Here is a 72,089-nt window from a genome sequence, read left to right on the forward strand (position 1 = left end):
TCTCTTAAACAATCACTTATAGAAACACATACTTATTAAAACAAGAACTCTTTCAATCTCTCACTCTCACATATACTCACTTATATACATCAATAGTCACATATACTAGATTAAAACATATGTAGTTATTGATAAAGACACTAGTAAGACAGTCATTCAATTACTAACACATACATATACACACTCATTCACACATACAGTCCGGCACATATGCTGGCTGTCTTCAAAACACATACAAACAGTGAGTCATTCATTGATGCATCTATGTGCTAAGTAACACCCCCAACAAATCATACAGACACTTATACTGATACTAAAAAAAAACACCTAATAACCCATATACACACACATGTAGCTACTCACCAACCCATGCAGCCACTTATACACAAAGTGAAACACTGATACAAACATTTAAATATTTAAACGATACTCTCTAATATATGTATTCACTATGATACACTTAATAAGCCAGTTAACCAATCAATTTTTTTTAAAAAAAACATCCATTAAGACACTTATTGAAACATTTATTCTTCCATCGAGCTTTACATATAAATATATAAAACATATTTATTTTTCAGAAAGACACACATTCACTGGATGGTGTCATCAGTGATGTCATGAGTGATGTCACTGACCATGTCATGAGTGATGTAATATGTGATGTCATCAGCAGTGCATTACACGCGCAAGTTATAGTGAGTCCAACTAACTATAACGTGGGAATTTCATTGGTCTTATGTCAGTAAAATTTCCACCTAACTATAACTGGTGTGAAACCTATGGTTTTTTCAGTAAATTTCATAGGTTTTTTAAATGCTAATTCCTACCTATAACTGGTATGAAACCTATGGTTTTTTCAGAGAATTTCATAGGTTTTTTAAATGCTAATTCCTAACTATAACTGGTGTGAAACCTATGGTTTTTTCAGTGAATATTTATATATATATATATATATATATTACCTACTGGCGGTCGCCAGTAGGTATATATAGTTAGGATTTTTTCTCTATGGGATTTTTGAAAATTCTATGTCTAATAACTTTGGCGTTTGTGGATGGAATTGGTTGAAATTTTCAGGAAAATGGCACATTTTGTTTCTGAGCAGCCCCTGAAAATTTGGGGGGGGTTCGTCAAGGGGGGGCCGAGAAAAAAGGGGGTCCCAAAACACGTTTTTCCCATGTTAATTTCCATAGGGCGGTTGGCCTCACTTTTAGCTCGAACGGCTGAATGGATTTGCATGAAACTTGGCAGAATTGTAGGGACTGTTAGCCCGATGTGCCTTTGCTAGGTCTCAATATATGTGCTCCAGTGGATTTTGATAAATTAACGTTCAAAAAAATATATATATCTGTGACAGCGCTCCGGTTCGCGTACTTGACGCGTAACGGAACTTCGCGAAGCGAAGCTGATTGGCTCTCCAATTCAACATTTTAAACAGTCCGGAGCGGCCGCCATCTTGTCTCTCGGTAGGATTGAGAGACAAGAGGAGGCCAAAACGAAGGGGGAAATGACCATAAGGGGGCATAGTAGATCCTCCCTGACCCCCTGGGTTTGATGTGGAGGCTTAAAAAGGGCCCCGCTGGGCAAAAAACCTAAAACAAAAAAAAAACATTTTTTTCTGCATGGGGAGCGCCCGGTACGCTTTTTTGCAATGGGCGGTGGTAATCTAAATGATGAGGAGGGGGGGGCATCATTCAAAGCACATCAGCATGCATAAACATGAAAATGTTTTTATCTACCACGTACTTGACTTATCTCTCTGAGATGCATTCCCTTGTGTTTCGGCAATGGTAGTCTGTTCATTACATAGATCGCCCGAGGGCGGTAGTGCAGACCGCGCGTAGGAAAGGGTCAAAAGCCAGGGGTATAGGAGTATGTAACAAGCGAGCCATTTAATTGAAAAAACTAAACGTGACAAACGGTTGCAGGATCAGTGAAGGTTGATTTTTTAATTGAAAGTATAACAGGATCAGTTACAATAAAATTGTCCATACGCACACCATGGGCGAGTATCATGGGTAACATTACTTCGAAGCTTTATTAATACAATAATCAATAATGAAAAATCAACATCAATAGGGTTGTCCGTATTCCCAGTCAGTACCCTTCCCCGCCCGCCATGTGCACAAAGACAGCATACATCCCCCATAACGTCAAGGCTAAATAACTAGAACGTCATAAGGAGTTGCAAGTCGCTCCCATACTGGCGCCATTTTGGTCGAGGCCAGGCAGGTCCAGAGTATAGTTCAATGTCTCCAATAAGTAGCGGCAGGACCAGAATCCCTTTCGGCAGTTCTGGCTTCGTCATTACGAGCACTAGAAAACAAGACATTCTGGGCAATACCACCCTTGACTCAGCCCTTTATTCTACAAGATGGTGTCTTTCAAAAGCCAGGGGTATAGGAGTATGTAACAAGCGAGCCATTTAATTGAAAAAACTAAACGTGACAAACTGTTGCAGGATCAGTGAAGGTTGATCTTTTAATTGAAAGTATAACAGGATCAGTTACAATAAAATCGTCCATACGCACACCATGGGCGAGTATCATGGGTAACATTACTTCGAAGCTTTATTAATACAATAATCAATAATGAAAAATCGACATCAATAGGGTTGTCCGTATTCCCAGTCAGTACCCTTCCCCGCCCGCCATGTGCACAAAGACCGCATACATCCCCCATAACGTCAAGGCTAAGTAACTAGAACGTCATAAGGAGTTGCAAGTCGCTCCCATACTGGCGCCATTTTGGTCGAGGCCAGGCAAGTTCAGAGTATAGTTCAATGTCTCCAATAAGTAGCGGCAGGACCAGAATCCCTTTCGGCAGTTCTGGCTTCGTCATTACGAGCAGTAGAAAACAAGACATTCTGGGCAATACCACCCATGACGCAGCCCTTTATTCTACAAGATGGTGTCTTTCAAAAGCCAGGGGTATAGGAGTATGTAACAAGCGAGCCATTTAATTGAAAAAAACTAAACGTGACAAATGGTTGCAGGATCAGTGAAGGTTGATTTTTTAATTGAAAGTATAACAGGATCAGTTACAATAAAATCGTCCATACGCACACCATGGGCGAGTATCATGGGTAACATTACTTCGAAGCTTTATTAATACAATAATCAATAATGTAAAATTGACATCAATAGGGTTGTCCGTATTCCCAGTCAGTACCCTTCCCCGCCCGCCATGTGCACAAAGACCGCATACATCCCCCATAACGTCAAGGCTAAGTAACTAGAACGTCATAAGGAGTTGCAAGTCGCTCCCATACTGGCGCCATTTTGGTCGAGGCCAGGCAGGTCCAGAGTATAGTTCAATGTCTCCAATAAGTAGCGGCAGGACCAGAATCCCTTTCGGCAGTTCTGGCTTCGTCATTACGAGCACTAGAAAACAAGACATTCTGGGCAATACCACCCTTGACTCAGCCCTTTATTCTACAAGATGGTGTCTTTCAAAAGCCAGGGGTATAGGAGTATGTAACAAGCGAGCCATTTAATTGAAAAAACTAAACGTGACAAACTGTTGCAGGATCAGTGAAGGTTGATCTTTTAATTGAAAGTATAACAGGATCAGTTACAATAAAATCGTCCATACGCACACCATGGGCGAGTATCATGGGTAACATTACTTCGAAGCTTTATTAATACAATAATCAATAATGAAAAATCGACATCAATAGGGTTGTCCGTATTCCCAGTCAGTACCCTTCCCCGCCCGCCATGTGCACAAAGACCGCATACATCCCCCATAACGTCAAGGCTAAGTAACTAGAACGTCATAAGGAGTTGCAAGTCGCTCCCATACTGGCGCCATTTTGGTCGAGGCCAGGCAAGTTCAGAGTATAGTTCAATGTCTCCAATAAGTAGCGGCAGGACCAGAATCCCTTTCGGCAGTTCTGGCTTCGTCATTACGAGCAGTAGAAAACAAGACATTCTGGGCAATACCACCCATGACGCAGCCCTTTATTCTACAAGATGGTGTCTTTCAAAACCCAGGGGTATAGGAGTATGTAACAAGCGAGCCATTTAATTGAAAAAAACTAAACGTGACAAATGGTTGCAGGATCAGTGAAGGTTGATTTTTTAATTGAAAGTATAACAGGATCAGTTACAATAAAATCGTCCATACGCACACCATGGGCGAGTATCATGGGTAACATTACTTCGAAGCTTTATTAATACAATAATCAATAATGTAAAATTGACATCAATAGGGTTGTCCGTATTCCCAGTCAGTACCCTTCCCCGCCCGCCATGTGCACAAAGACCGCATACATCCATCATAACGTCAAGGCTAAGTAACTAGAACGTCATAAGGAGTTGCAAGTCGCTCCCATACTGGCGCCATTTTGGTCGAGGCCAGGCAAGTTCAGAGTATAGTTCAATGTCTCCAATAAGTAGCGGCAGGACCAGAATCCCTTTCGGCAGTTCTGGCTTCGTCATTACGAGCACTAGAAAACAAGACATTCTGGGCAATACCACCCATGACGCAGCCCTTTATTCTACAAGATGGTGTCTTTCAAAAGCCAGGGGTATAGGAGTATGTAACAAGCGAGCCATTTAATTGAAAAAACTAAACGTGACAAACGGTTGCAGGATCAGTCAAGGTTGATTTTTTAATTGAAAGTATAACAGGATCAGTTACAATAAAATTGTCCATACGCACACCATGGGCGAGTATCATGGGTAACATTACTTCGAAGCTTTATTAATACAATAATCAATAATGAAAAATCGACATCAACAGGGTTGTCCGTATTCCCAGTCAGTACCCTTCCCCGCCCACCATGTGCACAAAGACCGCATACATCCCCCATAACGTCAAGGCTAAGTAACTAGAACGTCATAAGGAGTTGCAAGTCGCTCCCATACTGGCGCCATTTTGGTCGAGGCCAGGCAGGTTCAGAGTATAGTTCAATGTCTCCAATAAGTAGCGGCAGGAACAGAATCCCTTTCGGCAGTTCTGGCTTCGTCATTACGAGCACTAGAAAACAAGACATTCTGGGCAATATCACCCTTGACGCAGCCCCTAATGCTACAAGATGGTGTCTTCCATTCAGAAAATATTGTTGGCAGCATTTTGAAAGGAAAGATAAACGGCCGTTCTCCTAGTGAGTCTCACATTGTTACATTTATGAAGAATGTTGAAAAGTAGTATGTTGAAAATCTGAAGCCATCGTTCTACAAACTCTCAACCAGCCTTGGATGGAAAAATCCTGAAGAATGTACAAACTGAAAACCAGTTTTTGTCTGCATAGCATCAGCAGCAACACTTGAGTCAGCTTTGTGTGAAGCCGCCATCTTGATCCAATCAATACCGTCCCCCTGCACACATTCAGGGACCAGGCCGCATTGCAAGGGCACCGCAGGACGTGTCTTCAGGTCAAACGGATTGTGGGACAAGGTGCAGAATGGAAGAGTCACCAAAAGGCAAAAAGTTGCGCCGGACCCCGGGAGCCGGCCGCCTATGTCGGGGGCGATCTCAGGCCACACCAGGGCAACAAGACTTGGGGAGGGGGCAGGAGCCAAGCGCCCCCTCCCAGTCCGCGCCACCACACCGCCCCTTGGGGGCCACCCTCAAGCGGTTCAGGGAGGCACCGCAGGCAGTGGTTCTTCAGATCAGTGGCTCTCACTGGCAAGGCTCCCCTCCGTTAGCAGCGATCGTTGGTGCTGTGGTTGCGGCCGGGGGCCCCGCCTAGTCAACGCCCCGGCCTCTCCATGTCGTAGGTCGCAAGAGTGGGCGCAACTCTGCTGGCCGAGCGAGGAATACCGTCCCCCTGCACACATTCAGGGACCAGGCCACATTGCGAGGGCACCGCAGGACGTGTCTTCAGGTCAAACGTATTGTGGGACAAGGTGCAGAATGGAAGAGTCACCAAAAGGCAAAAAGTTCCGCTGGACCCCGGGAGCCGGCCGCCTATGTCGGGGGCGATCCTAGGCCACACCAGGGCAACAAGACTTGAGGAGGGGGCAGGAGCCAAGCGCCCCCTCCCAGTCCGCGCCACCACACCGCCACTCGGGGGCCTCCGTCAAGCGGTTCAGGGAGGCACCGCAGGCAGCGGTTCTTCAGATCAGTGTCTCTCACCGGCAAGGCTCCCCTCCGTCAGCAGCGATCGTTGGCGCTGTGGTTGCGGCCAGAGGCCCCGCCTAGTCAACACCCCGGCCTCTCCATGTCGTAGGCCGCAAGAGTGGGTGCAACTCTGCTGGCCGAGCGAGACTTGGGGAGGGGGCAGGAGCCAAGCGCCCCCTCCCAGTCCGCGCCACCACACCGCCCCTCGGGGGCCTCCGTCAAGCTGTTCAGGGAGGCACCGCAGGCAGCGGTTCTTCAGATCAGTGGCTCTCACCGGCAAGCTCCCCTCCGTCAGCAGCGATCGTTGGCACTGTGGTTGCGGGCGGAGGCCCCGCCTAGTCAACGCCCCGGCCTCTCCATGTCGTAGGCCGCAAGAGTGGGCGCAACTCAGCTGGCTGAACGAGACTTGGGGAGGGGGCAGGAGCCTAGTGCCCCTTCCCAGTCCGCGCCACCACACCGCCCCTCGGGGGCCTCCGTCAAGTGGCTCAGGGAGGCACCGCAGGCAGCTGTTCTTCAGATCACAACAGAGTCTCATGCTCGATCGATTGAGTTGGCCGAATCAGGCAACAAGAAGGTGTGGGAGAGGGGCACCTCTTGCTCAACCACCACCTGAGGAGGTGGTACTCTCTTCCTAGGAGGTGGTGGTGGTGGTGGGGATGCACCAGCTGAAGCTACAACACTAGCTATTGCTAAGTGATGAAAAAAGGTCTTCCTCTCACAAAGATGAAAGTCAGAGTGAGGAAACAAGGAGGGGTTTTCATCATTTGGGACAAAAAAATTGTTCTAAACCTATGAAAAGTGTTATTTTTAGGTCACATGACCTAGCCTTACATCATTAGGAACCCAAAAGTGAAATGAACCAATGAAAAGTTTTATTAACAAGTCACATGACCTGTTATGCTTACGTTACGCGCTCCGCGCCGCGCCCCGGATCGCTTCCGGGAAGCTGCGCTTCGCGTCTCGTGCACCGGAGCACTTCCGTGTGCGCTAACGCGGCGCGTCATATGACGCATTACGCAACAACGCAATACGTCGCGGTTACGCGACGCATCACAATGTTGTTTTCTAAAGCTGCAGTTGCACAAACAGAACGTTTATCGGCCGGGCATATGGAATACATACACATTCATACCATACAATCAGGGCATGTACGCACAGTCACACCATACAATGTTTCACGTTCCCAGTGATGGTCTGCACTCCATGCAATATCTCACAGCGCTTGTCTATGTCTTTCCTTACATGGAACACGGTGCGGTCTATGTCCACTCCATTCTTCAGTCGGAACTCCGATGTAACCTACAGAGGAGAAAAGAAAGGGGGGGATACAGCATTCAGAGGATGTCAGCGCGCGCAAACACGAAAAAGCTTCTACTTACCATGTATCAGACTAGCTGCAAGAACGTGTGATACAACAGATCTTGGCTATCCCTTTCGCATTATTTTTCTGTGTAACATATCCTCTCCTTCTTATGATGCCAAAAATTTTTTCATTTTGTTTGTCTCTAAATTTGAGTTCCCTCTTTGTGTATTTGTTTCTCAATTAGTCTTATTTTATGGGACAAAATACCACACCTTGCATTCGGCAGATACCTTAAGCTACGGTCGACCATTTTCTAACAATTCTGGAAAAAGGGCAGGTGTGACGGATACAAATTTCAATCAATCCTAAATTCAGGCAAAGGGTCTGCATTATCTGTCCTCTATTGTTTGGGAATAACAGCCATTATTCTAAAACCTTACCAACCTAGACGATTGTTATGACGCTGATTCCATACTTCCTTCAAAAACTCTTTTTTGCAAAAATGTCAGTATACAAATGAAGGCCTACAACCACGTGGGCCGGCCACAGAGCAAACTGGAATCGTATATGATGAGGGGACCTTTACACTGTAGAAAAACGTAACGGGCGGGCCATTAGGTTTCAGGAATTAAGGTGTCTAACAGTTACAATGAAATTATCTAGATATACATTTGCGGGCAAGTACCATGAGTAACGTTAATTCGAACTTTCAATAGTACAGTAATGAATAATACATCAGAACTTAATATCAATAGGGATGTCCAAATGTTCAATCAGTACCCGTCCCCGCCCGCCATGTGCTCCAAAACTGCATACATATCTCATGATATCAAGGCTGAGCAATCAGTACACATCAAGGAGTTGCGAGTCTCATTTATACCGACGCCATTTTGGGCGAGGCCGGGCAGGTCCAGAATATAGTCAAAATGTCTCCACCAACCAGCGGTCGGAACAGAACCCCTTTCAGCAGTCCAAAAAGTTGCGTTAAATGACAACAGAAGGGACAGGCAACAAGAACCATCAGTCAAAGAGGGGAGGGCAAGTTATTCTCTACCGGGTCACGTTGGAGCTCCACCGGAACTGATCGAATTGGTAGTCTACAGTGTTTCTGGATGTTTCAGACTGAAGCTGGTGTCAGCATGAGAGCACCCCGTGGCTACGTCGTGGCCATTCCGCGAGCAATCATGGCAGTCGCTCCCCACCGGAAGCCTGAAGCAGTCAGGGGCCCCGGTGACTCTTGTGACTCTTGTAGAATCTTCAAGGCTGAGGGGACGATTTTGGGAATGGGGCCCATGCCCTAGCAGTCAAGCGTCCGAGTTCCAGGGTTGCCCAGAGCCATCCTTGCAGGCCAGGCCCAAGTCTGTGGAGCCGACTGCCATTTCCTGAGCTCCGTGGCAGCCGCCTGTCGCTGTACCGCAAGAGTGGGTGCAATTCAGCCGGATGGCGGGTGAGATGCTGTAATAACAAGAGCAGGCGTAATTCAGCTGGCCGAGCAAGGCACTGTGCCACAGGAGCGGGCGCAACTCAGCTTGTCGAGTGAAGCGCTGGGATGTAGCTGAGAGACCTCCACCTGGGGAGGTGGGGGAGGCTTGTTCACGCCCCCTCTCCCTTCCAGTGCACCCCACGCCGTCTCCTGGCGCAGGTCTATGTGATGGTTGGACCAGGGCACCGCAGGACGTATCTTCAGGTCAAACGGATTGTGGGACAAGGTCCAGAATGGAAGAGGCATCAAAAGGCAACAAGTTCCGCCTAACCCCGGGAACCGGCCGCCTATGTCGGGGGCGATCTCAGTCCATACCAGGGCAACAAGACTTGGGGAGGGGGCAGGAGCCAAGCGCCCCCTCCGAGTCTGCGCCACCACACCGCCCTTCGTCAAGCGGCTCAGGGAGGCACCGCAGGCAGCTGTTCTTCAGATCAGTGGCTCTCACCGGCAAGGCTCCCCTCCGTCAGCAGTGATTGTTGGCGCAGTGGTTGTGGCCGGAGGTTGTGGCCGGAGGCCCCGCCTAGTCAACGCCCCGGCCTCTCCATCTCGTAGGCCGCAGAGTAGTCGGGGAAAAATCCCGGGAACAGCGGCATGCATTTGGATCGATGTTGCAGCAGGCTGCCATGTAAATAGTTATTTAATAAAATGTTTTACCCTGTTACTTTGCTGGTGTGTTGTATATATTTATAATATTTGCATAGGGTTTGTCGTTATTTTGGGCGGGGTGGGCGGCGGAGCCGAGCTGTCCTGCAGCCATCATGGCGTCGAGCTCAGTTCCTCTCACTAGTTTCATATTTCTCATGAGGGGTTGTTCCTAATGTTTCTATTTTATCGAGGTCAAAAAGAGATCCCATTAGTGGCCTACTGATTTTGCTTGATTCCTTTTTTTTTTTCGAACGATTTTTCACTATCTGCAAAGACTAAACAGAGTATTGCGACTCTGTGCTTGTTTGTAAATAGAGAATGAACCAAAGAGAACCAATTCCAAAACAGTAAATGCTTGGATAACAATCAATCAAATGGAGAGGGAAGCAGGCACGACGGATTACAACGGGGGCAAAGGCCTGCGTTACCTACCCTTCACTATCTGCAAAGAGAGAATACTCCTAAAAGAAAAGAGGGGGGGGCAGCGTTCAAAGCACATCAGCGTGCATAAACACGAAAATGTTTTTACCTACCACGTACTTGACATTTTAAAGCTTTTGATATTTGCTATTAAAAAACCATTGAAATTCACTGAAAAAACCATAGGTTATAGACCATATATAGTTAGGAATTAGCATTTACAAAACCTTGAAAATTCACTGAAAAAACCATGGGTTATAGACCATATATAGTTAGGAATTAGCATTTACAAAACCTTATTTTACTCACACAAAACCATTGAAATTCCATATATAGTTAGTTGCACTAACTATAAATCTCGCACCCGCAATCCACTGCTGATGATGTCACATATTACATCATTCATGACATGGTCAGTGACATCACTGATGACATCACTGATGACATCTCAAATGACATCACTGATGACATCTCAAATGACATCACTGATGACATCTCAAATGACATCACCGATGACATCACTGACGACATCTCAAATGACATCACTGATAACATCTCAAATCACATCACTGATGACATCACTGATGACATCTCAAATGACATCACTGATGACATCACTGATGACATCATTCATGTGACAATACAATGCATCTCCTCACACTTTAATATAACCTCTGTTACATCCAGTGTAAAATACAGAAAATCATTTTTTAAACCATTGACACACCAATACTAGTTACTACATACACACTCACTGATTCCTATGTCTACACACAGATTCACTCATTTACCCATACTCATCTTTGCAACACTATCATTTGCACTCATACACCAATACAGACACTCATACTCTGCCACTCAACCATGGAGTTACTCACACACCTAGTCAGTCCTGTAAAGAATCAATCACTCTTCCATTTTCTAATCAATACAGTTAAACATAGAGTACCTTACATTTTCAAACATATACTAACACATACTTACTCTCTTATACAATCATTGATACAAGAACACATTGATCTGCACAGAGTCACACATCTCCCAGCCAGCCACACACACACTCAATCTCCCATATAGCTACTGATCAACACATGCAGCAGTTTACAGAACAACAGATATAGTGATGCACAAATTACGACAGTTTAGTCACTAACCATGCACTCAGTAAGACACATTTAATCACTCACTCATACAGTCAGTCATGCACCTACTAAATCCTTCATCCAGACACGAATACATCCACTCATTCTTCAATATGTAAGACATATTTTAACTTTACAGAAACATACAGTCACTGGATGTTGTCATCAGTGATGTCATCAGTGATGTCATTTGAGAAGTCATCAGTGATGTCATCAGTGATGTCACTGACCATGTCATGAATGATGTAACATGTGACAGCATCAGCAGTGGATTGCGGGTGCGCGATATATAGTTAGTGCAACTAACTATATATGGAATTTCAATGGTTTGTGTGAGTAAAATAAGGTTTTGTAAATGCTAATTCCAAACTATATATGGTCTATAACCCATGATTTTTTCAGTGAATATATATATAGTTAGGATTTTTTCTCTATGGGATTTCTGAAAATTCTATGTCTAATAACTTTGGCGTTTGCGGACGGAATTGGCTGAAACTTTTCAGTAAAATGGCACATTTTGTTTTTGAGCAGCCCCTGAAAATTTGGGGGGGTTTCGTCAAGGGGGGGCTGAGAAAAAAGGGGAGTCCCAAAACGCATTTTTCCCATTCATTTTTCCATTGGGCGGTTGGAATCACTTTTAGCTCGAACGGCTGAATGGATTTACATGAAACTTGGCAAAATTGTAGATATAGTTTGCCCGACGTGCCTTTGCTATGTCTCAATATATGTGGTCCAGTGGATTTTGAGAAATTAACGTTTTAATTAACAGATATATCTGTAACAGCGCTCCGGTTACCTGACGCGTAACGGAACTTCGCGAAGTGAAGCTGATTGGCTCTTCGGTGTCTGTCAACAAGTCCGGATCGGCCGCCATCTTGTCTCTTGGTAGGATCGAGAGACAAGAGGTGGAGTAAAACAAAGGGGGAAATTAATGAAATGAATGAAGGGGGGCAAGGTAGACCCCTCCTGACCCCCTAGGATTGATGAGGGGGATATTAAAGTGCCCCGCGGGGCAAAAAAACCCAATTTTTTTGCGATTTTTCGCCGTAGAGGCGCGTCCCAGTACGCGAACCGGGCAGCTCACCGGGCAGCTAACCGGGCAGCTAACCGGCAGGGTAACGGGAGTCTGAAGAGAAGCTGATTGGCTGTCAACATTGTAAACAGTCCGGAGCGGCCGCCATCTTGTCCACAGTAGGTTCGAGAGACAAGATGTGGTGAAAAACAAAGGGGGAAATGAAGGAAAGGGGGCAAGGTAAAACCCTCCTGACCCCCTAGGATTGATGAGGGGGATATTAAAGTCCCCCGCGGTGCAAAAAATTTGCGATTTTTCGCGGTAGAGGCGCTTCCCGGTACGCGAACCGGGCAGCTAACCGGCAGCGTAACGGGAGTCCACCATCCTGTGTTTTTGGAGCGTCCGGTTTGCGTACCAGGTAGCGTCCCGGTAAGCGTAACAAGGGGAAAACCAAGAGAAACAGTAAAAAAATAGTTAAGGGAATAGATTTCCAGCAAACTTGGCAAAATTGTAGGGACTGTTTGTTTGATGTGCCTTTGCAAGGCCTCAAGATATGTGCACGTGTGGATTTTGTCTAATTAAGGTTAAAAAAAATATATATATCTGTAAGCGTGCTCCGGTGCGCTTACGTTACGGGTTTTGTTTGTGCTGCAGAGCTGTTACGTCACGGTTATGCGACACGTCATGAGGCGTCTCACGTGGCTACGTGATACGTCACGTAATAAAGAATATATTTTACAGCTATAGATATTAGCTTTTAAAAACCAATGAAATTCACTGAAAAAACCATAGGTTATAGACCATTTATAGTTAGGAATTTGCATTTACAAAACCTTGAAAATTCACAGAAAAAACCATAGGTTAGAGACCATATATAGTTAGCTGGACATTTTATTGACATAAAACCAATGAAATTCCATATATAGTTAGTTGCACTAACTATATATCGCGCACCCGCAATCCACTGCTGATGATGTCACATATTACATCATTCATGACATGGTCAGTGACATCACTGATGACATCACTGATGACATCTCAAAGTCTTCTTCTTTTGTGGCAGACTTTCTTGGGAACATATGGCGTGTTCAGCTACGCGATCCTCAGTGTGGCTGCGCGCTGGGCTGGCACCCCCCGCAAGTGTTAAGGGGGTCGCTACATGGAAGACCCTCTGACTGCCCCGCACGAAATCTGAACTGGATGCAGCTGCGGATGCGCAGTCCACACTTCAATGGGACCACACCCTTACATTAAGGGTGTTCTCTGCCCCACGACGGATGGAAATGTAAGGCAGGGGGAGAGGACCGTGATTGACTTCAGGAAATGCCCAGAACAATTGCTACATTCCCTGCCTGCTCACACAGCCTATCGGTCACTCACCTGACAAAATGCACCGATAGATGGGGTCGCCGCCAGCATGAGACGGACGCTGCATGCTGGGAAATGTTGTTCACTTGTGAGAACAGAGGCGATTCCAGACCGTGTCTTTGAGGCAGCCCACACTACTTCAGGCGGTGGGAAGGACACACTCTTTTAAAAACGGGACTACTAGCAACAGTGGCGATTTACCAACCAGGGGGGCATTTTGAAAAAGGAAAGTAAACCCCCGAAACGCGTCAATGCCCATGGTTGAAAATAAAGGATTGAACGAACCTCGAGTGCCGCCTCAAGTCTTCTTCTTTTGTGGCAGACTTTCTTGGGAATATATATATATATATATATATATATATATATCCTTCTCACTTCGCTCGATACCGCTCTCACAGCATCAACAGTCTCATCCAGACCGTCAGAAAAACGAAAAAGGCAGACCCAAGGGGTTCCAGTGCAGTGATTTAATCCATCTTAAAATTCAACCCAGCAAGCCCGCATGACGCGTTTCGCCTCCAGCCGGAGGCTTGATCACATGATATATATATTTATTCACTGAAAAAACCATAGGTTTCACACCAGTTATAGTTAGCTGGAAATTTTACTGACATAAAACCATTGAAATTCCCACGTTATAGTAAGTTGGACCCACTATAACTTGTGCGCCTGCAATGCACTGCTGATGGCGTCACATATTACATCACTCATGACATGGTCAGTGACGTCACTCATGACATCACTGATGACACCATCCAGTTAATGTGTGTCTTTCTGAAAAATAAATATGTTTTATATACGTATTTGTAAAGGTCGATGGAAGAATAAATGTTTAAATAAGTGTGTAAATGGATGTTTTTTTAATAAAATATTGATTGGTTAACTGACTTATTAAGTGTATCTTAGTGAATACATATATTAGCCAGTAATTTTTAAATATTTAAATATATGTATCAGTGTTTCACTTTGTGTATAAGTGGCTGCATGGGTTGGTCACTGACTCACTGTTTGTATGTGTTTTGAAGACAGCATATGTTCAGGACTGTATGGGTGGATGAGTGTGTGTATATATGTGTGTTAGTGATTGAATGCCTGCCTCACTATGTCTTTATGAGTAACTACATATGTTTTAATGTAGTATATATGAGTATTGATGTATATAAGTAAGTATATGTGAGAGTGAGAGATTGAAAGATTTCCTGTTTAAATAAGTATGTGTTTCTATAAGTGATTGTTCAAGAGAGTAAGTATGTGTAAGTTTCCTTAGAAGTAATGGGCTAGTGTGTGTATAGCTGTATATGCAAATAAATGGATGTTCAATAGTTTATTTGCATGTGTGAGTATGTGTGTGAGTTACTTTTGGAAGACTGTCAGTGTGTAACAGGATGTATATGTGTATCACTACATATGATGAGTGAGTATATGTATGAGTGACTATATAGAACTGTTGCTGAATGAGTGGATGTGTGTATAGATGGTGGAATTACTGAATTGGTTGTTGTAACTGGTATGGGTATCTCCATTTTTTTGAAAATGTTAGTTTCTATTTTTGAATATGTGTTTCAAGGGTTACATTACACTGAAAGGAGGTCTGTTAGTCTGTCACAAGGATGTTGTTAACAGTGATGTCATGAGTGATGTCACTGACCATGTCATGAGTGATGTAATGTGTGACGTCATCAGCAGTGCAATGCAGGCGTGCAAGTTATAGTGAGTCCAACTAACTATAACGTGGGAATTTCAATGGTTTTATGTCAGTAAAATTTCCAGCTAACTATAACTGGTGTGAAATCTATGGTTTTTTCAGTGAATTTAATAGGTTTTTTAAATGCTTATTCCTAACTATAACTGGTGTGAAACCTATGGTTTTTTCAGTGAATTTCAAAGGTTTTTTAAATGCTAATTCCTAACTATAACTGGTGTGAAACCTATGGTTTTTTCAGTGAATTTCATAGGTTTTTTAAATGCTAATTCCTAACTATAACTGGTGTGAAACCTTTGGTTTTTTCAGTGAATTTCAAAGGTTTTTAATAGCAAATTTCTATAGCACTTGTGGGACACCCCCGCGCCGCACGGCCACCAGCTGCTGCGTGTGCCCCCAGTGCCTGCCTCTGCCTCAGCGCCGGCCTCGCTGCCGCCTTGAGCGCTCCCCTTTGGTTTTCGCCCGTTTTTGACCGAAATTTGTGCTTGTTTTCTTTGTGTGCCGTAAGATCGTTTGCTTAACTGTTTTTCCCCCGTTTTGACCTGCATTGTTGCCTGTATTTTTTTGTGCCGTTTCCTCTTCGTGTTTTGACCTCCATTGTGCATTGTGCCTGTCTCCTTCCTGTTTGCCCGCCTACCTCGCCGCCCTCCGCTCTCCCTCCCCGCTCCCGCTTCCCGCCACCGCCATTAGCCCCGCCCCTTTTCTCTTCTGTTCCCTCCCCGCTCCCGCCTCCCAGCTGCTCCGCCCACCCGCGCACTTGGCCTTAAATGGCGACCGTGCGACGCAGGTGAGTGTGACCCACTTGTAGGACACCCCCGCGCCGCACGGCCACCAGCTGCTGCGTGTGCCCCCAGTGCCTGCCTCTGCCTCAGCGCCGGCCTCGCTGCCGCCTTGAGCGCTCCCCTTTGGTTTTCGCCTGTTTTTGACCGAAATTTGTGCTTGTTTTCTTTGTGTGCCGTAAGATCGTTTGCTTAACTGTTTTTCCCCCGTTTTGACCTGCATTGTTGCCTGTATTTTTTTGTGCCGTTTCCTCTTCGTGTTTTGACCTCCATTGTGCATTGTGCCTGTCTCCTTCCTGTTTGCCCGCCTACCTCGCCGCCCTCCGCTCTCCCTCCCCGCTCCCGCTTCCCGCCACCGCCATTAGCCCCGCCCCTTTTCTCTTCTGTTCCCTCCCCGCTCCCGCCTCCCAGCTGCTCCGCCCACCCGCGCACATCGCCTTAAATGGCGACCGTGCGAACGCACAGCGGTCACACGCAGCGGGCGCGCCGTTTGTGCGCCGAAGGCGCGCCAAAGGTAAGCCCGTCTGCGCCCGTCCGCGCCTGGACCGCGCCCAGTGCCAGGACCCCTGGCCCACGAAGAGCCCGACCGACCCGCCAGACGTACTCCGCCGCCACCCTCACCGCACTCAACACCGGCCGACTCCCAGAATGCCATCAAGCCACCCCGCGACGTACCCACGGACCTTTCAGCTGCCACGCCTGCAAGTTCTCCTGCATCCGGACCAGCCTCGTACCAGCACCCGCCAAGTCGAACACCAGCAGCACCCACCTCAAGTGCATCCTGCTCAACACCCGCTCCGTCCACAGACACGCCATCGAACTCTGGAACCTTCTAGACGCCACAGCCCCTGACGTTGCCTTCCTCACGGAGACCTGGATGAACGCCTCTTCAGCTCCCGACATCGCCATCGCTATCCCAGAGGGCTACAAGATCGTCCGGAGGGACCGAAACGCCAACCAGATGGGAGGAGGCATCGCCATCATCCACAGGAACACCATCCGTCTCACGGCCAGCACCGACAACACCCTGACCAGCGCCGAACACCTGCATTTCCAGATCCACACCAACCCGAACACCACCCTCAGAGGCACCCTGATCTACCGACCCCCTGGACCACGCACACAATTCACTGAGGACATCGCCGACTTCGTCAGCCCGCATGCCCTCCCCTACGCTGACTACATCCTCCTGGGAGATCTCAACTTCCATCTGGAGAACAACAACGACCACAACACCAGCACCCTGCTCGACAACCTCGCCAACCTGGGACTCAAGCAACTGGTGTCCACCCCCACCCACCTCGCCGGACACACACTCTACGCAGTCTTCTCTTCCAGCACAGACATCGACTTCAGCCACGCCACAGAGCTTCAATGGACGGACCACAGCTGCGTCCACTTCACCTTCAAGAGAACGACGACCCACCACCAACAACAACAGGCCGCCCGCAGAAGCTGGAACAAGATCACAGCAGACCAGCTCGCCACCTCCCTGAGACAGCACCCTCCTGCCAGCTCAGCGGACCCCAGCCAGGCCGCCGACAACCTCACGAAGTGGATCAGCAACTGCGCGGACGAACTCGCCCCACTGAGGACCCCGCCTAGCAGACCCGGCAGCAAGAAGGCTCCATGGTTCACCGACGAACTCAAGAGCTCCAAGAAGAACTGCCGAGCCCTCGAGAAAGTCTGGAGAAGGGAACCGACACCGGACAACAGGACCTCCTTCAAACTTGCCACCCGGAAACACCACCAGCTGATCCGCGCCGCCAAGAAAACAGCATTCAAGGACAGGTTGGACAACAACGCACACAACTGCAAGGAACTCTTCAACATCGTGAAAGAGCTTTCCAACCCCAGCGCAGGAAACAACGACATCACCCCATCGCAAGACCTCTGCAACTCCCTCGCTTCATACTTCCACAACAAGATCGCGGACATACACAACAGCTTCAACAACCAACCAACGCACACCATGACCGAACAACCACCCCCCACCACCACCCTCCACGCCTGGACCCCGATCAGCACCGAAGACACCATCCGCACGATGAACTCCATCCACTCCGGATCACCGACCGACCCCTGCCCTCACCACGTCTTCAACAAGGCCGACGCTGTCATCGCACCCCACCTGCGAGACATCATCAACGCATCCTTCTACACCACCATCTTCCCTGAGAGCTGGAAACACGCCGAACTCAGCGCTCTACTCAAGAAACCAACAGCGGACCCCACCGACCTCAAGAACTACCGCCCCATCTCGCTCCTCCCGTTTCCAGCCAAAGTCATCGAGAAGACCGTCAACAAGCAGATGGCCGCCTTCCTCGAGACGAACCGATCCCTCGACCCCTCACAGTCCGGCTTCTGAGCCAATCACAGCACCGAGACCGCCCTCATCGCCGCCACCGATGACATCCGAGCCCTGATGGACAATGGAGAAACAGCGGCCCTCATCCTCCTGGACCTCTCCGCGGCATTCGACACGGTCTGCCACCGCACCCTAGTACGGCGCCTCAGCAACATCGGAATCCAGGACAAGGCGCTGGAATGGATCATCTCCTTCCTCGACGGAAGAACACAGAGAGTCCGCCTACCACCGTACAAGTCAGAGGCCTCCGAAGTCATCTGCGGCGTCCCTCAAGGATCATCTCTGAGCCCCACCCTCTTCAACGTCTACATGAGCCCCCTCGCGGCCATCGTACGCAAACACAACCTCAGCATAATCTCCTATGCCAACGACACCCAGCTGATCCTCTCCCTGACCAACGACCCCACCGCCGCCAGAGCCAACCTGCACGAAGGGATGAAAGAGGTAGCCGAGTGGATGACGACCAGCCGCCTGAAACTGAACTCGGACAAGACGGAGGTCCTCATCCTGGGCCCCTCACCCTCCGCCTGGGACGACTCCTGGTGGCCTCCCGCCCTGGGCACCGCACCCAAACCGACAGACCATGCACGCAACCTGGGCTTCATCCTGGACTCCTCCCTCTCCATGACCAGGCAAGTCAACAACGTCTCCTCGGCGTGCTTCAACATCCTACGCATGCTACGGAAGATCTTCTGGTGGATCCCCACCGAGACCAGGAAGACCGTCACCCAGGCCCTCGTCACCAGCCGACTGGACTACGGCAACGCCCTCTACGCCGGTACCACCGCCAAGCTCCAGAAGAGACTCCAGCAGATCCAGACCGCCTCAGCCAGACTCATCCTCGACATCCCACGAACCAGTCACATCTCCGGACATCTGAGAGACCTTCACTGGCTCCCCGTCAACAAAAGAATCACCTTCCGCCTCCTCACCCACGCACACAAAGCCCTACACGACCAAGGCCCGAGCTACCTCAACAGCCGAGTCAACTTCTACGCTCCCAAACGCCACCTCCGATCAGCCAACCACGCCCTCGCCGCCGTCCCCCGCATCCGAAGAGCGACTACAGGAGGAAGGTCCTTCTCCTACCTGGCTGCCAAGACCTGGAACTCCCTCCCTCCCGACCTGCGCCTGACCCAAGACCACCTCTCCTTCCGGAAGAAGCTGAAGACCTGGCTGTTCGAGCAGTAGCGGCACCCCCCCCAGCGCCTTGAGACCCTACGGGTATGTAGCGCGCTTTACAAGTGTCATTGATTGATTGATTGATTGATAGCTATGAAATGTAATATTTTTTATAATGAATCCTCTAATGTATATTTATGTAATACTATTTCTTATGTATATTGTTCATGGTTTTTTTTTTTTTGCCCTGGAGCTCTCCCGGTGCGTGTCCCGGTGAGCGCACTGGAAAGCGCAGTCTTGCAGCGCGCCCCAGGGCACGTACCGGTGAGCGTCCTGTTAGCGCTTTTGCCGCGAACGAAAACATCATTGTAACGTATTGCGTAGCCGCGTCCGCGTGATGCGCACGGCGTAAACGCACCCGGAAGCACTCTTGCGCATACGATCGCGCAATGTAAGCATCCGACGCGCTTACGCGATGCGCCCCTGGGCGCGTAGCGTAAGCGCGTCGGGTCATGTGACCTAAAAATAACACTTTTTATTGGTGCAGGACAGTTTTGGTTTCCAAATGGTGAAAGCCCTGGTCATGTGACCTGAAACTAACACTTTTCATTGGTTCAGGACAGTTTTTTTTTCCTAATGATGAAAGCCCCCACCTTTTTTCCTCATTCTCACTTTGTACTTTGAGTGAAGAAGACCTGTTGAAAGATCTCTCTGTACTTTTTTGGACTGAAAAATGGCTTCAGTAGCAGCAGCAGCAGGAGCATCTCAGCCACCACCACCACCACCACCAAGAGGACCACCACAACATCACACTGGTTGAGATGAAGAAGAGGAAGAGGAGGAGGAGGAGGAGGAGGGGAGGAGGGCATACCTGCCAGAAGACAATACCCCATATAGGCCAAAGCCACACATTGTATGGGAGTTTTTTTCCATCCCAAGTGGCCTCAAAAAGGTGAATGCGCCAAAGGTGACTTGCCTAATCTGTAACTTGGAACTTTCAAGGGGGAACCCTAACAAAAAATACTCATTTGGGAATAACACCATGATTCGCCACATACAGCGCAGGCATCCCAACATCTATGCTGCAGCAGAGGTCCGTGAACTGGCCACAAACCCTCCTGAATCTTCACCGAGCACCTCCAAAAGAAAGTAACCCACTCCATCGGGACCAGAGACAAGGGAGATAGTCCCAAACATACAACCCCTGTTTGGGCAATACAAGACCACTTGTATATTTTGTGGTAAGACCATCACCTATGGTGAGCAAAGCATAAAGCTCATCAACCGTGCTGGTGACAACCACAATTGCCCCAAAAAACAATAATTTTTTCCTGAATTTTTTTTGCTCCAGTTGAGCCGTTTACAATTCCCTGTTTTTTGTTTCTCCCCATAAAAATAACAAAATAAATATAAAACTGTTCATAAAAGCCAAAAAAAGTACAAAATGTTCAAAAAAACATTAAAAAAATATAAAACAACAAAAAGAAGAAAAAAACAGTTCTTTTTAGAACTACCTCCAATTTATGAAAAAGGGCTACATTTTTTAAAAACTCTGTCATTCTTTTTTTCCCCATGGTACGCTCCCCGGTAAGCTCCGCGGTGCGCGTACCGGGCGCTCCCCTCGCGCAAATCGAAAAAAAATATTTTTTTCTTTTTTGCCCCGGGGGGCCCTTTTATGGCCCCCACATCAAACCTAGGGGGTCAGGGGGGGTCTTCTCTGCCCCCTTTTGGTCATTTCCCCCTTTGTTTTTGCCACCTCTTGTGTCTCGATCCTACCGAGACACAAGATGGCGGTCGCTCCGGACTGTTTAGAATGTTGACAGACACCCGAGAGCCAATCAGGTTTCCGCGCGCGAACTCGCGTAGCCGCGGGTTCGCGCCCCGGTGCGCGTACCGGGGCACGCTTATAGATATATATATTTTTTTAACCTAAATTACTCAAAATCCACTGGAGCACATATCTTGAGACATAGCAAAGGCACATCGGGCTACCAGTCCCTACAATTTTGCCAAGTTTGGTGGAAATCCATTCAGTCGTTCGGGCAAAAAGTGAGGTTGACCGCCCTATGGAAATTAACATGGGGAAAACACTTTTTGGGACCCCCCTTTTTTCTCAGCCCTCGCTTGACGAGTCCCCCCCAAACTTTCAGGGAAGGAACAGAGCGCCGCCAGGCAAATTTGAGGACATTTTCAGGCAGATTCCTCAACCGGCGCCAAATTTATTCACAATAGAATGTTGCGATTTCCCTATTGAAAATATTCCTAACAATAACTACCTACTGGCGACCGCCAGTAGGTAATATATATATATATATATGTATATATATGTATATAAATAGACATGTATATTACCTACTAGGTAGTTATAGTTAGGACCTACTTTCCATAGGAAACGCGTCAGGCAGTTATGAACTTTGGCGATTGTTTACCGACTTTGTTGCAGCTTCATGAATAAAACAGCATTTGTACCTACCTACCAGCGTGGCTCTCCTGAAAGGGAAAACCTTTTTTGTGTGGATGTTAATACGGCTGGTCCCGGTCAGGGGACAAGCCCTACCGCATTGCATGCCGATGGTGCTGCTGTCACCTGACTGGCGACACTTTGGCAGAGAGGTCGTTTTTCCTAAAGAAATATCTTGCATCATAGTGCGAGCTGAACCTTCACCAAACCCACTGTGGTTTTAATGTCGTCACTTGTTACCGCGTGTCAGCAACTCACTTGAGGAATACTAAAGACTACAAGGACCATCGGGCTCAGCGCGAGCCGACGGCCTCTGGGGCGGGTGGAACCAATTCAAAAGAACGCTGATGCTACACGCAGGTAACAGACTTTGTGCCTCTGAAGAAATGCTTTTGCCAGCATGAAACGCGTCAGGCAGTTATGAACTTTGGCGATTGTTTACCGACTCTGTTTGCAGCTTCATGAATAAAACAGCATTTGTACCTACCTACCAGTGTGGCTCTCCTGAAAGGGGAAACCTTTTTTGTGTGGATATATATATATATTCACTGAAAAAACCATAGGTTATAGACCATATATAGTTAGGGATTAGCATTTAAAAAACCTTATTTTATTTGCACAAAACCATTGAAATTCCATATATAGTTAGTTGCACTAACTATATATCGCGGACCCGCAATCCACTGCTAATGATGTCACATATTACATCATTCATGACATGGTCAGTGACATCACTGATGACATCACTGATGACATCTCAAATGACATCACTGATGACATCACTGATGACATCACTGATGACAACACCCAGTGACTGTATGTTTCTGTAAAGTTAAAATATGTCTTACATATTGAAGAATGAGTGGATGTATAAGTGTCTGGATGAAGGATTTAGTAGGTGCATGACTGACTGTATGAGAGAATGATTAAATGTGTCTCACTGAGTGTATGGGTTAGTGATTAAAGTGTCTTAATTTGGCAATCATTATTTATGTTGTTCTGTAAACTGCTGCATGTTTAAATCAGTAGCTATATCAGTAACTATATGGGTTATTGAATGGTTGCCCAAGTATTTGTATGGGAGACTGAGTATGTGTGTGGGTGGCTGGGAGGTGTATAACTCTGTGCATAGATGTGTGAGCAGTTGATTCCCTAGGTGTATGGGTTCAAAAGTGCATGTAGAAACAGCTGTATGGACAGTTGACTGTGTGCATGAGTATATTGGTGAGTGAATGGATATCTCAGTGCTACATGTCAAAGTAAGTACATATGTAAAACACACTCCATGTGAGAGTTGACATATATAAATAACTGAACATAAGAGCCAGTGAATGTGTGAGTGGCTGTATGAATCATTGTGAACTTGTATCAAGGATTGTATAAGAGAGTAAATATGTGTTACTATATGTTTGAATAAGTAAGGTGTGTATAACTGTATAGTTGAGGAAATGGAGATGTGATTGATTCTTTCCATGACTGACTAGGTGTGTGAGTAACTCCATGGATGTGTGACAGTCTGTGAGTGCCTGTTTACACTGAGTGTATCTAAGGTTATATTAGAGTCTGAAGATGTATTATCACATAAATTATATCATCAGTGATATAATCAGTAATGTCAAATGAGATGTCAGTGATGTCATCAGTGATGTCATTTGAGATGTCATCAGTGATGTCATCAGTGATGTCATTTGAGATGTCATCAGTGATGTCATCAGTGATGTCACTGACCATGTCATGAATGATGTAATATGTGACATCATTAGCAGTGGATTGCGGGTCCGCGATATATAGTTAGTGCAACTAACTATATATGGAATTTCAATGGTTTTGTGCAAATAAAATAAGGTTTTTTAAATGCTAATCCCTAACTATATATGGTCTATAACCTATGGTTTTTTCAGTGAATTTTCAAGGTTTTGTAAATGCAAATTCCTAACTATATATGGTCTATAACCTATGGTTTTTTCTGTGAATTTCATTGGTTTTTTATAAGCTAATATCTATAGCTGTAAAATATATTCTTTATTAAGTGACGTATCACGTAGCCCGTGAGACGCCTCATGATGCATCGCATAACCGTGACGTATCGTCTCTGCAGCGCAAACCAAACCCAAAACGTAAGCGCGCCAGAACACGCTTAAAGATATATATATATTTTTTTAACCTTAATTAGACAAAATCCACACGTGCACATATCACAAACGTTCAAAAAACACAATATGTCGGACTCCCGTTACGCTGCCGGTTAGCTGCCCGGTTAACGTACCAGGAAGCACCTTTACCGCGAAAAATCGCAATTTTTTTTTCTTTTGCCCCGCAGGGAACTTTAATAGCCCCCTCATCAATCCTAGGGGTTCAGGAGGGGTCTGCCTTACCCCTTTCATTCATTTACACCTTTTTTTTTTCCACCTCTTGTCTCTCGATCCCACAGAGAGACAAGATGGCGGCCGCTCCAGACTGTTTACAATGATAACAGCCAATCAGCTTCTCCTCAGACTCCTGTTACACTGCCGGTTAGCTTCCCGGTTAGCTGCCCGGTTAGCTGCCCGGTTCGCGTACCAAGACGCGTCTCTACGGCGAAAAAATCGTTTTTTTGGTTTTTTTTGGGGCCCCGCGTGGCTCTATAATATCCCCCTCATCAATCCTAGGGGGTCAGAAGGGGTCTACCTTGCCCCCTTTCCTTCATTTCCCCCTTTGTTTTGGCCTCCTCTTGTCTGTCGATCCTACCGAGAGACAAGATGGCGGCCGCTCCGGACTGTTTAGAATGTTGACAGACACCGGAGAGCCAATCAGCTTCGCTTCGCAAAGTTCCGATACGCGAAAAGTTCCGATACGCGAAAAGTTCGCGAACCGGAGCGCTACCCGGAGCGCTGTTACAGATATATATCTTGTTTTAAACGTTAATTTCTCAAAATCCACTGAAGCACATATATTGAGACCTAGCAAAGGCACATCGGGCTAACAGTCCCTACAATTTTGCCAAGTTTCGTGGAAATCCATTCAGCCGTTCGGGCTAAAAGTGAGGCCAACCGCCCTATGGAAATTAACATGGGAAAAAATGCGTTTTGGGACCCCCTTTTTTCTCGGCCCCCCCTTGACGAACCCCCCCCAAATTTCCAGGAGCTGCTCAGAAACAAAATGTGCCATTTTCCTGAAAATTTCAGCAAATTCCGTCCACAAACGCCAAAGTTATTAGACATAGAATTTTCAAAAGTTCCATAGAGAAAAAATCCTAACTATATATACCTACTGGCTATCGCCAGTAGGTAATATATATATATATACATATATATATATATATATATATATATATATATATATATATATATATATATATATATATATATATATATATATATATATATATATATATATATATATATGTATATATATATATATATATATATATATGTATATATATATATATATATATATGTATATGTATATATATATATATATATTTATATATCGATTCCGTCTGGCCCAGATGCGGAGGCTCTCGGGCGCTCTGAGGCGGTGCACGCGAGGCGCAGCAGGACCCGCTGCGATCAAATTATTCAGTTTTTCCAAAGGAAGGTTTTTCCTCGTGCACTCCCGTGTGTCAAAATCAAGAAACCACACCGGGTTTAAAGTTGATTCACAATGTTCTTTCTTTATTTTTCAGCATCCAGCAAAACCTAACGCGTTTCGGTCTCTACGGAGACCTTGCTCACAGGTTAGTATGTTGTGGGAACAGTTTGTGTTAAATAAACAAAAGTGAAAAGGGGTAAACACTATGAAGTTACATCACTTCCTGTTTGTTGCATGGTGTTTCTGGGACATGTAGTTTAAGTGAATTAACAAAAAACAGCATATTAGCGATTTCATGTGTTTAAACACAAAATAGCACTGGAAAATAACAGCCCTGTCAGTATTGATCATGATTGCGTTTTAAACAAATTAATTCATAACCTTATTTAACCACAGTTCAATTACGACCCTCTAGTGGGTAGGTTCTATGTGTATTCATTTCCTATTTTATATATACACCCAAAGGGACGATTGTTACATTAGACAATTAATCATAAGTGTTCAGACATGTCTTTTCAATTATAATTTTGGCAAGAGACCATTTTGATAAAGCCCTCCAGTGGGCAAAAACTATTATGCATTTTGGTTCATACATTGACGCTTAATTGGGCATTTAAACTACACATTTTCATATATCCATGATAGAAAGCAAATTAATTGTGAATTCAGTAAGTTCAAAAAGAGAAAGAGTAAGCATCAGTTCCTGTCTGATAAATGTATCAAAACTGCTTTACAGGTGGCAATGCAGTTCTTCATCCTGATTATGCCCAAACGGACTCAAGGTCCGAAAGTTCATGATATGTTTGGACTCCTTTTGCCTCAACACCAATTCACGATCACCACCTCTTCGATTTGGTCCCACGCTTTCGATTCCATAGAAAGATAGGGATTTCCAGTCACCCTTATGTTCTTTTTCCATGTGTCTGGCCATGGCATTGCTGCGATCACAATTGATGGTTGCACGGACATGCTCCAAAATTCGGAGTTTCAGTTCTTTTTTGGTGCTTCCAATATATTTTTGGGAGCATGGGCACTCCAGGGCATATATAACAAACTGAGTTTTGCAATTGATTAATTGTTCAATTTTCCATGTTTTTTTATTGGCCATTTTTATTTCTTTGGTTGTCTTTGCGATGCAGCATACTTTGCATCCTGAGCATTTATAAAATCCTTTCGGTCTATGCCAGGCTTCTGGTTTTTTTTGCTCTTGAAAGTGGCTATGAATCAGTTTGTCCTTTAAGTTCTTTGCCCTTCGATAAGTTACATTGGGGTGATCACCAACAATTTGAGATACTGTAGGGTCCATGTGAAGAATATGCCAGTTTTTTTTGAGAGCTCTTGTAATTGCTTGGTTGGCCGTTGAATGAGTGGTGATGAAGCGTATTTTTTCTGGTTCAACCTCTGTTGTTTTTTGTTTGTCCTTCAATAAATCAGTTCTATTGATCATAGTGGAACGATTGGAGGCAATTTGTATCCAAGTTGGATTGTATTTTCTTTTTAGAAATCTGGTTTTTGCTGAGTCCTGATGTTTTTTCCAATCATTTTCATTTGAACAAATTCTTTTGATCCGGAGGAACTCTCCATACGGGATATTTTGTAACAAGCTGGGCTGATGAAAACTTTGCGCATGTAGCACCGCGTTTGTTGCTGTGCTTTTGCGGTGTAATGTGGTATGTAATACATTATCTTTGACAAAGATCTCCGTGTCTAGAAACACGACCCTGGAGTCACTGATCGTGTAAGTGAAGTGTAAACCAAAATTGGAGTTGTTTAAAATTTTGAAATACATTTCAAATTCCTCATTAGTTCCTTCCCATATTAGCAGCAAATCGTCAATATATCTCAACCAAGCTATGGTTTTTTGGACTGCTTGGTCATTTTCCGATCTCCATGCCCATGTCTTTTCCCATTGTCCCATTGTGAGACAGGCATACGATGGGCTAAAGGAAAAGCCCATCGCGGTGCCTTTTGCCTGTCGAAAGATTTCATTTCCGAATAAGAAGATGTTTTGCTCCAGGCACATGGAAATCATCTCTAACAACATGGACGCAATATCACTTTACTCTAACATTGAAAACAAAATTGGTATGGAAGCATGTAAAGCCTTCCTAAAGGACAGAAGTATACAACTCGCTGATCACAATAACATGTAATAATAATAGCAGTCCAAAAAACCATAGCTTGGTTGCAGTTTATTTTGCACTAATCGGCCCATTAGCTTTTGTGCTGTATCGATCAAACTAATGGGCCTGTAATTTTTAGCCAGGGATCGGTCACCTTTCTTATATATGGGAATTATTTCAGCTCCCTTCCATGAAGCAGGCACTTTCCCTCCCATAGCCACCGCATTAGCCAGCATTGTAAAGTAGCTACACCAGGACTTCCGGTCCGATAAGAAAATATCAGCCGGAATTCCATCCATGCCTGGGGCTTTCCCCCCTGCTACACAGTCCAGTACAATACTCACATCCCTCTCAACAAATATAGGTGCTTTGTAGTAAACTTGCGGAGGAGGACTAACATTATTAAACAAGGGGTTACGGGCATACTGTGGTTGAAAGTATTCTATCCAACTGTTTTTTGCGACATTATTAGTAGGCTGGGGTGCTATGCCACCCTTTGCCCATTTTACTGAAGCCCAGAAGCGCTTAGAGTCCTTGGAGGCACACACCTCCTTGAGTTCTCGCCAGCAATCCTCATCCCAACGCTTCTTAGCTAATTTTTGAACCTGTCTGTACTGGTTTCTTGCCAGCCTTACTGCTACTGGCCCCCCTGATCTTAGTTCCATGCTAAGATTATCTCGTGCTGCCCTACAACTCTTGTCATACCACCCTCTAGTTTCTTGGGCTTTCTTCATTTTATTTGGGGCTGTTTTTTTAAGGAAAAAACTTTGGATTTTGGAAAAAAGTATCTCATGGGGAGCCATCATATAGTCAGTAAAATCAGTCTGTCCATCATGAGACTTAATCTTAGCAACTTCGCCCACCACTACTTTCTTTAGAGTCTCTATTTTGGCAATATCTTCTAGGAGCATACTCCACTTCAAATGTCGGGAGTTGTTTGAACTTACAAGGTCCTGCGTAACCATGTGATCCTCTCTAGGATGCTCGGGTTTGTCGTGGTAGGTATGTAGTGTCAGGCACAGAGGATTGTGATCACTTTCAATTTTATCCATCACTTCCATATCTACCAGTTTATCCCAAGCCCTTACATCCAGGAGTATGTAATCTATCCTACTGGCCGATCGACCATTATCAAAGGTATTTTTCCCCATAGAATCTGACAATGCCCGACCATTGGCTGCTCTAAGTCCTCTAGAAAGACAAAAACTTTTCAGTTGGATTGCTACTGTGCTCCATTTCCTAATTGCTGGGATATCTAGTTGGGGAATTCCCCACTTGGTATCCTCATCTTCGGCCAGGATCTTATCCTCCTCACCCAAGGGTTCAAAGGTAGTGTTAAAATCCCCGCCTATTATTATATGGGTAGGGTCTGGTAGCAATTCAATATGGTTCTCAAGGCACGTTAGGGTCTCTGATGGTTTACCCCTGGCAACTCCCCTTGAATAAAGATTAAACAGGGCTAGATGTTGACCATTTTGCCAGGTAATATCAAGTGCCAAAATGTCGTTAGAGGGTATGGACCTTTGTTTAACCGAACAATTCAGAGTTTGGCGTACCCAAATTAACAGACCCCCAGAGGGACGTCCCACTCGATTTCTTGTGGCCGGGACGTAAAAGTTCAAATACCCTTGCCTGAAGATTGGTGTAAGCGACCAAGTTTCTTGGAACATAACAATATCGTAATTCTTGATGAAGTCGACCCAGTCTGGAATGTTTAGCTTGTTTGTAATTCCAGCTATGTTCCAAGAAATAATTGATAATTGTGGTTTAGCCTTTTGGAGGTATGTCTGGTCAATATCGGGGATATTTAATGATTCTACAGGATCTATTCCTAGTGTTACATTTCTACTCAATGTTGGTGACTTCTCAATTACCTCCAGTGTTCTTTCCTGTTCTATCTGAACTCTATTTACTTCCTCTAGGACGGAAGTACAGAATACATCAGGGGCTAATGAAGGTTCATCTAACATGGGAATGTTAGCATATCCTTGGTCCAACTGCATATCTAGAGGGACGGGGGAGGCACATGAGAGTCAATCACACTCGTTTAGGTCAGTTAACACAGAGTATTGGTTGTCCAAGCTTAGCCCCCACTCGCATACTGGATTGGACCTGGCCCTTCTATTTCCCACAACTGTCCATTTTGTTCTTAGTATGCTAGGTTTAGCCACTAGACCTCTTCTGCTATAGAAGAAATCCAGTGTCAGTGGAACTATTTCTGCTGTCCTACGTTGTGGAGGGAGGATGTTCCGTAGGACGTCAGGTAGGACTTCAGGGCCCTTGAAGTTCAAGACCACACAATCCCCTTGGAATTTCTTCGCCTTAGTACCTATCCACCTAACCCTTCTTGCTGTGAGCAGATCGTCAGATAGTTTTTCCTTCCCCCAGGGAGTTATGTGCATATTACTACTAAGCCACTGGAGAGCCTTGTTTCTTAAGGAATCTGGAGACTCGATCTGTCCAGTTTTCAGCAAAGGTGTGTTTACTACTACTAAGATCAGGGGCGAGGCTTCAACAATTAGTTCAACTGGGGCAGTTTCTGGGTTTAGGATCTCAGGGATAGTATTGCCCACTAGTTGGGCTGCATCTGGAATTAGGGCCGTGTCAGGGGTATTATCGTGCATAGAGCTGGCTTGTTGGATTTGCTCGGAAGGAGCTTGTAAGCCAGTATTCATGTTCACCCCAAGTGATTTTCCCACAGTCTCCATTTGTTCGAATTTGGTTACTACTAGATTTGAAATTTCCCCACCCCCTCATTAGTTTTCCTTAAGAGGGTCTCTAGCTTGTTGACCTTATTGGCTAGTTGGTCTACTTTTGATATGAGAGGTTTCATGAATCCTAAGAGTTTGGACTCTAATATACCCATGAGCTTATTTAGGAGGATGTCCTCCCCTTCTACATTTTCATACTCTTCCTCCCTTATCCCGTCTTCTGCCCTTTTCTTTGCTCGTCTGGGAGGGGTTGCGGGTTTGTTTTTACTAGAGCGTAGGCCGCCTCTTCTAGGTGGAGCCTTAGTGATCCCTTTTTTGGCTCTTGGAGCGGGGACCGGTGTGGGAGGGGTAATGGTCTCTATCGCTAACTCCTCAATTGTAACAGATTTGTCTTGATCTTCTAAGTTAATTAAATCTGCAAAGGGGTCAGGTTGTTGGTCAGTAGAGGCCATGGATACATTAATTGTAGAGCGCTCATTTGGGTCCTCGATAGGGTCGGTGACAGTGAAATCATCAGCGACAGACTGAAATACCCCTGATTGGTTAATTTGAGCACAAGGTGGCGAATCCCCAATACCCAAGGAGGACCTCCGATTGTTATTGATTTTTGTCACTACCTGGACCAGGTAGTTGTGCATTGTATTAGCCGGGGTGACAGGCGTTTTTTGCTTTGACATATCGGTCACACAATAATTAGCAGCGAGGCCCTGGAGATATCTATAACAGTAAAAGTCCGATTACACTGTAAATATAGGAGTGTTTTACCTTACCAAAGTTCGGTTTAAAGGATGGGAGTAAGAGGGGTGGCCCAGTCCAGTCTCTCACAGTCTAGAACAGGCTAAAACGGGCCCGCCCTTGGCCCGGGCTTCGCCCGGCGTCCCGCTCGCGTCCCGCGAGACGGGGGTGACGCGCTATTTCAGCGCCTCCTGGCGCGCAGATGACGCGGCGTGCGCCGCTCGGGATTCTGGGAAGTGTAGTTCTCCCCCTCGACCGCGCTCCTCTCGGCTACCGTGCTCCGAGATGGCAGGGGAGACAGGCAGCGGGAGGCGGGAGGCGGGAGGGCAGTCAGCGAGGCACAGATTTCTCCAGGTAATCGGGTAGGCGTCAGGGCTGCAGAGGCTTCTTTGGCACAGAGGTTCCCCCCCTCGACCGGGGTGACGCGCTATTTCAGCGCCTCCTGGTGCGCAGATGACGCGGCGTGCGCCGCTCTGGATTCTGAGAAGTGTAATTTTCCCCCTCGACCGCGCTCCTCTCGGCTACCGTGCTCCGAGATGGCAGGGGAGACAGGCAGCGGGAGGCGGGAGGCGGGAGGCGGGAGGGCAGTCAGCGAGGCACAGATTTCTCCAGGTAATCAGGTAGGCGTCAGGGCTGCAGAGGCTTCTTTGGCACAGAGGTTCCCCCCCTCGACCGGGGTGACGCGCTATTTCAGCGCCTCCTGGCGGGCAGATGACGCGGCGTGCGCCGCTCGGGATTCTGGGAAGTGTAGTTTTCCCCCTCGACCGCGCTCCTCTCGGCTACCGTGCTCCGAGATGGCAGGGGAGACAGGCAGCGGGAGGCGGGAGGGCAGTCAGCGAGGCACAGATTTCTCCAGGTAATCAGGTAGGCGTCAGGGCTGCAGAGGCTTCTTTGGCACAGAGGTTCCCCCCCTCGACCGGGGTGACGCGCTATTTCAGCGCCTTCTGGCGCGCAGATGACGCGGCGTGCGCCGCTCGGGATTCTGAGAAGTGTAATTTTCCCCCTCGACCGCGCTCCTCTCGGCTACCGTGCTCCGAGATGGCAGGGGAGACAGGCAGCGGGAGGCGGGAGGCGGGAGGGCAGTCAGCGAGGCACAGATTTCTCCAGGTAATCAGGTAGGCGTCAGGGCTGCAGAGGCTTCTTTGGCACAGAGGTTCCCCCCCTCGACCGGGGTGACGCGCTATTTCAGCGCCTCCTGGCGGGCAGATGACGCGGCGTGCGCCGCTCGGGATTCTGGGAAGTGTAGTTTTCCCCCTCGACCGCGCTCCTCTCGGCTACCGTGCTCCGAGATGGCAGGGGAGACAGGCAGCGGGAGGCGGGAGGCGGGAGGGCAGTCAGCGAGGCACAGATTTCTCCAGATAATCAGGTAGGCGTCAGGGCTGCAGAGGCTTCTTTGGCACAATATAATACATATTATTTACAGTTTTTGGAATCATATATATAAATATACATGTATATTACCTACTAGGTAGTTATAGTTAGGACCTACTTTCCATAGGAAATCCACAACATTCTATTTGGAATAACTTTGGTGCCGGTGGACGAATATTCGCGAATTTCTCTGAAAAAATGGCCTGCTCCGCCCCTTACTTTAAAGTTTGGGGGTGATTCGTCAAGTGGGGGCCGAGAAAAAAGGGGTGTCCCAAAACGTGTTTTCCCCATGCAATTTTCCATAGGGACCTTTAGCCAGGGCTACAGCCCGAACGGCTGAACAGAATTACACCAAATTTGGCAGAGAGGTAGAGTTCGGTTCGCAGATTGTGCTTTTTGTTAAATGGTGTAAATCCGTTCAGTAGTTCCTGAGACAATCAAAAGTAAATTCATAGCGATATCTAGAGACGAAGTACTGCACACGTACAGAAATCCGTACAATTACGAGCATGAGCCGCATGCTGATTGGATGTCAACTGTCTATCAACACTCGAAACCAGGAAGTGTTGGCAGCCATCTTGCGCCTCGGTAGAACTGAGTCAGCATGCATGGTAAAGCCATATGCGTGCTAATGACTTTGTGGTGATGATCATGCGTGCTTATGACCGCGTTGTAATGGCTGTTTCCCCCCAATGGACACTGCAGCAACCGGGTCTGGGCGTTGTGGACCCCAGGGCACTAGGCAGAGGGCCACGCAGCCCCTCTCATACAATACAGAAATCTTTGGGGGTTGATTGTTTCCGTGTTTTGAATGGCGTTTTTGAGGGCCACACACTTTTTGTAGGGGGGTAGGTTTGCACAGGAAAATGTCGCAAGAGGTTTTTAAATGTGGTGCACATTGTTTTGTTTTAGTTTGATTTCTTTTCTATGTTATATTCCATCCAGAGAAAAAATAACTTATTGTACAGTTAGTATTTTTCAACCCTACTCTTGAACATCTTACTATAGTACTTAAAATTATAAATATTATTTTTATTGTGGACCTTCACCCCCCCCCCAAAAAAAAGAAGTATGTAGTTTTTTTAATTATCTTTTATTAAAACAACAATAACTGTAAACGTAACTTAATGGTAATAATACAATAAACAAGTAAAAAAATAAGTTTAATAAAATAAACAAATTGTGATGTGAACTCCAAAAGATGTATAATAGGTAATCTGCAAAACAAAAAAGAAAATGAGAGTTTAGAATTATGTAGACGTGAGTAAATGAGGTGAAACATTACAAGTCAAGGTAACACTACGATTTTACGTGTGCAGTGTGCCTAGCATATTTCACTTTTGTTATAGTCCCAAGTTCAAGTGGCGTCTATATGGAAGTGCCTATTGCGTTACTGACACAAAAGTGGCACAACGGGTTTGTAAATATGCCGATTTATTTCTAATGCATTGCAATGGAGGCATTTTATATCTAGGCCACTGTGCTTGCCTTGTATAAACATTGCAGCCACCAGAGTTCACAACTTCAATTCAAATTTGCTTCTGCACGTCAAAGAAGACAGCAGTGTATATAACTTTAAAAGAGAAAGAGAAATGATGTCACAGAGTGAAAGAGAGAAAGAGAGAGAAAACAACATTAAAACTGTCTTGTAGAGTCTGGAGTTAAGAGTTTTTTTTGAAAAGTTTGATGCAGATTTACAAGCTCCTTGTGCCACTTTTCCCATGTTAAAAGTGACACAAAAGTGGCACAATAAGCTTGTAGATATGTTCCTCAGACTGTTGTAACCTATGTATTGTCACTGCTCTGTGGTAAATATACATTTCTACACAGTCAAGCTGCTGCACACTATCGACTCTCTCGTTTCACAGATAATTTGTTGTTGTTTCGGAAACAAGTTTGTTTGCTCACCTGGGGCCATAGACATGATTAAAAGAGGGTTGAAGCAGGCTGCACTGTAGCCAAAAGAGTTCACCACTTAAACTTGGGTAAGGTTTTATACAGCACAGTGGAGACAGCAGCATCCATAACTGTAAAAAAAAAAATTATGTGAGAGACAGTAAGAAAGAGAGAGATAAAAGGACATTAAAACGTGGAAGAGAAACAGATGATGTGTGGGGGGCTGAAGCCCCGTTAGCCTAATGGGTATTGCGCGCCTGCTGCATACTACATATTCTGTCCTTTGACAGATAACTTGTAGTTGTTTCGGAAACAAGCTTTACATTCAAACATAAACGATCAATTAGAATAGAGGCCTGGGAAGGCCTCGTGAGGCTGCAATAAACATTAAAAGTCACGGGAGGAATAGGAGGGAGAAAATATGATGAAGCAGAATGCATGTACCCCACAAAAATAAAGTAAAACAGAGCTGGGAGGGGCACGTGACGCAGTAAAACAATAATACTATTATGAATGCACAATTTATAACAATGCAGGCTAAATCACGTGACACAATTCAAAAATACGACTCAGAAATTCATGCACTCACAATTTATTTTAAAAAAGGCCTAGGAGGGCCCCGTGACGCAGTTGGAAATATTCTGATCAGCAATATACGATCAATAAGAATAGAGGCCTGGGAAGGCCACGTGGGGCAGCAATAAATATTAAAAGTCACGGGAGGATTAAGAGGGAGCAAATACGATGAAGCACAAAGCATTTGCACACAAAACTAAACCAAAACAGAGCTTAGAGGGCCACGTGACACAGTAAAAAAATACCATCATGCAGGTACAATTTACAGTAGAGGCTGATGTTGTGGCGGCTTCTCTTCCCTTCGCTTCTGTCGTCTCTTGTCTTGTCTTCAAAGGTTGGGGCTTTGGCTGGGCCTGGGGTGAGCTGGGCATGGGCGCCGCTACCACCGCGCCTATGGTGGCCTGGCTGGGCAGCAGCAGCAGTGACACCACGTCGAGTGTCACAAGTCCTCCTCCGTTCAAGCAAACAGTTCGTAGTACAATCAACGATGACAGTCTGTCTGTCATCACAGCACAGGCAGGCAAAAGAGAGCGTGCTCACGTCAGTGCCCGCATTATATGGGAACGGCGGGAGCTGACCAAACCAAGCCCAGGGTCATCATTGGTAGTGTGTTCGCGCTCTACAAGAATGACGGCCCCGGAGGACCTCTCACTGGCTAATGTATTGGCTTCCAGGCTTAGTAATAGCAAGAAAGCTAGGTGGTGACATCTGGGGAGTGTGGGCGGGCGTGCACCGCGCATGTGCAAGTGTGAGTGTGTGCAACTACAATTATTAGCAGAGAGAGACGGGGTGGGGTTATCATGTGCACAGAGGCAGGCCCAAAATCGGATCTCCAATGAGTGACGACTTGTAATCATTCTTGTAGCGCGCCCTGTGCTCTGATTTGACACTGAGAGGGTGATCGCACCATACTTTGTACTGCTAATCATACTCAGCTCTTACTCGCGTATACGCTACGAATACGCTTTGACGTTACACGTCGCATGAAAGCTTCCATGTGACGTCATGTACGGCACCCTGTACGTGAAAGACGCCAATGTTTTTAATTGTTTAAAAACATATATTTATGTATTTAATGTACATACTAAGGGTAGAAATTATCTGGGATAATTATAAAACAGTTTTTTAAAACTTTTAACAATTGTATATTACTTTTTAAAGCAATTACACAAATCACGGCAGAACGTCATGCGCACTCGCATCGTAAGAGCATCGTAAGAGCACCGTAAGCACACCGTAAGCGTATGCAAAGCCATGTGACTTTAAAAGAAGAGATTTGATTGGTTCATAACACTTCCTATTCCAACTATTGAAAGTTCCGTCCCATTTTAATCATACTATTTTGACTTTCTAAGAAGAAGCATCTCTTCTGAGAATCCTGTCAAATAGAAGGAAGATCACCATAATAACAGCAATGGACTCATCTTCCAGCCATTCTTCAGAGGGAGATTTCATTCCTGAAGAACCTCCAAAGAAGAGGAAATAAGCTGTAATTTGAAAGTTTTTTAATTTTCCAGAAGGGCAAAAAAAGGTTAATGCTCCAAAAGTAACCTGTAACATTTACCAAACAATTCTTTCAAGGGGTTATCCATCTAATAAATACTCCTTTGGCACATCAAATATGGTGTGACACGTGAAGAACTTGCACCCCGACAACTTTGCTCGAGCTGCAAGATGGAGGTTGTAGGACAACCTACCTGCTACTGCACCAAGCACATCAACTGCTGCAGCAGCATTTTCAGCAAGTAGTCCACACCCACAAATTGATGCTGACTTTGGTGAAGTTAAAATTCTATGCATTTATTGCGATAAACTTTTGTGTTATGGGGAACAGTCTATTGACCTGATAAAACGCAGGAAGCTGGAACATCAGTTTTTTTTTTCATTCTTTTGTTCCTGTTGAACACTTTTTGGTTTCCAGTTTAATTTTTTTGGTTTTTTAAAAAAATATTGAAAAAACACAAAAAAATTGAAAACTAAACACACAAAAAAAACAGTTCTCAGAAATACATCCACTGGTCAAAGAAAAAGCAATGTTTCTATGGTAGTGTGTAAAACTGACTGAATCAATGTGTAGTGCATAAATGAATAAATGAATGAATACATTAATAGTGTATGGTGAATGTGAAAGTGCAGAACTATAAGGAACTGCTACAGCATAAATCTATAAGCAGTTTACCTATAGTATACTGTATTACCTCCGAAGCACTTGAATGTAACATATGTACATAAATATGTTACAAGTCTATGCTTCCATTTGCATTGCTGGTGAAATTGCCTGGATGAATTTCTATGTGTTACGGGTGGATTTACAACCCCCTTGTGCCTCTTTTAAAACAACTGTTGCCTCACTTTTGTGATGCACTGGTGGTGCAAAGGATGGGCCATGGTGTGTAGTACTTACAATGTGACACATCTGGAAGGTGCATCGCATTATAAAGCCCTACGTCAGAAGGAGGTGAGATCACAATACACAATAACTGGCATAGCTCTGGGGATGTACCACTTATTGTACATCTGCAGATTAGTGTTTTAATGTAGTGAATGGATTCTTTTAGAACAGTGTATAGATAAGCACATAGTTCTGTATGGTCTCTACAATACTGAAACAGAAGTGCGATAGTGTTTACTGGAAGTGTAGGGATACAGATTGGGGAATTGAAGATATAAAAGACAAATTTCCCGGTGCATAGAACACTACATGCATACTTTATAGGGGTTTTCTCAGGAACTACTGAACGGATTTAGACCATTTAACAAAAAGCACAATCTGTGAACTGAACTCTACCTCTCTGCCAAATTTGGTGTAATTCCATAACCTTAAGCATACAATACGATTACCAAATAAAAACAATGAAAAAGGAATTATATAGAATTCAATTTTAAAATATAATTTTAAAAATAAAATAAATATACATATTTATATTAAAAATGTATGAAATTAGTATAAAAAGATAGAAATATAATAATACATGAAAAAAATTAAATTTACAAAACCTTTGAAATTCACCGAAAAAACCATAGGTTTCGCACACGTTATAGTTAGTAATAAGCATTTAAAACAACTTGAAAATTCACTGAAAAAACCATAGGTTTCAGCTGTGTTATTTTTAGGAATTAGCATTTAAAAAACCTTGCAAATTCATCGAAAAAAACATAGGTTTCACACGTTATAGTTAGCTGGATATTTCACTCATACAAAACTATTGAAATGCCCCCGTTATAGTTAGTTCAGCTAACTATAACTCGCGCGCCCGCAATGCACTGCTGATGACGTCACATATTACATCACTCATGACATGGTCAGTGACATCACTCATGACATCACTGATGACATCTCAAATGACATCTGATTTTCTCTGCCTTCCTGACCATTGCTAGTAATGTGCTTGAAACTTGGAGTACATGTTTGCATTTTCATGCATTTATTGTTGGTGGAAGTGTACTAAAGACAATCCAACGAGGAGACGTTTAGTAATTGGTATATGACAAACATTCTTCATTCATCATTTATTTTTTTCTTCATTCAAGGGGCTGTCTTCTCCGAAAGACCATCATCTGGATTATCTTTTTGCTGTCCTTCTCGTGAATAGAACATTAAGTCTAGCTGCATAAAACTGATAAAACGTTTAATTATTTGTATTGCAAGGTTCCAAAGGCATGATTATCCTCTGTGAATGATGCTAGCCCTTCTCTTGAAATGAAAAACCTAACACGAATAGCATGAAGCACTTGTGCGTTTTATGTTGCACGTATACCCACTCAGGCTCTGCAATTAGAAAAGTTGCACATGAAAAATGAAATATAACTGTAAAGGATTACATTCTGAAACACTGCAGTTTAATTCTCTATTGAACCCCATGAATCTGCTCTCCTCATCCACTTTTCGCATACAGCACTGCTATGCAAGTAATTTTGTTATAATGTTGCATTAATATTCAAAGGATGCTTTATCCTCTTCCCACCTACGATGGAAAGTCAGCAACTAACTTTAATGATTCCAGCGGCTGTGATAATAAAGAACTAACTTGGAAAGTTATGAAACACTAACTGAACTTTCTTATGTCACCATCACAAAGGGAATATTTAAAATAGTTATTTCCAGAAATACCCACTATAAATATTGAAATGAGTAGTATACAATTGTTTAAAGAGCAGTTTGCGATAAGGAAGGCGACAAATGTACTTTTCCCCTCTGAATGGTGCAATCTCATTGCTAAAACACAGAGTACAGTATCTGGCACACATATTATGATTGTATTGGTATGGTTAGGTCAGCCTTTCCAATGAAAAGGCATTTTTGGTGCTGTTCTACCAGACTTCATGGCACGTTTCTTGCATATTGTGAGATGCTGGTAGTAGTCAGTCTCCCAACAACGAGAGTAGTATCGGGAACAGGGGTTGCATAGCAAAGAATGTAAAGGCACTGGCAAATGCACTGGCACTTTACAAAAATAATTACGTAGCTGGAATTGACTCGGTCAAAGACTCACAGGGAAGTAAAAGGAAATAGTGAATGGCAGTCTTAACAAAGCATTGCCAACTCCAACCATCAGCAATCTCTTCTGGTTGGTACAGCCAAAATGGGAAAGGAAATAATCAAACCCAACAGGCAGAAAACTACAAGCAGCAAGGAGACAGTGCCGACTGAGCAGAGAGTGCTCTATTCAAGTCCACCATGCTCGACCACTTGCACACAACAAAAAGTATCACCAGAAGACATAATAAATACACATTTTGCACGCCATAACAGGAAATATTAATACTACACAACAAAATACACAGCACCGCAGCAGGGATAAAAGTGCAACATACCTTAATGGAAAGGCAAGAAAAAGTCTCTATCCTGATGAAAGATCAGGACTGAAAGCGTGATGTATGTACCTAGGAGAATAACACATAGAGTTACCCAGTGAGGTGCTCCAGAAAAACTAAGTGGCGCCCAGGACACAACAGTAAGTCTAAACTGTGGAAAAAACTATCGATTGAAAAATACTGTGTAACATAAATATCTTGTCAAAAATATCAAAATGTCAAAAATATCTGGACAGGAACATCAAATGTAAGAATATCGTTGTAAGGGCTGTTTTTAATACATTTGCATGGGTCAATTTATAAGTGTTTTTAAAAATTGTCATTTTAGTTGTATGTTAATTATTGTGTTTGTATGTTTTACATTTTTTCCAGTAATTTAAAAAAGTAAAAATACATATTTTATTCTAAATTTGAATAACATTTTTAATAAGGTACGTGTAAATATTTTATAGGAGCTGGATGTTGGTTTTTAGGGAAAAAGAGTGTGGAGAAATTAAATATATAACTATTATTTTGCTTCTTTTTTTATATATTACAAATGCCAGAAACCGGTCCTAGGAAGCTTGTTTCTGGTCCAGGTAAGGCATGGCTTGGCAGTTGGGGCTGGACTGCTCCCATGAGGCACAAGGTAAGACTGATCTGCATATGGCCATATCTGAACTGGCGTCGCGGAGTGGGCTAAAGAACGGTGATGGATCAAACCCAGATCTCTTGACTGGGTGTGAGTGTTTGATTGGTTCAGATGCTCCGTCCATCATGACCCCCTTTTGTACCGCTTTGTTCACCATAATTTGGCTGGGTATGCTCAGATGTGAGTCCCTTGCTCACTTTGCCACTGTATTCAAGCAAGCCTGGCTGAAGACGGCTGAAATGCCAGAAACCGGTCCTAGGAAGCATGTTTCCAGTCCAGGGAAGACATGGCTTGGCAGTTCGGGCTGGACTGTTCCCATGAGGCACAGGGTCAGAATGATTTGCATATGGCCATGTCTGAACTGGGGTGGCGGAGTGGGCTAAAGAACGGTGATGGATCAAACCCAGATCTCTTGACTGGGTGTGAGTTTTTGATTGGTTCACATGCTCTGTCCATCACCACCCCCTTTTGTACCGCTTTGTTTGCCATAAGTTGGCGGGGTATGCTCAGACATGTGTCCCTTGCTCATGTTGCCACTGGATTCAAGCAAGCCTGGCTGAAGATGGCTGAAATGCCAGAAACCGGTCCTAGGAAGCTTGTTACCGGTCCAGGGAAGGCATGGCTTGGCAGTTCGGGCTGGACTGTTCCCATGAGGTACAGGGTCAGTCTGATTTGCATATGGCCATGTCTGAACTGGGGTGGCGGAGTGGGCTAAAGAACGGAGATGGATCAAACCCAGATCTCTTGACTGGGTGTGAGTGTTTGATTGGTTCAGATACTCCGTCCATCACCACCCTCTTTTGTACCGCTTTGTTCACCATAAGTTGGCGGGGTATGCTCAGACGTGAGTCCCTGGCTCACTTTGCCACTGGATTCAAGCAAGCCTGGCTGAAGACGGCTGAAATGCCAGAAACCGGTCCTAGGAAGCTTGTTTCCGGTCCAGGGAAGGCATGGCTTGGCAGTTCGGACTGGACTGTTCCCATGAGGCACAGGTTCAGACTGATTTGCATATGGTCATGTCTGAACTGGGGTGGCGGAGTGGGCTAAGGAACGGTGATGGATCAAACCCAGATCTTTTGACTGGTTCAGATGCTCCGTTCATCACCACGCCCTTTTTTATCGCTTTGTTTGCCATAAGTTGGCAGGGTATGTGTTGTAACTTACCTCTCAGTCCTTTTCTCCCCTTCCTGTTTCCCCCCCTTCCTCCTTCCCACTTGGTATGGCCCGTGCTGTCACTGGAAGGCAGCAATAGAATGTTTGGGAGAGAGCTAACCTGTCAAGCTGGGGGCACCTATGGTGAATTGGACTGAATAAATGTTCCTAAACTCTACAACGTGTGGACATTCATTACTACACTTTTGGCGACGGAGGAAAAGGAGCTGAGCCTGGGTCAGTGTGGTGCCTCTTCCCTGGAATATAATGAGCTTGGACGAGGTAAAGGAGGAAAAGAAAGGGTAAATGAATTGATGACTTACCCACAAGTGGAGCCGCTCAACATCAATTCGGAACGGGAAGAATCGTTGCATGAAGAAGAGGTTCCCTGGTCATATCCCGATGTGAAGGAAGGCTGCTCGCAGCTTGACCGGGGAGAAGGACGGCACACTGGAGAGCCCACTAAGTAAGGAATATTTTACTTGATGAGTCGAGGTGTAGGACGGCATTGTGAAGCGTGGGTTTTCATACATAAAAAAAAAATAATAATAAGATTACGGAATGGAGGCAAAGGTGCAGCTTTCGTGTATTCCGGCAAGTTTTGATAAATGAGTGTGTTGATATAATTTCCCTTGGACTTGGAAGGAATTAAGTGTGCTGGTGAATTCTTGGGCGTTCTCGTGAAATTGATATATAACAGAAAAGTAAGACCCAAGTCGGAGAACACTGGAATCGGCGCAAGTCCATGAGGTGAGCCTTTGAAGAGATGTGAGGAAATGTGAGCGGAGCAGGGAACAAAGTTAAATATCTGACACCGTGTATGAAACTGATCTGAGGCAGCGCGTCAAGCGTTTAAGTGGCAGTGTTTGACGGCTTGGTGAAGCGTGTATTCCCATACACGAAGTAGTACTGGACTGAGGTAAAAGAGCAGTAGCTGTGAATTCCAGCAAATTTAGACATATGATAGAGTTGATATAATTTACCTGGGACTCGGAACGGATTAAAGGGGACTGGTGAATTCTTATTGAACCTTGGGCGTTCTCGTTGGAATTGAAACTGAACAGAATTGTAAGACCTAAGTCGGAGAAAACTAGAATCTATGCAAGTTCATGAGGTGAGCTTTTGAAGCTGTGTGAAGAGAGGTGAGCGGAGCAGGGTACGAAGCTAAACCGCTGACACCGCGCTTAAACTGATCTGTGATAGCACGTCAAGCGTGTAAGGGGTTATCCTATCAGTAATTCAACTTAAGTTTAACAAAGCTCTTGATTAAATACTGGCGTCAATGGGCCGTTTGTGTGTATGATAGTCACCCTCTAGTGAAGCTATAGAAAAGTGAGCGTTAATGAAATGCTTGAAATTGGTAATGAAGACCCGTAATTGGTTCACACGGGAATCTGTGCAAGGTTATTGATGTAAACTCTGGCTGCTGAAACGAGAAGTAATAAGCGGAGCAGGGAACGAGATCATTCCCCTTAAACCCGCGTTGGAAACAGATCGGAGGCGGCGCGCTAAGCGTGTTATGCGTTATCTCCTCAGAACTTCGACGTTCGTCAGGGGCGAACGTTATTACGCAAGAGCGTCAAAAGGGGCCATTTTGAGTAGGATTGTCACCATGTTATGAAGAAACTCTTTCTGGGAATAATAGGGAAAGAAATATATAATCTCAGGCTTCAGTAGTGAAAAATATAAAGGTCATTTTTTAGAACTTTAACCACGAGTTATTATCCGTACTGTACTTCAAGGAGACTTTCGCGCCAAGTGAATTTGGTATGGTGGAACATCAGAAATGGAGCATCACATATAGCGTGCCGCACGACAACAACCCGTGGAGTTCCGTTTGTTGGTAGAGCACTTAGACTGTATCCTTTTAAGTAAAAAAGTACAAGGAAAAGTGTAATTTTCTATGGTGTTTGGAACACATATACAGAAAGAAGTAACTGTACCGGTGAATTGAAGGGAAGTGAGTGCAAAATTAACATGGAAAAAAACATAAGGTATAATTTTACGCCAGCAGAGCCATTTATGAAAGAAGATGGTGAAAATATCGCAGAATGGGAAGAGTGGAAAGAATATTTTTACAATTATATATCCATTTGTGACGAGGAGGAAGAACCATTCAAACCAGAGGAAAAGGTGGAAATATTGTTACAAAGTGTAGGTGCTGGAGGACGGAAAGTGTACGATAGCAAAGAAAAGAAAATCAATAAAGGAACAGACAGGAACGTATTTGAGAATATCATGCATGTTTTAGATGAACATTATAAACTAGTAAGGAGTGCCAATGCACAATGGAATAAGATATACAGAGAAGATGGAGATAACAAAATGTAGGTGAACAAAAGTGGAACTAAACAGGTGTATAGCATCAAGATGGGAGGAGAAGTTATTGACTTTATCGCTAACTCAAGGTCACATAGTAAAGTAGTAGGCAAAAGTATATGGAGAAGTAAATTGTCAATAACACTAAGAAATGTATTTGAAGAAGCAGACACGTCCCTGGAAACTTACATGGGTGAAAACATTATCTTGAGTGGAGGTAGAGAGATGGAATTGAGTTACATGAAGGGAAGTACTTGGAGTTAAGTTTATATTTCAGAAGAAGAGTTTGCGGTACTGGGTGGGGATGAGAAAATGAAATTCAGAATAACGCGAAATCCTAAAAGTTCAGAACCCATGAGTTGGCTGGCAATAAACTACAGTAGGCAAATCACCAAGTTGGAGAAGTTGAGGGAGAAAATGCCACCATCTATGGGGAATGTTGAAGGGACAAAGGAGGATTGGAGGAATGAGGGGTTAAAAGAAGCAGCAATTGACAAAATCAAAAAAAATCAAAATACATTCTTGGGAAAGGATGTTGAAGACGACATATGTAAAAATGTCAAGGAAAAATACAGAGTGTATGATGTTGTGGGAAAAAGAGGTATTTGACTGTAGGGGAACATGTGAGGTTACACAATCCACGAGGGTTGAAGAGGACCTTTGTAAGTCCACCCGCCGCAAAGGTGAGAAAGCATGGAGGAGGAAAGAACAGAACGCCTATAGAAGGCTGGAGGGAATATGTGTTCAGAGACACAGAAGACTCAGCCACATTCCCATGTGGAACTCATTTGACGGGATCGGAAGAAAGACTGGTCATTGAGGAGGCAAGTACTGAAGGATTTACAAGTGGCTCTGGTACAGAGTGCAACAAGAGAACTGACATTAGACCTAACGCAGATGATGACGATGAGAAGGAAACAGGTCGTATGAGCAGGATTAGAAGCAGCATAATATGGTCCAGGAAATATCCCAAGAAAAAGGATCCTAAGGTTGTTGTCTCTCACCAGGGTGGAGGAATGGTACGAGTAATAGTGGATTTGAGCACAATAACTAAGCGGGGTTTGGGGCTGGAGGCAGGTAGCGGAAGAGTATAAGAAGGCACCCGAACCCATACAAAACCCACACCATGATGTTTACTTTGTTAGTGACTTGCTGCATAAAGGATTTGTGGGGGAGCACAGTTTAAGTTTTTAGTAGACTCAATCTATTCCTCTTGTTAAGTCCATCCATCCTCCTTTGGAAGGGGACAGAATGGGGTATTGGCCAATACGGCACAGACAAACTTGTGTACAGCAACACTACAGGTGAACTGGGAAGTGGTGAGAACCATCCGTCTGTGTGTGAACTAAACGCAGACCATGGCAATGGGGAATGTAACCATTCACCCGTGACAACTTGGCCGCTGTAAGAACTTACTCATGTAGTACTAGAATCTCAGGTTACAACTGTTACTTGCGTTTTTATTTTTATTCCTTCTTTCCCCACCGAAGGAGATGTGTGACGTTGGCACACAACCTGTCCTGGCATAGACAGTATAACATGAATTTAGGGGCACTCAGCCCTCCTTGGTAGAGGACATCCTTCTCCTATCAGGTCAACCCCGGTGTTGAACCTGGGTTAGAGTCTTCCATTCAAGACTCATTGTTGTGTTTCTTTCACATATGATGTTTCCTCCCCCTCCTGTGTTCACCTGTTCTTTTCTCTCTCTTTTTCCATCTCTCTCTCTCTCTCTCTATCTCTCCCCCGCTCTTTCCCTTTTCTCCACTCTGCTCCTACTCATCTTTGGTTTCCTGCCCCCCTCTTCCCCAACCTACCGTGGTCTCCCTAGGGAGGATAATGTGTTGTAATTTACCTCTCGGTCCTTTTCTCCCCTTCCTGTTTCCCCCCTCCCTTCCTCCTTCCCACTTGGTATGGCCGTGCTGTCACTGGAAGGCAGCAATAGAATGTTTGGGAGAGAGCTAACCTGTCAAGCTGGGGGCACCTATGTTGAATTGGACTGAATAAATGTTCCTAAACTCTACAACGTGTGGACATTCATTACTACAGTATGCTCAGAGGTGAGTCCCTTGCTCACTTTGCCACTGGATTCAAGCAAGCCTTGCTGAAGACGGCTGAAATGCCAAAAACCGGTCCTAGGAAGCTTGTTTCTGGTCCAGGGAAGGCATGGCTTGGCAGTTCGGGCTGAACTGTTCCCATGAGGCACAGGGTCAGACTGATTTGCATAGGCCATGTCTGAACTGGGGTGGCGGATTGGGCTACAGAACGGTGATGTATCAAACCCTGATCTCTTGACTGGGTGTGAGTGTTTGATTGGTTCAGATGCCCCGTCGATCCCCAAGAGAATTAAACAAGTAACAATGAATACAGTAACTAGGCTCAGGGAAAAGCAGGACCAGAATAAAAAGTACAGAAACAAGACTGGAGCTATGCACACAGATATAAAAACACTAAAATCGGACGACAGGAATTCTACACACATGGACAAGATTTATGAATGCAGGTAGAATTAGGAACCCTGGAATACAAGGCAGGGAGCCTGCATGAAAATATGGACCGAATTTAGAAGTGTGGAAATAAACAGTGGCGGCTACTCCGTTATGGAGGAGGAGCGTCGCCGCATCTGCTGAGAGTGCAGAAAGCACGCACATCATCAAAATGGCAATAAATACCATTTTATGATTGAGTCCCTGGCTTGCGCTGTTACAGCGCTAAGGCAGAGGTCAGGGCGATTAGTGCAATTGCACTAATAATCTAGCCCCCTGCCAGTGTACACATCAGATTGGCCGGCTGTCTAGAGCCGGCCAATGTGACTTGCGCACTTCAAAACCTGCAATCCCAAGGCTGAGAAACAGCCAAGGGATTGCAGCCACAGGCCCCCAGCCTCAAAATGAGCACTGGGTTATCTCAAAAAAGGTTACATCAATCTATGTTGTGGTAGTCGTGAAACACAGATCACACTGTTATTTTTTGCACACATTTTTGGGACACATCTTAATTATTTAAGGCAAGGTGGCTACCAATGATGAGATAAGTGAGCATAGCTTTTGAGTACCAATTAGCAAGCTTGACTGGTGGTGTGCACATGAGGTGCTATCTTAACCCCTTTCCTGCGGCCACAATTTTCCCGCAGTGCGGCACTTCCGCGAAACGGGCGGGACCGCGTCGGCCATTGGCCGACGGCAGCACTGGGAAGGTAGTGCTGCCGTCGGCCAATGGCCGACGGCAGCAAGGAAGGGGTTAAGGTTCAAACATAGATTGATGTAACCTTTTTTGATATATTATCGAAGTACATCCCGATATATATAAGGGTAGATGAGCAGAGTGACAGCCATATGTAAAAGTTTTTTTTAAAGAAAATGTAGGCAGTAAAGTGGTAGGACAGTACCTCTGGTGAAAGTGAGGAGTGTATGGGAAAAAAGTGATGGAATTCCCTCCCCCACTTATATAATTATCCTCAAGATAAGGAGCCTTGGATGAACAGGTTTTTGTATTTATATTGTAGAAAGAAGCTGAGACAGGAAAAAGATCAGAATGCTTGTTTGCATAGGTCAGAAAAGCCAATAAGATTTAGAAACTAAGATACTGAACAAAGCTTCACCTCTGGGACATGATCTAGGAAGGTTTGGTGACCGAAGGCACTACCAGAACCCTTATGCATCACAATGTTGGTGTGAAAATCAGGCCGAGAGTATGGTATGGAGTAAGATGTGCAATGTGTGGAAGAGTAGAGATACTGGCTTATTATGTAAATTCCAACTCACCCAGCCCCCATGGGGGTACCTACACAACAAATTCTATCCAACTCATAACGATGGTACGACTGTTCTTCTCCCTTGCACTATTTTTACTCCTGTCTTTTTTAACACAACACTGCTTAATTGAGCAACTCACAATTATGTTATATTATATAATATTGTGTTATGTTATATTATGCTATGTTATGTTATTTTATGGTATGTTATGTTATGACATCCTTTAAAATGCACTTGTACCTAAGAAGGTATCCTGGCACTGAGGTAAATTGCTATCGTTCTGTAAAAACACCTAATATTGTATATAAAGCCAGATGTTATAATCCTATGAAAAGGCCCTAGGTGTTGTAGCTCCCACATAGAGAGAGAGTGCGGCAAAGGGGCCCAAAGTTGGGCAGTTTTACCTGATAAAAAAGCCTTACCATCTAGTCTTGTTAGGAACAGTAGCCAAACAGCATCAGAAAACCACACTTTTGGGTGGCAATACAGAGGTGAAACTTTCTTTGCAAGTAACAGGAGCTTCAGCCATGAAGAGCTTGGTGAACAAGGTAAATTACATTTTAAACTAACCTGTTTGAAAATCGGAAACCAATGAAGAGCATTTAATGCAGAACAGTTGGAGAAATTCTGGGGCCATTGCCTAGCCAAGCTGCCAGCATAATGTTCTGCACCTGTAAAGGAGGACCCAAAAGTATTGAATTACAGTATTACAAAGGGTAAGAATTGACTCCTGGATCACTATGGACAAACATGGCAAGTTTAAAAAGGGACAACTTGAAGTAGTACTTTCATCAAGGAAAAACAAGTAGTGGGTGAATATTAAACTTAGCAAACTTAATATGACTTATGTCAAGATGAAAGCTCACATGTTGCACTGCCACTGACAATGGTGGTACAGAGCGCAAAGGGGGCTGGTAAATATCACGGGGAAGCACTTGAGGAGCACCATGGCCAGGAAACAATGCAACCTTTGTCTTATCCTCCTTGAAGTTTAAATCATTTTAAAGAATTGTCTGTCAACCAAGCATGCCGTGTTTAAACACCAGCAGAGTATGAGAATGATTTATCAAATGAAATGAAGACTTGAGGTTAACCCACGTAATTCATAATATGTATACTAGAGCATTAGTCTCCAACCTTTGGAGTACTGGGAGCTACTTCAGATCAATGAGGATCAACACAAGCTACTAAAAGACTGACCAGCTAGTGCACTGTTTGTGGAATCACAGCCTATTTGGCTCAAAAATGTTTTAAGCACTAATTTACAACGAGCAGTACACTGACCCTGAAACAAAAACAAGATTGCAGCCCAGTTTCAACATATACAAGAAAATAGTAACTTTGTGCCCTGTGTAACTGCACCAGCTATACTATTGACAGCTGTACCTCGATACCAAGCTCCATCAATCTGTGAATTCAAAGAAGGTTTATTACCATCCTAAACACGTTGGTGGCATTGCAGCTGTTTTACAACCATTTTCAGACAGTGACATTGCAATTTCTGACATTGTTGCTCATTATACAATTGTCCCTTTAACTGCAATGTGAAACATTGAAAAGTGACACAGAAGCTCACCCAGAACCTGAAAATGTCACACATAAGCGAAAAAGGCTTGCCAGATTTGGCTCGCCAACAGTGAAAGCCTTCTCCATCCTTCAAATGCTTATTTCTATTGTTTGAACTCAGATCAACCTTGCCAAGTACTTAATCCCACCTTAGTTACAAAAGTTACAAAGGTTGCAAGATATGCAGAAAGGGGCATCTACAGTATTTTTGTCAAACTTCTCAACCTTCAGTAGCAGCTGTGAAACTATCTCTCCATATGAGACAGACAGTTCAGTTAACTTAAAATCTGTCACTCATTTTAAAGTGGTAATTACTGTCACACGAAGAGGCCCTTTTTCCACTCAGCCTTTCATCCTCATGGAGGTTGGTAAATTGAGCGATGGCTGTCAAATGGACAATAGTAATAGTCTGCTGCCAAGACAAAGCGTTTATCTTGACTCCAGCAGTCAGACCATGGAATGCCCCTGCAAGAACTATGGGCTTTTGCAAAGTGGTAGGACAGAGGGTGGTACAGCACCTCACATGCTGGGGCCAAGCAATATGAAGCACCCCTCAGTAGCTGGCCTTGTGCAAGGAGAACCAGCTGGGGTGTGTAGGCATTTGAAAGGCACAGTGTCAAGGCCGAGAGCAGGAAATTCGAGCCTTGGTGTTTTACTTTTTTCTATCTTAAGAGTTTCTTTTTTCCCTTTATTTTTGCTCCTACCTTATAGGCAGGAGCTACCTAAAGTGTGCCTGTAGGCCGCCAGTAGCTCAAGATTGATGGGTTAGAGACATCTGCACTTGGAGAATGAATCAAATATCCCAATGGACCCAATTTTATGTTGAAAAACGTGGGACTAAACAAGGAGCCCTGAGAGACTGCTGAGACAAGACTTTATGCTAAGAGTAAAGAGGAGGCAAATTAACAGCCTGGCATCTGGATCTGAGATAAGACTGTTCCTTTCCGCACATTAATACTTGTGTCCTCCACTTCCTTCTCTACTGTTAGCTAACATTTGTTAGAAATGGGTGTCTCCAGTTGGCAGTGGTATACACCCTGTCCAAATGGGGGCCCTTCTTTCTTGTTAGGATGAGTGAAGAGCACAGCTAAGCTTCTGTGTACTCGCCCTCAGGTACCTTAGCACAGAGCAGTGAAGCTAAACTACAGAGGCAATGTGTAAATTATTTCTGCACATTTACAGTAACACAGTGAAAACACCACAAATAGACTCGACACCAGCTTTGAAAAATAGCAAATATTTATCTAATCAAAATATGAACAAAATGAAAAAAATCTAACATACATACATCAAAATATCACTTTTAGCAATGTTGTTGCAAGGGCATACAGTTCCCAATAAACAATAGCTCCAACTGGGGCTATTTTGATGTCAAGGCAGGTACAAATTCGAGGTATAACACCGACCGCGAGTCATGCAGACCGGCCGCAGAGTCATACCGACCCCCAGACAAACACTACCCTTTGGGATGATGCAAACAAAGGCATTACACAGCATTGGGGAGGTGATGTGATGTGGTGCCTGTGCCGGGCAGCAGTGGTTCCTTACAGTCAAAGGGGAGGTTAGGCATCAGTTCATTACTGCTATGCAGGGGAGGCATTGGTTCCTTACTGTTGCAAGGGAGGTAAGGCGTTGGTTTCTTACTGTTCAGGGGAGGTGACGCAGCATCAGTGTCAATGCTTCGGTTCCTTATGGTGGTGTGGCTATCAACTCCACAATGGTGCGAGGGAGGATCTTTCGATGGTTGGCATCAGCCGGTGCTTCATGCACTCCACAAGCAGTGCCCCTGGCCTGGGTGCAGGCAGCGGGTTCCATGACAAAGTCAGACTTGATACGGGCCGGCATTGGCAGGTGTCGGGCTGTGTTGTCATAGAGGTCAGTACTGTACCCAGCCAGCGATCAGTGACCACAGCGTTGGTGCAGGATGCCATTACAACACTTTTCTTGCAGTTACAGCTCAGCAAACACCATCAGAGGCACCACTTGGAAGGTGCAGGACTCCCAACAATGGAGTCCAGGTGCAGCAGGTGAAGTATTTGTGTTACTGAAACTTCTTAACAGGAGGTAAGCTCTACTTCAAGCCCTTGAAGATACTTCTTAAGCAGGATATAGCGAAGTAAAATTCCAGTCCTTTCCACTGCCCACAGACAGAAGCAGAAACTGCAGGCTAACCCAACAAAGCACCACACAGCCAAGGGGCGGTACTCCTCCTGCAGCTCTTCAGCTCTTCTTTTTGACTCAGTCCTCTAAATCCAGAGTGTTCTAATGTTCTGAGGTAAGGGCCACACTACTTATACTACTTTTACCCTTTGAAGCCAACACAACTCTAAGAAAGTCTCTCTGGCTCACCGGAACCAGTTCTGTCCTACTCTGGCCAGGCACACTTGAGGAGGTGGAGGCAGCATTGTAAAAGGCAGCCACAGCCTATTCATTTGTTAGTGACAACTCCTCCCACCACTCTAGCTCAAGAAGACCCATCAGGATATACAGGTCTGTAGTAATTGGGTCCACGCTTGTAGGTAGTTCTCAAGTAGATTTATTGAGCAGTAAGGTTATGGCAAGTACAAGCTCAATAGGAGACCATAGAGAGGCCTAGGGGAGACCTAAGGGGAACCCAAGGGAGACCCCACCAGGAGCATCCATCTAGGTGCTTAGTCCATCCAACTGTCACTACCTAGGCAGAACACCAACATTCTGACAGCTGCACTTATGAACATTCCATAGATGGTAGAAGGGCATCACATTGAGAATAGCAGGACACTACATATCCCCTTTTCTTATACAGAAAACAAAAGTTAGAAACAGCATATAAGAAACAGAGAAATGAAAACAAGAAAAGTAAGTAAAAGAAGGAAAGAAACAGCGAAAGGGGAACACCAGCCAGAAACAAAGCAGAAAGAGCAAAGCAACAAGAGAAATAGAGAAACACGCAAGAAATAGAAATTAAACAAAGAAACCAAAGGGAAAACAAGAAATAGGAATAGAAGAATTGAACCAAACATACAAACCATCCTCCCTTCTTACACAGCAGAAAAGAAAAGAATAGAAGAAAATACGAAAAACAACTCCAACGCACACCTACTGGCCAGAACAGGAATGAATGGAGATTGAAAAAAAATATATAGATCACAAAAGAAAAGCAGAATAGGAAGATTAAAACAGAAAAGAAGATGAGAAATTATTAGGGAGAAACCTCATCAAAACACCATTAACCTTAAACAAAATACAAATCAGTAATGCAAAGGTAATAGTGCGAGAAAAATTAATCAAGATACGATAAAACAGAACATATTTAGCTATAAATGCATGAAAGCACTTAAATGAAACCAAAACTCAAGCTAAATATGATAATAAGACCAAATCTCATTTGCACAGTGCATGAGACTATGAACAGAACTTACAAACGTTGCAAGTATGAAGACAAAAAAAACTGTGAAAAAATACACTGTGCACAAAAAAAAATTGAGTAATCAGCAGATATGAGTAAAACTCAAGACAAGAAAAGTAAAGAACTTTAAACTTTTCAATACATTCCTTCAAACTGGACTGAAAAGGTATAGTATGGGTGGGAACCCATATCACACAAGAGAATTGCACACTAATACAACTCCTAAAAAAAATGAAATACAAAATTACGTATGAGAAGGAACCCATAACGATAATATCAAGGGACAGTATCCCAAGCATAACTCCTTGGAAGGAAACGAAATTTGCACCTACAAAATTTATGTGGGGTCCATGTGTGGACTACTAATGTGGTGCTGTATAAACTAAAAGGACTAAAATCCTCAGCAAAACACAGATAAGCAAAAATTGAAGGGATCTGTGTATAGAAACTAGATGTGCACAGTAAAATCTAAAGGGCGTAACACCCTATACGAATTACAGACAAACTAAAACAAGAGAGGTCTGTGTATGGACAACTGACGTGCACAATAGAAAACTAAAGGGACTAAAACCCTACACAACACAGAAAATAGACATGCTGTAATATTAAACAAACGTTGGATACCAGTTAAAGTTACACTAATAAAAGTGCAAAGAAAATAAAGTCACCCCACCAGGAGCATCCATCTAGGTGCTCAGCCCATCCAACTGTCACTACCTAGGCAGAACACCAACATTCTGACAGCTGCACTTATGAACATTCCATAAATGGTAGAAGGGCATCACATTGAGAATAGCAGGATACTACAAGGTCACACATCAGCTGATTTTTATGTGACTGTCTAGAGTGCATGCACAAACCACCCCCTGTCAGCTGCAGCCCAGGCGTTGATTCCACTGGCAGGCAGAGACACACAGAATGGTAAAGCAAGTTAAAAACCATCTTCACTAAAATGTGTATTTTAAAATTCTGATCTCAGGGAACCCTAAACTCCAAATCTCTAGCTGTTCCCAATTGAAAGTTACACATGTATAGTGTTACAAGGCAGCCTCAATGATATCCAAAGGGAGAGCTAGTCCTTGCAAAAGTGAAAAACAAAATTGGCAGTATTTCACTCGAGGACATGTATAACACAACAGTACATGTCCTACAATTCACATAAACTGCAACCTGCCCATGGGGGTACCTTGGGCTTATCTGAGGGATGCCTTACATAGTAAAAAGGAAGGTTAGGGCCTGGCAAGTGGGCACACTTGCCAGGCTGACATGACAGTTTAAAACTGCACTTACGGACACTGCAATGGCAGGTCTGTGACATGTTTACAGGGCTACAGGTGTGGGTGGCACAACCCGTGTTGCATGTCCACAAGTAGCATTGGATTTACAGCCCCTGTGAACACACTGTGCAACTTACTAGGGACTTACCAGTAAATCCAATATGCAAATCATGGATAAACAAGTAGACTCACAATTTACACAGAAGGCCTATGCACTTTAGCACCGATTAGCAATGGTAAAGTCCCCAGAGTCCTATAGCCAACAAAAACAAGTTCAGAAAAATAGGCAAAAGGTCAAGGCTTGTTGAATATTTACATCAGTAAACCAAAGCGGAAGCCACATGGCCCAAGTTTGTATATCAATGAGATGCATGATGATTTATGTCTTAAAACGGATGCTTTGTACCAAAAAAGTGGGCGAGTAAGGAAAGGAACAGAAATCTAATGTTTTCCAATTCCCCATTATTTGGCCTCATTCACACCATAAGCGCTAGAAGTAGGTCTGCGAGTGGGTGCTGCAGCATCCCTAAAATAACATGCTGAAGGTTCAGAAGATAAATGAGCAATGAAGATGCCTTTAAAATTTGTTTTTATCTTGCCACATTTGCTATGGGTTGGAAGACAGATGTCAAATGTCAGACTATGTCTTTGGTCAAAATACTGGTCATTCTTTTAACATGTAAAATGTTGTTTACTTTTCCTCTCTAACTACAAACCAAGAGCATTTTGTAAAGCAAACATCTGACAATGTTACTGGGACACAGGCAGAGTGGAAGGACAGGCTATAGGAACAGGGGTGTAACACAGGTCCCTGTAACCTCTGCAGGGTAGGTGAACTGGACTCCTCCAGAGTTCCCACAAATTCTCAGAGGGCCCCATTCCACCCAAGCCTAGGAATACTTTTGAGATAAGGAAGACTCAGGGATCCTTCATGTAGAATGTGTACTTTTTCATCAAAAAACAACAGGAGAGTAAGGGTATGGATATTCACTCTTACACCCCTACCTTACTAGCAATAAACAACAGAAGAGTGAAACAAACAACCTCAAAATAATATGTGAGGTGGAAGGGAAAACAGAGGGATGAGACAATACAAGATACTTTAAGAACCCTCATTCACCAACCTAGTGGTGACATGCTTCATCACTGGGTTCCCACTGGAAAGACCTAGTGTCTTTCCAGTGTGCTTCAACGCCTGTTTACAGCGGAGCTGGTTCTTGTGTGTGTTGAGGGTGTATTCCGGCCAAATTAAGCTAGGTGAGTGCAAAAAAGTTATTTTTTTTTAATAAAAAGTGCAAATTCGTGACTAACAACTACTTTATTAATAGTCCGGTTTGCACTGGTTAAAAACAGATGTAAATGTACCCATAGGGTTGGTCTCAGTTATTAAAGACCCCTAGTCCATAGTGGATAAGATTGGTCGACATGTTTCTGCTTTTTGGAGCCCAAGTCGCTCAGCTTTCATCAGGACCATATAATGTGATCCTCCGGTGGTGTACACGCCCTAAGGTGCACCCTGCCGTGAGGAATTCATGTGAAAAAAATGAAAAGATTTTTTCTTTGTTTAGTATTTCTTATATGGCCGAGATACCCGCCACCCCCTCTCAACACAATCCCCAAAAGGAGGGAAACTGGAAACAGTTCTTGAAGTTTTTGGAAGTGGGATGGAGTGACCATCCCGGCCGTATTTATTAAAACAAAATTAAAAACATTAAACGTTTCATGTTATGTACAATTTCATTACCACATTGCGATGTTTGGCTAACCTTAACAGATTCTCTAATACAGAGGTTCTCCTAGCCGAACTAGCATCCTACAAAACATTTCCTTGACATATTGAAATTGTACATCCTAACGTTTAAGGGCCAACGGCAAGGTCATAACCGGTGTCAAGATCCCTAACCAGACTTACCCCTCCCACTTGGGAGGGGCGACAGCACGGAGGCGTACCTCAAGTGCAACTACTACCAATTTCCCTTGACTTGACGGGGGCACCTAAAAACTCGACGCCAGTTAAAGGTCGTTCGAATACTCGTGTGAGGTATCTAGAAGGTATCGTAGACCTTATCCCAACCCCACACAACTTACCGCATCTGCCGTCGCAGATGTCACTGGCCCCGGGAAATTCCCCAGGAGGGGGCTGTAACCCCTCCTACAAAGGAAGGGGCCTTGACTGCCTTTCCTTTACTTCCGGCGACCCATCCTTAGAAGGGACCGCCTCCCCATTGAGGGGCCAATGGCCACCTCTCCCGAGCGCTCCCATCTGTGTTGGGTGACGCCCACTCATAGGGATCTACTAATTAGTGCTCACCGATCATGACCTTACCGCCTACCAAAATAAATACGACAGTGCTAACTAAACCTAAGAATACATTGGCCACTATGCCCGAAAGAGCATGCTCAAAAAATCAACACTATATCTGAATCATTTTAATGGCAAAACGTACTCAAAACAGACCATTCTTTATTATACTCAACATCAACATGACACTACAACCTGCAAACGAAAGAGAAGCAGAATTAATCAACTTTATTACAAACAACTGGCTGTCTTCAGGGGCTGGTGGGTGGGTCAAAATTGGCTCTTCGTTCTGTCCCGAGCTCACGTGCAGCGAGGAGGTGCAGCTTCAGAGCACAAGAACAAGAGGATGTCTTCTGGTCTTGCGTCCCTTCTTATCCGTCTTCGGGGCGGGCGTACACCCGCCCCTGCCTGCCCCGAGGGCGTGGCTGGCTGCGTCAGTGTCTAGGCCAGCCCACTCTAGGGCGGGAAAGGGCGCGCCCCAGCTACGCCGCTTCGGGCATACCAGCCGAGACGCGCCTCCCGCCCAAAATGGCTTCCCGGGGGGATCGAGGCACTCTGCCATAAGTTCGGGGGGACCGAGTGGTCGCCCCTTTCCATATGGCCGAGATACCCGCCACCCCCTCTCAACACAATCCCCAAAAGGAGGGAAACTGGAAACAGTTCTTGAAGTTTTTGGAAGTGGGATGGAGTGACCATCCCGGCCGTATTTATTAAAACAAAATTAAAAACATTAAACGTTTCATGTTATGTACAATTTCATTACCACATTGCGATGTTTGGCTAACCTTAACAGATTCTCTAATACAGAGGTTCTCCTAGCCGAACTAGCATCCTACAAAACATTTCCTTGACATATTGAAATTGTACATCCTAACGTTTAAGGGCCAACGGCAAGGTCATAACCGGTGTCAAGATCCCTAACCAGACTTACCCCTCCCACTTGGGAGGGGCGACAGCACGGAGGCGTACCTCAAGTGCAACTACTACCAATTTCCCTTGACTTGACGGGGGCACCTAAAAACTCTACGCCAGTTAAAGGTCGTTCGAATACTCGTGTGAGGTATCTAGAAGGTATCGTAGACCTTATCCCAACCCCACACAACTTACCGCATCTGCCGTCGCAGATGTCACTGGCCCCGGGAAATTCCCCAGGAGGGGGCTGTAACCCCTCCTACAAAGGAAGGGGCCTTGACCGCCTTTCCTTTACTTCCGACGACCCATCCTTAGAAGGGACCGCCTCCCCATTGAGGGGCCAATGGCCACCTCTCCCGAGCGCTCCCATCCGTGTTGGGTGACGCCCACTCATAGGGATCTACTAATTAGTGCTCACCGATCATGACCTTACCGCCACAGGCCGGATAGTTGACCGGCTATCCGGACCCCCCACAACTCCTACCTAAAGGTCATGTTTCAACGTTTTTAACCATGCTAAGAAGTCTCCTATGAGTAACTCATTTCCCACCCGAGACAAATGCACACCATCCCCTAAATACATACTGTCATCATTAATACAACCATGAGAGATAGAATGCAATGTCTTGGAACGGAACAACCTACTCACTTTGTTATTAAGTTTTCTAACAGAATGGTTCAAAGCAGGAATCGAAACAGCCCCCCGCCACACTTTTCGTGGGATCATATGAGACCATGCAATTATGCACCCCGGAACTTTCCTCGCCAACCAACTTACAGTGGAAAGCATTGCCTCTAGGAGAAGTCGTCTACCGGAGGTGACCAAATCATTGCCCCCTAAATGTACTATGACTATAGACGGCGGTGACCTCGTCCGCCCTAACAAACCCTCAAAGAATGCCTGAAACTGGTCAATACAGAGACCGCCCCTTCCGTAGAAGGACACCCTGTACCCGTATTCCCCAGCTACGTGAATCATGTCACCTGCTTCGAATACGTCTGCGGCACGCCTCACGTATGAGTGGCCCACGACCCACACCTCTTTTCTCACAGCCGGTGATGTCTGACCGCTGGCCTGGTGTTGGGTCGACTGCATAGTCCGCCCCGCCTCGTAGGCTTGCGCAACTGAAAACCAAACAAAAGACAAGAAGCGTGAGTACATTATTACAGCTTCACAACATGTGCAACCGCACATATCTCTTATAACAATTGGAGGACCAACGCCCCACTCGTTTTACTTGTTCCACATTAAGACCCCTAGCTGTAGCTTCAGTGGCAGCCCCTATCCGAAAGGAATGGGTCCCAAACTCGCCCGGGTCCAAGCCCGCTGCGGTAATTGACATCGCAAGCACCCGCTGAAACTGAAATTTCGTCAGTGGGGTGGCGTCCGCGTGTCTCAACAATGTCCCTCCCCATGATGCCACCCTTCGTGCTAGGTAGTCTTCTAAACACTTTACCGGACACATGGAGGACCCTGGAATCCTGCGAATGACTATGCAGTCACCTATCCCACCTTGATCAGTCTTGGACCTGACAACGGATACAGTCATCGTCTCACCCCTGATCTGAACGTGTTCCCGGCACAAACCCCCCACCACATCCCGTTTGCTCCTTGCCACCAGCTCACTTATCCTCATCGCCCCGTGAAATGCAAGCGTAAAAGCAGCTCGGAACAAAAGGGCCTCGTACTGAGACGAGCATGTGGCGGGGAGTGTGGCCAGTAACTGGGACAACCTATCCAGACCTATCGGGCGCCTCTCATCTACTCTGCGACCCTCAAGGCGTTGCCACCCACGCAGCGCTTTCTGTACCACAAAAGACGCTGTCGGGTCCTGGATATTATGAGCCCTGGCAACAAAGGAAATGGCAGCACGATGCCTCTGGGCTGTAGCCACCGACTTCCCAGCCCTACGCAAGGACATCAGAAAATGTACTACCCAATCCTCATGCCCCCAAAGCCCCTCTCTCTCAGTCCCCAAAAAGGCTAAATAGGCCCCAAACGCCCCTTCATATGCCTTCCTCGTCCTTGGTGCTAGACTCTCTCCCACGAGGTGACGAAGTTCGGGGCACCGAGAGACCAGAGAGCTTCGGGAAAGGGTGCCGGCTCTGGGTCCACTGAGGGAAGGAAACCCGAGAAAGCCTGCATTTGAAAACGAGACAGTGCATCAGCCGCCTGATTCATCACCCCTGGGACATGTTTTGCTCTGAATACCACGTTCAGTTGCATACACAGTAAGACAATTTCTTTGAGCAGCCTTAAAATCATTTTACAACGTGCTGCCTGACTATTGATGCATTCTACAACGGTCATATTGTCAGACCAAAATATGACAGAATGATCTTTGAACCCATCGGGCCAGGTTCTGAGGGCCACCAAAATGGGAAACAGTTCAAGGAAAGCAATATTACTCGTCAGCCCCTCTTCATACCACCATGTTGGCCACCTTTGTGCCGACCATTTTGTGCCGAAGATGGCGCCAAAGCCCATGCTTCCCGCTGAATCTGTCCATAGACCAAGCTCTTCAGAGGACATGGCTGGTTTGTTCCAGACGACTCGACCATTGAAGTCCGCCAGAAATGCTAACCAAATACGCATGTCCTGGCGGACCTCAGCCGATAGTCTCGTGCGATGATGACCCTCCTTTAGGCCAACCATCGCCTGGGCAATTGAACGGGAGAAGGGGCGGGCCATTGGGATCACCCTCAGGGCAAAATTCAACCTCCCCACCAATTGCTGCAATTGATGCAGCTTAACTTTAGATGCATTTATACACATTTGCAGGGCTGCCCTGAATTTCGACACTTTGGCAGCTGGTAAACGAAAACAACCCTCACTAGAGTCCAACTCGATCCCCAGAAACTCGAGGCAAGTCGTGGGACCCACAGTTTTACCTGGTGCCAATGGCACGCCAAATTGATCCATTAACACACAAAATTCAGTCAAGGCCCGGCCACATTCGTCATCCCCAGCGGCCCCAAGGAACAGAAAGTCATCAAGGTAATGCATTACATTTCGGAAACCCGTGTCCTTCGTGAAGACCCATTGTAGAAAACTACTGAATTTCTCGAAATATGCACAAGATATAGAGCACCCCATCGGCATACACCTATCCATGTAATACGAACCTTGAAACATGAATCCCAGAAGACGCTGGTCGTCCGGGTGTACCGGGAGCAATCGGAACGCTGACTCGATATCTGATTTCGCCATCAGCGTCCCGGGCCCCAGGCGATTCAAAATGGCTACGGCCTCATCGAATGATGCGTACCGCACCGAACATACCTCTGGATCAATTGCATCGTTCACAGAAAGACCATGAGGAGCTGATAAATTGTGGATCAATCGAAACCCACCTGGGTCCTTCTTGGGGACCACCCCTAAAGGAGAACAGACAAAATTCTGTACCGGGGGTACACTAAACGGGCCGGCGACCCGACCACGGATAACCTCTTTCCGGATCTTATCCTGCACTACGGTCGTATGCTGCAAGACGGAAAGTTGATTTTTGCACGTCCCGACACCCTGAAAGTCCCCCACCGGGATGCGGAAACCATATGAAAAACCGTTCCGCAGCACCCCAGCAGTAGTACGATCTGGGTATTCACTGAGCCAGGGAATCATCGCCAAGGTATCAATCGGGGTTGGTAAAGGCGCCCCTCGGACTACATTAGACCTGTTTGGCGCCTCCTCTACCCCCATTCTCACCCGTTCTGGCTCTGCACGAGGACTCAGGATGGGGTGCCCCACAACCACTACATTCGTGCTTGAACTTACACGATCCCGAGGGCCTAGTACATTTACCTTTGTTGAAATTGAAACAGAAACCCCTCTTCCCCGTATTGCCGGCAGGTCTCGAATAATCGTCGGTACCCGTACCTGACCGAAAGGGCGTCCCCCCATATTGGCGGGAGGACTCACCAACAGTGCCCCCCACCAACGGCATTTTCAACATCCCTGACTCTTTCATTTTATCCCATGTCAAAGAATCATAACAGTCCCAGGTTAAACTTTTGTTATGCTCCATCGCCTTCCTGAAAAGGTTATCATAACAGAACCAATGGTTACCTTGGTGCGATGTCGAGTACCCCATAATTCGTGACTGATAGACTGGAAACTCAGGGAGCAATTCAGGCCTATGTTCCCCCAGAATCGACGTAAAAATTCCCCATGCATTGCCCCAGTTGCCAATATTCTCATTCACTTTAAAGGCGGCCATTTTTGCGCGCCAAACACTTGGATGCATCAGATCCTTTTGACCCTTAACAGTTTCAACCTCATAATGATCAACCAGCAAGGAGAAAATGTTTACATATTCCCCCGCCCAAATCTTTTCCTTTATTGCCAAAGGAACATGTTGCCCCAATTTTTCTCTACGAGAGGGTGTTGACTCATCCCTCGCGATCGGCAATGGCCGCTTACCTGCACTGGACGCTGCTTCCGCCACTCGTGGCTTGTCTATCACTGCAGCCGGCGCGGGCACCTTGGCTGCATCACGTTTCTCGCGCAACTGTTTCATCAGTGCTTGCGCTTCGGCAGCCGTGGCGCCCTCGCTACTGTCGCCCAACCACGCTGCTAGCTGTGCCGCCAACTCGGGAGGCATATCCTCAGTGGATGTCGGGGTGACTACGACGGGAATCGGATTCCCTTCCACCGGTACCGGGGCTGGCGCTTCGAGCGGGGCACAGGGAACCGGGACGTCTCCCCCGGCTGGCCCCCTTCTTGGCCTCTTTGGCTTCCCTCCAGCCGATGGACGCCCCGATCCCTCCTCCCCGTCTCGCCCCGCCAACCGCTTCTTTATTTCGGACATCTCCTTCATGAGGACTCGAACCATCTGGTCGGTCGTCATTCTCTTCGCGCCTTTCTTGGGCATCTTTCCAACGAAGTATCTGGAAGACAAAAGGAAAGATCAAAACGCTCAAAATTGGCTCTTCGTTCTGTCCCGAGCTCACGTGCAGCGAGGAGGTGCAGCTTCAGAGCACAAGAACAAGAGGATGTCTTCTGGTCTTGCGTCCCTTCTTATCCGTCTTCGGGGCGGGCGTACACCCGCCCCTGCCTGCCCCGAGGGCGTGGCTGGCTGCGTCAGTGTCTAGGCCAGCCCACTCTAGGGCGGGAAAGGGCGCGCCCCAGCTACGCCGCTTCGGGCATACCAGCCGAGACGCGCCTCCCGCCCAAAATGGCTTCCCGGGGGGATCGAGGCACTCTGCCATAAGTTCGGGGGGACCGAGTGGTCGCCCCTTTCCATACTTACGGCTGTAAGCCGTTCAAGACCACTACAGCAGTTTTGCTGGAGTCGGATACCTGTAGGGAGAAATGTTTCCATAGTTAGATTGAAACCATCTCAACTAATATGGTGCAGTACCAATTAATACCACTTAGTCCCTTCACCCAGTTTAAAAACACCTTTATGGTGAAGTAGGGTAAAATTAATCAATGGGATAGTTAATCAGTGTTTCCAATGTCGAGACTGACATAATCTGACATCACAACCTGTTTAGCATTCTGTGAATGTGTGAATTATATTCTGCCTCCAAATTCATGTGGCTAAACATAACAATCCAACCGCTGTCAAGAATAACAGCGTGGAAATATTAAATAGAAACAACAAGCTAGCAGTGTACTTTGTGTGATAATAGCGTAAAAGTAGAGTCTCAAAAAGGCTCCGTAGGCAAAGATCAAACAAATGGAAGACAGGGAGGTCTCTGTCTAAACTCACGGGAGGAACTTCAATGTATGTCCTCATGGGTGAACGCGGTGAGGGGTTATCTTCACGCTGCATATCTATAAATAAACGGCCAATGGGACAACTCACTTAAAGTAATGTGTACTTTTTACATGAAATGAAGCACTTTTTTGCAATTGTGAAGTGTGGTGCGTTTGGAATTCTTAAGTGTGATGGAAGCATACATTTTAATAAGATCAAAACAAATCAAAATACTTTAATTAGCAATGAGCAAATGATAATTGGTTGCTGACACCCAATTTTCACACATTTCCATTTGTGACCTAGTTTTACCAGCACATTTAATGGCGATTTCAATGAAACATGCTTTCTGTAAATGACAGTCCACCACCAAACCATACTTTAGTAATATATTTGCAACACTTTGCTCCAAAATGCAAACCAGCTGGCTGCATACCGCACCTTCACCAATCATCTGCTTGGGTCGCTTCAGCGATGTAACACTGCTAGCAGCACTCCCACTCCAGAAGAGTTCTAATATCACTAGTGCATATTATCTTAAGCAGTGGCCCCACATGAGCCAACAATGTCTTAATTGCATACTGCTGATATTAATTGCGAATAGCTGATTGAGTAAGTGCAGTGTGCCCTATGGTGATGTATGCAGGAAAAACAGAGAGAGAAACCTCACGGCATGGATATGTGGGTCTTAAATATACACAACCCTCTTACTCTCATCATGCACATGTAGATCTTTTATTTAAACATCCAAGTTCAACCGGTTCACATGTATAGTCATTCTCTCTTCAGGAAGGGACTATTTTTCAATCAAAAGTACTTTATTTAGGATTGCCTGATCCTCTTAATTAAAAATGTTGATGCAAAAGCATTTATGAAATATAGTCATAAATGGGTAGTTATAAGAATTAAGAGCCTCAATGCAATGGCAGTCGGATGAGTGAACAACCGTCATAGTATCGGGCAGTTGCCCGACCGACTACATGTCAGTGGTTCCACATGCCCAATTAAAATGCAACCACCATGCAGGTGGTCAGTAATCTGCTCTTTTGCATTGCGGCTTGTGCTGCGGATCTAGAAAAGTGCTGCAGCACAAGCCACAGTGGAAAAGGGCAGTTTGCCAACATTTATGCACCATGTGCATGGCACCGGGTGCATGGATGTTTGAGGGACCCACATGTGCCCCCCTGGGCCCAAAGCGGAGGTCTCCAAAGTCCCATTCCATCTGCCTTTACATGGCAGTCGGACTGCCATGTTAAGGTAGGGGGAAGAGGGGTATCATAATCCCTATGGCGGTGCCTGCACCGCCCCCATTGTGGAGATTGCAGTCATACTGTAGTGCCGACAGGCACCTTGAGTCAGTCGGAGGTGTCGTGCGGTCCCTCCACCTGCTCCAGTCTGAATGATCAGACCATAATGCGGCGGTTAGATCGCTATGCTGGATGTCGGTTGGCCTACCACCAACAGACTCTCTGTGGCGGAACCACTGACATTGTATTAACGCCCTAAGTGTGTTCTAAAACATTAAAACTGCTTGCTACTATCTTTCCGAAAAGGTTTCTGATTTTAAATTGCTCTAAAAATCTTCACTTGCTACCTCTACATAATGCGAGTTACATAATGTTCTACACCGTATTAGCATTTAAGTAACAATTTGAGACACACACTTAAAGGTTTCTCCAAATGGATGTCTTCTTTCAACCTTCACAAAGGATCTAAATATTGTTTTTTGGTAATCATTTGTCTGTAGCATATTGCATCAGATAAATCTCTGTTGCAATCCATTGTTTGTTAACTGATGTATTTTTCCATCTTGAATAACAGGAATGCCACAATTTGGGCGAGTTTAGGTTAGTGGAAGCATACGTAAAAAATAGAGAGGGCAAGAAAATTGCAATAGCCACCTAAGTGCTTCTGTTTTTTGACCTGCTAGGAAAGTGCTGTAATATAGTTTGCCTTCAAGTAGAACAACACATTTTTTTTTCTGACATTTTACTTATCAAAAGGGAAAGATTTTTGCTGAATGAAGGCAATTAATCAAGCACATTTTTCATTTGCAAAACATAGAAGATATACATATCTGATGTTTTCTCCGGACTTCGGCCACTCCTTGGTGGTAGTGAATTATTGAGCATGGAAACTGACAATAGTGCCTGCAAATAATTTATGACAAATCCTTCTTTAGCAAAGAAGTACCAATTATTGATTGCTCTCTCAAAGCGGTGACAACTGTTTTGTTGAAAGTGAACATCTTTGGCGTGGTACACCCCAAGATTTTTACCTTGACTATTTTTGCTAGCTGTGGAACTCTGTACAGTTTACCCCTGCTAACTGGTGCCATGTTAGATTTTAACAGAGCAGGGCACTCTAAGATTGTTTGTAGTAAAACAAACAGGAAGTGCTGCAAAATTGTGGATGATCACCCTGGGAACTTGTACCTCATTGGATAAAGAGTGGGCAGGAATTTCTCCCACCAAACGGCTGGCACTGGGACTGGGCATAAATGTGACACCCACAGTGCCCTCCTTAGATAACTTCTGGACTTGTGGAAGAACAGTAGAGGACTGGACCTTCTGTCTTCGACCTGAGAGCACCATGAAGACTGGACCTGTTCTCTCTCCTGTACCCAAGACAAAGAAGTGGACTGACCTTTTTTGGGCTACAGGGACATGACAAGCTTCAAGTGGGCCTTTTTCTGCATTTCCAACTGACCACTTCAAACTGAACCTGACCCGAACCCTGTTGCTGGCCTCTGCATGAGTGATGACCCACAAGTACTGACCCCAAAGTCTTGGACACATGTCTGATGTCAAAGTGTGCTTCTTCAAACAAATCCTGGAACCTCAGGCTTAGAAACTTTTTGGCAATGTTTTGCTCTGAGAACCGATGGGGGACCAGGATTAACAGGCCAATCTGATCCGACGAAGGTGCATTGCTGCTGAGCCAAAGATTCAGGAGGATCCTACAAAGTTCTTCTGCACAGCAGCAGCCAATCCAATTCTGCAGGACAATTCCGCAGGACACAGAGAAGGTATACAGCCTTGTCAAGCCTTCTTTTACTATTTCCTGTAGCATTGCCCCGCTGGAAGAATTCAATCTCTGAAAATAGTCACAAAGTCTAAAGCTAGAAATCTTTAAATGGTGGAGCCATGAAACATATTTGGCCAATGAAGGACCTTCGTTGAGCGTGAAATTCTAATTTCTGCTGGTCTGAGCTTTCCTGTCAAAAGGCAAGGCTTCACCGAGACCTTGTCTTGTGACTATCCGGTGACGTGGAGCTCTCTTTGCCCCAGCCTGCTGACTTGCCCAGTTGAGAATTGGTGAGCTCCATTCCAGAGATTGAGGGCCTGAAAGGGTTATTCCAACACAATGAATACAAATATCCTGTCTGCCAAAATCTGAATCCAATAGGCTATAATGAGATTTAGATTTCGGCGTATGGAATATCCGCCACCATTGGTAGGGAGTAATCTGTCCGCCGTGAACTAAATGAGACCCTAATTCTAAAGATAAAACTTTCCACCTGGATGAACCTGGTCCCTGTATGTGACCTGTGCTCCATCACAGACAGCCTTAAATCTTACCCTTGGTCTAGTTAGGCACACATAGATGTCCATTGTTGGTATTTAATGTTTTTTATAACTATTTTTAAACTTAAAAACATCATAACCCCTGTCCTACTTATTGGCTTTTTCTGATTTTGGTGTCATGTATTTTGATATAATTCCCTCTACTTGTTTAAATTTGTTTGGGATTTTTCTTGTGTTGTAACTTTATTAATGTTTGAGTACTGCATACGTACATTGCCGCTAAGTTAAGCATGCATGCTCTGTGCTATAGCTACCATGGCATTGAGCTCAGGTTAAATTAGTGACTTTAGTAGTTCAACCCGGCAAATATTGTGGTTATTATTTGAGATGGTTGTACAGCCCCCAGCTAATACCTTTATTATCTTTTATCACAGAAATAATGCAAACAGGAGATACCACATTTTGAAATCTTCATCAGCACTTATTGTGTGCAGAAATTCCAGCAAATCCTAGACATATAATACAGAATAATCTGATGCAGCTCCAATAGCTGCTTTCTATTTCATCATATGACTAGGACCCTCAGTCATTATAAGAACAGCTATAGACACATGAGTTCATTGACAAACCTTTTTATAGATTTAATGTGAATTTACCACACATGCCAAATAGCATAGCACTGTTTTTTAATATATATTCTTCCACCCCAAAAATATTTTAAGTACAATCGATTTCTCAACACTTTGTACAACTTTGTAATCAAAACTTTAACTGGGTGCCTTTCAGCTAGTGATTTCTGTATTCATGAATTTAAAAATAAATGGGACAATTTCTCAGAAATAATGTGACATTCCCAGCTGAAAGACCACAGGAAATGCTTTTTTCATATCCTGATGGAACTCCATTGGCTCCTGTTGCCTATCCACACCATCTTCAAAATCAGCTGAATCATTTACAGTGCTATCATAACCTACACCTCCTCTTCTCTTGCTGACAAACTCACCGCCTCTTGTGGTTCTCACCATACTTGCATCCAGTACACCACCAGACAGCAAACTAAGAAGTGTAAAAAAGAAAAAAAGAAGACAGCTTTCTCCATCTATGCACCGATAAACTGGAACAATATCCCTGTATCCATCGGGACCATCCACAATGCAGATCCACGCTAGAAAAGAGTCAAAGAGTCACCTCTTAAATGAACACTACATCACAACGAATTAACCATGCTCAACTCAGTTCCATCAATGAACTTATGGTTATCTTTGAGTATCTTCAGCACTCCACTGCCTTTTGACTAGGTTCACACTATAGAAATAACGTGTACATACATAGATAAATACATACATACAAATGTATTTACAATCCTTAAACCTTAAATCTATAAACAAAATATGGTGGAAATAATTATTCCTTTAGTGTTCCAAAAAAAAATTTAAACAATTTATGCACATTTATATTTATGTCACTGACTGTTGAAGAAACCATAAAGATTGCATTCCTTTTAGGTGGAACTGTGAGAAATTGGGTTGTTGGTTGGCTGGGGAGTCAATCCTGGTCAAACAACATTCACAATCCATTGAAGGTTAAACCACAACCAGTCACTAAATTAACCTTAGCTTAACTCTAGGTAGTTTTGGCACAAAAAGCATCCAGGCCTAACTTAGAGGCAATGTGTAAAGTATGTGTGCAGCACACAAACACTAACAACAAAACACAAGAAAAATGTCAATCCAATTTAGAAAAATAGAGGTTCTAATATGCACCTCAAAAAGCACCAACCACAGTTAATTATTCATTCGGGACCGGGTCAAAGTTGAAAGTTAAGGCAACCAGTGATGGAACAAGGTTTAGATACATGAAGTGGAATCGGCCAGGCCAGTAATTACCTTCAGAAAAATCTTTGAAGAAAAGGGTATGAGAAGGTAAATTTCAGTCGGGCAAGGCCGTAGGTGGTGTCCAAGGAGAGAGCAACATTGTTGGATGGCTTTGGGTCAAAGCACAGTGAAGATTTCTACGTTCGGACTTAGTCACCAAATTAATAGTAAAAAAAACTCCAGCGGGACGAGGCAGAAGACTAGCCGAAAACGGTTCCATGAGGTCGGATACACCTGTGAAACCTACTTGCTGCTGCAGAGAAGAACATAGCGGGACAAGCTGTGAAGTCAATCTGATCGGCGATACAGCTCAGGTGGATAGGCGAGCTAAGTCCTCAGTTTTGGGAAAAGACAATCTGGACAACTTTAGCCCAACAGCCAATGATCCAGGACTGATGGGACACCTCTTGAGGGTTCAGGACTCACTGAGGCTTGGTCCAGGTGCAGGTTCACGATTGTGGGAGTCTGGTATGTCCCTGTGGCTCTGAACAGAAGGCCAGTAAATTGCTGATGTGTACCCTTCTGATAGTCTTGGATGCAGATGTACATGCAGGGCCCAACAGCAGGGCTGCCCCCGGAGGGTTCACAAGATGAAATTTATCCGCAGCCCCCATGTCCCAAATTCTGTGTCAGGTAAATAACAAGGTCACTGTCAGTATACTAGTAATCATAATTGAGGCATGAGATATGTGAATAATACATATAAATACCTTTGCTAGCCTGCAGGCTTGTTTCCTAAAGAAAGGGGGTGTATTCGAAGACTTTTTGTGAAACATCAAAACAAGCTTTGTAACATAACTTGGACATTCGAGAAGAGTTTACATTGCAGTTGTTGTTTGCTGAGTGCATCATTCAATTTACTGTATGCAATATAATTACCGCTAAAGGTAAAAAGGATAGAAATAATGATGAAGTGTTCCAGTCAAGTCAAATAATTACTTGTTGGAAAATAGCAATTTGAATAACATCTGCTGAATGTGTATTCTTTTTTTTCTGTATTTGTGTTGCACTGTGATTTTTGTCTCACGCTGTTATATACCATCAAACCTTCCTTTCTTTGAAATCCTTTCCCACTTAATTTACCTTTCTTTACTTCATCATTTATTCAGTGCTGTCACGTATATTTGGTCTTCCCCTTCTCTATAAACTTAGTGGCCTTAGCCACATTTAACATAGTTATCACATTCTGCATTAAATGTGATCATATTTGAATGAATTGTAGAGAACGCAAAAGCATCAATATATTATGCTATTTGTGTGAATTACACTCCATTCCAATGAATTTATGAAAGTACCTTTTCCATAAAGCTAACTCATACACTGATAAGCTGTTGAAATGTAGTTAATTTAATCAAATTGACAGTAGGCTTTGTTTCTTACTCTTATATTTTAGTGATATGCATTTCATATATGAATTATTATTTTCTAACAATTGAAGTCAATTCTTAAATAGAGATGATAATTGGCCTCATATATTTCTATGGTTTCAAACAAAATTGATAGAGCTAAACTGCCCACTGCTCTGCTCCCATAGAGAAATAGAAAACAAATTCTGTACCTGAACTCAGGTGAGGGACAAGTGGAGGTCTATTGAATAATTTATCTACCACAAAAAGGATCACTGCAGTGTTCCGGGCAGTGTTTACACTCAGACCGAGGAGCGCAGAGCGAGGTGAGAAAACAGGAGCAGGAGGACCCAAAGAAAATGTCCCTGAATTGCTCCCAAACTGCTACCGAACTTCTAGCGGCGCTGGCGCCAGCTGGTTGCCCTGCCAATTGCCCCGCTGACTGCTCCACATGGTATCAGGAGATGGTGCGTTGTATTGTCCGACTGGCCCGCGGGCTGTGGTTGAGCGCCGTGTTCAGACGCTTCTATCCTCGGCTGAGTGCCTCCTGTTGCCTCTACTCAGTGGGGTTCCCGGGGGCATCCCTGGGTGTTGCCGGAATCTCTTGACTCCCTGTGCAGTGGGAGAGAAGTCGGAAATGGAGCTGGTACTGGAGTTGCGTGTCTGTGCCTGTGCCCAGCCGGGCGGCGAGTATTGCACGGCAATAGGAGGTGGGTGGGAACCCACCTGAGAGCCAAGTGTGAGCTAGGGTGAAGTGGACTTGCCAGAGCGCTCACTTCATTTCCGCCAACCGTCACCAACTGTCTCCAGTCACCGCAGCGGTAGCCACGGAGGTTCTCTCCCCATATCGCGGAGATAGTCAGAGAGGGGTGCTGTGAGGCACTGCATCAACAACCAGCAACCAGGTCACTGTGAAATCAACAACATCAGAAATCAACAACCAACATTTTTAGCAGCAGCGGGATCCTGACAGTGGTAAGCTTTGCCAGAGGGAGTGGAGGGGGGTCGGCCAGGAGCCAGAGCAGGCTGTGAGCGCCGCTGCCATTAGAACGCAGCGGCTGAGTGTGTGCCCAGGCAGGGGGGCAGAAGTGGCCCAGCTAGGTCAGGGTGTGGCTTTCAGACTTGTTGTGTGTGCCCCGCTCAACAGCATCTCCCCCATCCCAGTCCAGTCATACCCCCCCTAGCCAGAATGCAATAACCCTCTCCCCAAAGCAGGAGACGCCACTTGCACGGATAGTTAAACCAAGTGAAGCAGCAATTCACTATCTAATAGTCAAGCCATTACTGCCTATTACTGCTGCTGCCCGGAAACTACCATACCAGGCAGTGCAATGAGGTCAGGCAGGACAAGGAAGAACGCACCACAACCTACAAAGCAGAATTGTAAGCCTAAACAAAACTCCAATGGAGCTGCATCTCTCCAGGGCGGTTTACTAAAATCATCACAAAATAAAGGAGCAGCACTTATATCACCCACTTACTCAATTTTTGGTTCAATGAATCCAACTGGGAAATTTACCTTCCTAAAGGACCCAACTGCAGCTATTTACTCAACGCCGGAAAAGGTAAACAGTCTTTTAAAACCACTGATGCCATATAAATCAGCCTCTACCCAGATGAAGGACAAAAAAGATAACACGCAACATAGAACGACGGCAACAGTCATGAATGTTGCCCCACACATTACCAAGAACAAAGAAGCCCCTCAAGTGATTGAACATACCGAACAAGAGGTTAATAAATCATACAGCTGGAGCAACAATAAACAAGTCATCCAAGCACAAGTACACACAAAAACAGAAGTGCATTCCAAGGATGAAGCTTTAACACAGCAATAGTACAACCGCCACCCCGGGGAATGTAAACACCGACCAAGACGCTATAACACCACTCTTCCTGAGTAACTTGATACAATCAGTGCAAGCGCACGTTCATTTTCATATCAATCAGGACTCAATAGATTGAACACCACTAGCGATGCAGAAAACCCCAAAAACCATTCTACACTGAGACAACAGTAAAAGCAAAACAATAAAAACAAAGTCACGCATACCACAGACAAATTCAGTGACTCAATACTGAACAACAAGGAGATACTGCAGGCTATAAGCATGTAGTAAATTACTTCTCTGCTGTTCTCCACTGAATATAATGTACCATGACATCATAGAATGCCTGTGTGTCTCTCTGTGCTCACAGCGTCAGTTGGTCAACTCAGGCTGAGCTGCTTGGAGCTTGCTCCTGGTGGGGTTGTATCTATACTTCCTATCTTCTCGTACTTATCTATCCTAGAAGCAATCTACAATAAAGAAATATCTACTTACACAGTTGGACACAACATCCAAACCCCCAAAACAAATTTGTGAAAAATCAATGCCTCAACCAGGAGGACAATGAACAACAGAAGAAAAGTCAAGTTTCCCAGTACAGGCTAAAGTTAGTACAGCAAATCAAATAAAAACTAACACAGAACAAATATATAGCAATAAATCTAGCAACAAAGTGACCAAATTGGAGGAAGAAGCCAAGGCCCAGTATACAAAGTCAACTCATGCCAATTTAGTGTAAGGAAAGGGACTGTCTGACAAGGGCCCAACAGAGCACTACCAATGGAGAAAATTGATGCTGCTAACAGAAGATAAACAGCAAACAATAATCGATATATCT

Source organism: Lissotriton vulgaris, chromosome 6, assembly GCF_964263255.1.
Source record: "Lissotriton vulgaris chromosome 6, aLisVul1.2, whole genome shotgun sequence".
In the NCBI taxonomy this organism is placed as follows: Eukaryota; Metazoa; Chordata; class Amphibia; order Caudata; family Salamandridae; genus Lissotriton; species Lissotriton vulgaris.